The following is a 72,089-nucleotide window of genomic DNA, read 5'->3' as shown; positions in this document are numbered from 1 at the left end:
CAAAGCCTAAGGGTCCAGAAAACATTCCAGTAACTGTTTTGAAGACAAGTGCTCTAGTTTTTGAACCTTTATGCCACACTCAGTCAAACACTACCTTGATATCAACTCTCACCTCACCCCAGAGTTCAGCATGTCTTTTCATTTTTTGATCAAGGCTGTGATGAGGTCAGGCACTGAGTGATCCTTTTGGAAACAAAATTCATAAAAATTGAATGATTTGTGGTAAAATTCAATCCAAAAGATATCTGTAGTTTGGGGCATAATACATAGGGATTGATAGACAATTGTCAGCACCTTGTTATCTTTGTGGTCACAGGAGATCAGTCAAGTCTCTTTGGAGATCCTTTAAAATTCACACAACACCAAGTTACAATCCAACATGTTGATTTGGAAGCACTAGTTTTCAGAGTGCTGCTCCTTCATCAGGTAGCTGTGGAGCAGAATTTGCTATAAATTCTGTGACTTATGATCCTGCTCCACAGCTACCTGATGATGGAGCAGTGCTCTGAAAGCTAGTGCTTCCAAATAAACCTACTGGACTATAACTTGATGTTGTGTGATTTTTAACTTTGTACACCCCAGTCTAACATGAGCACCTCCACATCATGAAGTTTCTTTGACATTTAAATGTTACATTCCATCTGTCCTTCTCTCTCTCTCTCTCTCCAGACAACCATTTAAGTTAAACCCTAGCAATTAGCCCTCTTTTTAAAGTGTATATTTTGATGTTACAAATTGAAAATATCCACAGTACTTTGAGGGTCTGACCCCTGAATGTAAGAACAGCTTATAAACCTCATTTTGTAACAGTAAGTGCTATTTAAGTAGCCTGTCTCCCTGTTCTTTCAGCAATAACTTGTCCCTGTAACTAGCCAGTACTATCACCCTTGAGTTGGGAGATAATAGCAACAGAGCAAGGCCAAGAATTCAGGAGTGTTTTGTGGTGAGTTATATCTGGTAGCACTTATTTGACACATTATGAACTGTCTACTGCTTTCTCCAATTTTATCCCCTCTTCTTTTCAAAGCACTGACGAAATGCTGGTTCTGATAGGTTGAAACCAGTGTCTGGTACTTTGCCAAGTTCTCATTCTTCAGCATCTTATTTAATCTTAACTCAGTTGTGTTTAATTACTGACCCGTTTTCAGACAAGGAATGTGACATAGGCTCATACCACAGGCTCTTTGACAGTCGCCATGGTGCAACAGCTGCCATTCTTTGCATTGTTTGGAAGTGAATCATGAACAGTCAATTCCTCACACATCGAGGAATTCTCTTCCCTTCTCTTTAACTACACTCCCTTCCAACTTTCGTGCCTTCTTTACAAAAGCCACTGGGCTTGTTTGGTGTAGGTTAAATAGATTTGACTCACCATTCATGACATATCCTAAAATTGGAACCAGGCCATTGAAATCAGGAAATACTGCTCTTGGTTTCACACAAAGGGCCATGTTGATCCCCCAAAAGCTGTGGAGCCCAGAGGACAATGGGAGTTTTCAAATGGAGATATATAAAATATCTTTGTTATCTAAGGGCTTTAAGTCATTATGGGGCAAAGAGTCCCAAATAAAGCTGACAGAGAAATTATTCATGATCTAACTGGATGACACTTGAGGGACCACTAGGTCTATCCCTGTATCTATGTTTCTCTCTTATGTGTGTACTAAACATGCAAAACAACATTTTTGTCAGGAGTAATGGTAATGTCACTCACCATAGCGCAATACAGCACAGTTACAGACCCTTCAGCCCAACTATCTATGCCGACAGGGTTTCCTAAACTGAACTAGTTCTGTTTATCTGCATTTGGACCATCTCACTCTAAATCGTTCCTTTCCAAATACTTGTCCAAATGTGTTTTAATATCATAATTGTACCAGCCTCCACTGTTTCCTCTGGCAGCTCATTGCATATATGCATCATCCTCTGTGTGAAAAGGTTGCTTCTCAAGTCCCTTTTAAATCTTTCTCCTCTCACCTTAAACTTATGCCCTCTAGTATTGGACACTGCTACCCCGGGGTAAAGACCTTGGCTATTCACCTTATCTATGCCTCTTGTGATTTTATAAACCTCCATAGGGCCATCCCACAGCCTCCTCAGCTCTAGAAAAAGTCCAACCTATCCGGGCTCTCCTTATGACTCAGACCTTCCAGTCTCAGCAACATCCTTGTAAATGTCTTTTGCACCCTTTCCAGTTTAATAACACCCTCTTAAAGTATGGTGATCAGAATTGCAATACTCTGAATGTGTCCTTACACATGTACAATGTCATGTACATCTGTAACATGATGTCCCAACTCCTGTACTCAGTGCTCTGATCGATAAAGGCAAGCATGCTAAATGCCTTCTTCACTACCCTATCCACCTATGATGCCACTTTCAAGGAATTATGTACCTGTACCCCTAGGTCTCTGTGTTAGACAACACTCATCAGGGTCCTACCATTAATTGTGTAAGTCCTGCTTTGGTTTGTCTTACCAAAATGCAACACCTCACATTTGTCTGCATTAAACTCTTTCTGCCATTTCTCGGGCCATTGGCCCAGTTGATCAAAATTGTATTGTACACTTAGATGACCTTCTTCACTGACCACTTTACCACCAAATTTGGTGTCATCTGCAAACTTGTAAATCATGCCTCCTATATTCTCATCCAAATCATTTGTTTAAGTGATGATCAACACTGGACCTACACTGATCTTTGTGTCACACTGCTGGAAATGGGCATTCAGTCTGAACAACAATCCTTGACCACAATCCTCTCAAATCTAGCATCACAGATTAGATCCAGGCTAAATTCTCACCAACCTGAATATAAAATATTCAATATGTACCATGAGAAATGTATTGACTGAGAATATGTTGCACAAGTTATAATTTTACAATGAAATCATGTTAGAGTTCAGCTGAAACATGTCCACATTTCCTTCATCGTATTTTTAGAAAGACTTTTGACTTAATATTTCATATATGATGAAGAACAACACCAACCACATTTATATAGTCTCTTTCACACAGGAGAACACTTGAAGACTTTGCAGGTGTGTACCAAACAAAGATGGTCCCAAACAAGAGAGACGGGGGGGGGGCGGGGGGTGGAAAAGAGGTGGGGAGTGGTGCCACTGTAACTACAGAAGATGGACTGTTGATGTACATTCTGCGTTGGCAACACCTCGTGCTCCCGCGAAGAGGTTGAACAATTCATCAACTTCACCAACACATTTCACCCTGACCTTAAATTTACCTGGACCATCTCTGACACCTCCCTCCCCTTCATGGACCTCTCCATCTCCATTAATGACGACCAACTTGACACTGACATTTTTTACAAACACACCGACTCCCACAGCTCCCTGAATTACACCTCTTCCCACCCTACCTCCTGCAAAAATGCCATCCTGTGCCACCTCCACCATATCTGCTCCCAGAAGGACCAGTTCCACCGTAGAACACACCAGATGGCCTCCTTCTTTAGAGACCGTAATTTCCCTTCCCATGTGGTTAAAGATGCCCTCCAATGCATCTCATACACATCCAGCACCTCTGCCCTCAAACCCCACCCCTCCAACCGTAACAAGAACAGAATCCCCCTGGTGCTCACCTTGCCCAACCTTCGCATAAACCACATCATCCCACGACATTTCTGCCACCTTCAAACTGACCCCACCACTAGGGATATATTCCCCTCCCCGCTCCTTTCCGCAAAGACCATTCTCTCCATGACGACCTGGTCAGGTTCTCACCTGGCCTGCTGTGTTTTTCCAGCATCACATTTTTCAACTCTGGTCTCCAGCATCTGCAGTCTTCACTTTCCCCTAGTTGATCTGAACCTACTGCGAATCCTCTTGCAAGGATGCCTACCTTGAAGAAGCTCTCCTCCTCCCTCTACAAGGATCTCAGTGAGTCCCTCTCTCACTGCACCCCCCAGGTCATCTTCCGTCTAGGAACCCTCCAACCACACGGGATGAATGTAGATTTCTCCAGCTTCCTCATTTCCCCTCCCCCCACCTTATCTCAGTCCCAACCCCTGGATTCAGCACTGCCCTCTTGACCTACAATCTTCTTCCCGACCTCTCCACCACACCCCTTCTCCGGCCTATCACCCTCACCTCCTTCCACCTATCGTATTCCCAGCACCCCTCCCCCAAATTCCCTCCCCCCTACCTTTTACCTCAACCCGCCTGGCACACCAGCCCCATTTCTGAAGGGCTTATGCCCGAAACATCGATTCTCCTGCTCCTCGGATGCTGCCTGATCTGCTGTGTTTTTCCAGCATCACATTTTTCAACTCAGGTTCTCACTCCCCAACAACCCATCCACCCTCCCATCCTGGCACCTTCCCCTGCCACCACAGGAATTGCAAATCCTGCGCCCACACCTCCTCCCTCACCTCCATCCAAGGCCCCAAAGGAGCCTTCCACATCCATCAAAGTTTTACCTGCACATCCACCAATATCATTTATTGTATCCATTGCTCCCAATGCAGTCTCCCCTACAATGGGGAGACTGGGCGCCTCCTAGCAGGTGCTTTAGAGAACATCTCCGGGACACCCGCACCAATCAACCCCACCACCCTGTGGCCCAACATTTCAACTCCCCCTCCCACTCAGCTGAGGACATGGAGGTCCTGGGCCTCCTCCACCACCACTCCCTCACCACCTGATGCATGGAGGAAGAACGCCTCATCTTCCACCTCAGAGCACTTCAACCCCAGGGCATCAATGTGGACTTCACCAGTTTCCTCATTTCCCCATCCCCCACCTCACCCCAGTTCCAACCTTCCAGCTCAGCACTGTCCCTATGACCTGTCCAAACTGCCTATCTTCCTCTCCAGCTATCCACTCCACCCTCCTCTCTGACCTATCACCTTTATCCCACCCCCATCCACCCACTGTACTCTTTGCTACCTTGCCCCACCCTCCTCTCTGACTTATCACCTCCATCCCCACCCCCATTCACCTATTGTACTCTATGCTACTTTCTCCCCACCACCACTCCCCTCTCATTTATCTCTCCACCTTGCAGGCACCCTGCCTCGATTCCTGATGAAGGGCTTTTGCCCGAAACGTCGATTTTCCTGCTCCTCAGATGCTGCCTGACCTGCTGTCCTTTTCCAGCACCACTCTAATCTAGACTCTGGTTTCCAGCATCCGCAGTCCTTGCTTTTACCTATAAAGAATGGACACCAATAATAGAGTGGCAAAGGAGCAAGAAGCAAGACTTCGAGAAAAACAATATTCTCAGAGGCAGCATTCAAACTACATGGGGCTGACAAACAAATTCACCCTCTGGAAGGTGGGAAAGGTGGAGCTGAAAAGGCAGGAATTGCATCCTCTTCACTCCTTTTACACATGCTTGGGAGCAGTGAATGTCCCATGGTATTTATCTTGAGGGGTTTCTGGAATGTGAGGATTGTCTTATAAGGACGGGATTTTGTAGTCTTGGCCTGCATCCCACGTTTAGCAGTTGGAGAAGTGATTAAACTGAAACAAATAAAATTGAATGGCTGGACAGGCCAGATTTTAAGAAAATATTTCCCCAATCTACAACAGGGTGGACGGGACTCTAAACAGTTTCTCAGATAAAACAGAAATTTATTTTTATTTCTTTCATTTCAGCTTACTATATGAGCTGCTCACAATTCAGTCTCCTCCACATTAGTGAAACCAAATAAAATTTGGAGATTACATTACTGAATGCCTGTTATTCAGTCGTCAAGGTGGACGCTGATCTTCCAGTAACTTGGCATTTTAATTTTCAATCTCACTCCTGTTTTGATTTCTATAGGAAAGATATTGTTAAACTTGAAAGGGCACAGAAAAAAATTACAAGGATATTGCCAGAGTTTGAAATTTAAAGAGAGGTTGAATAAGTTGGGGCTATTTTCCCAGAGCACCAGAGACTGAGGAGTGATGTTATAGAGGTTTATGAAATCATGAGGGGCATGGATAGGGTAAATAGACAAGGTCTTTTTCCCAGGATAGGGGAGTCCAAAGCTAGAGGGCATAGGTTTAAGATGAGAAGGGAAAGATTTAAAAGGGACCTAAGGGGCCATGTTTTCACACAGAGGGTGGTGCGTGTATGGAATGAGCTGTCAGAGGAAGTGGTGGAAGCTAGTACAATTATAACATTTAAAAGAAGTACGTGAATAGGAAGGGTTTAGAGGGATATGGGCCAAATGTTGGCAAATGGGACTAGATTAATTTAGGATACCTGGTCAGCATGGACGAATTGGATAGAAGAGTCTATTTCTGTGCTGTATCACTCGATGACTATGTTTTCTCAGGATCCTAGACTATTTTCATGAGACTCAATAGTGGACACTTCAGCGTTTGTTTGGTGAATGATCTACCATTAATTATATTCAAGAGACCTTTGGGAGTTAAGAGAATAAATGCATACAGTATGTTTAGTCCATGGGCGTTGAGTCAGAGCAGTGTTAAACAGCTGATTAACTGAATGTGTTTTTTCATGCTTGTATTTATTTTTACTCATTCTAGCAAGGTAGCATTTATTGTTCCTTTCCTACTGTCCTTTGGATTGTTGGAGTGCACCTTATTTTAAGACTGCTCCAGGCAATGTGCTGAAGATGCTCCCAAAGTTCTGTTAGGTAGGAGTTCCAAAACTTTGACCCAGCCACAATGAAGGAAAGATGATTCATTTCAAATGAGCACACAGAGATTTGGAGGTACAGGTAATGGTATTCCCCTGCACCCACAGTCCTTGGCCTAATAGATGCTGGAGGTCATGCATTTGCAAAATAGAGTCAGAGAGGTGTAAGCATGTAAACAGACCCTTCAGTGCATCCATGTGGACCAGATATCCTAAACTAATCTAGTCCCATTTGCTATCACTTGGTCCATATGCTTCTAAACCTTTCTTATTCATATACCCATCCAGATGCCTTTTAAATGTTGTAATTGTACCAGCCTCCATCACTTCCTCTGGCAGCTCATTTCACACATGCACCACTCTCTGCATGAAAACGTTGCCCCTTAGGTCCCCTTTAAATGTTTCCCATCTCATCTTAAACCTATGCCCTCTAGCTTTGGAATTGGACTCCCCCACCCAAGGAAAAAGACCTTGTCTATTCACCATATCCATGCTCCTATGACTTTATAAACCCCCATAAGGTCAACCCTCAGCCTCTGATGTTCCAGGGAAAACAGCCCCAGCCTATTCAGCCTCTCCCTATAGTTCCAACCCTGGCAACATCATTGTGAATCTTTTCTGAAGTGTTATTTAGGAAGGCATTGTTTTGTATGCTAAGACTTCAATCCTTTCTCAGTTCTCCATTGTCATTACAGCAGAATGTTCAAATAGTCTAAATGCCTAGATGAATTAGATCTCCACCACATACATTAAGTACTGACCATGTAATTGAGGAGAAGGTAATTTACAGGTATAATAGAAGATTTTTCTACAATTAACCATCATAGTTATATAATTGCTGGTGGATGAGGCAGTGACTGCACCCACCTGTGTTCTGTTCTAACATGCCTTTTGTGCATTTTGTAAACATTGAGGTGAACTTCAAGATTGTAATAGCTTGTTTATTGTGAGTTAATCCAAAATAAGTACATTGTCACAGTCAAATCTCAGGAAATTGTGAATGATCTAGTCACCTCTGAGCAGTATATCCATCATTGCACCTGTGGTCTGCATTTCTACTGACAAGAATAGGTTGGACTGAAGCCATTTCTTTTAATCTGTTTTTCCTTATTTTCTCTGAATACCAACGCAGCACAACACAGTGGGCGGCACGGTGGCACAGTGGTTAGCACTGCTGCCTCACAGCGCCGGAGACCCGGGTTCAATTCCCACCTCAGGCGACTGACTGTGTGGAGTTTGCACGTTCTCCCTGTGTCTACGTGGGTTTCCTCCGGGTGCTCCGGTTTCCTCCCACAGTCCAAAAATGTGCAGGTCAGGTGAATTGGCCATGCTAAATTGCCCATAGTGTTAGTTAAGGGGTAGATGTAGATGTAGATGTAGGGGTATGGGTGGGTTACGCTTCGGCGGGGTGGTGTGGACTTGTTGGGCCGAAGGGCCTGTTTCCACACTGTAAGTAACCTAATCTAATCTAAAAAAAACACTATTGCCCAAATGAGCGAGTAAGCAAAACTACACTTTCACCCTGCATTCAAAGGACAGTAACAACAACAATGCATCACTTCTATTAATACAGCACTGGAGTGAGTCTCTTAAATGAGATACAAATGTTAGAAGTCAAACCAACTTCGTACCACAACATACTACTATTTGTCTTAAATTGCCTGATCTACACTGAAAGCTGTTGGATATATATTTCATTTATTCAGAGTCCCTATAATGTGGATGTAGGCCAGTAGGCCCATCAAGTCCACACTAACTCCTCTACAGAGCATCTCACCCAGACCCACGTCTCTACCCTATATTCCCCATAGCTAATCCACTTAGCCTACATATCCCTGGACATTATGGACAATTTAACATGACTAGTCCATCTAACATGCGCATCTTTAGATCGTGGAATGAAACCCACATAGACATGGGGAGAACGTACAAACTCCATGCAAACAGTCACCCAAGGGTGGAATTGAACCCAGATCCCTGGCACTGTGAGGCAGCAGTGCTAACCACTGAGCCATACTAAACTGAGAGAGTGAGGACTGCAGATCAGAGTCTAAAAGTGTGGCTCTGGAAATGCACAGCCAGGCAGCATTAAACTAAGTCCGCATCTACTGTCTCTCTATATATTTATATACGAGCCTTGTGTTCACAGTGCTAGACCAATACCCCTGAGGATGAGGGCTCAAATCCTGCTTTTTCAAGTTGCAAAACTGAATTCGATAAACCCAGTGTTGTTTGCTGTAAAAAAAACTCTACACTCTGATCTACTGACATCTTCTAGTTGATGTTAAACTGGAATTACTTTCAATTTATTCTTTCAAGGCATATGAGCATTGTTGTCCAAACCAATTGCTCTTAATAATGTGATGGTGAGCTGCCTCCTGAAACAATTGCAGGCCATGTGGCCAAGATTCATCCACAATGCTGTTGCATTCATACTGGCATGAATGTGAGCTGGAACATATAGCATATATAAAGCACCTTTGATGCAGCAAAATCTCCTTAAGTGCTTCGCAGTAGTGTTATCAACAAAATCTGACATGAAGCAAAATTAGGTCAGAGAAATATATTTTAAGGAGCATAATAAAGAATAGAGAGGTGGAGAGAATTGGGGAGGGAATTCCAGATCTTAGGCTAGAACAGCTGGAGACATCAACCGCCAGTGGTGGGCTAAGGAAGTTGGAATGCGTAAAGAACTGGAATTAAATAAACAGAGTTCCCAGAAGGTTGTCAGGCTAGAGGATGTGGTGGAGAGAAGTTGTGGGTGGAGCTACACCAGAAGGAAATTTAAACACACATATAAAAATGTTACATTTGAAATGTTGCCAGATCAACAGGAATGGGTGGTGAACATAGCCTAATGTGAGTTAAGATATAAGCAGTACAATTTTGGATGAACTAAGGACATGAAGGATGGAAGTCAGCCTCCATCAGTGCAGGAGCAGTGTGATAATCTAAACTAAAGATATCAGAAGTATATGTAAGGATTTCAACATCATATGGGCTGAAGAAAGGGTGAAACTGTAAAATTAAGGGGTTGAAAATGGGTTATTTTGATGATAGAGAGTATATTGAGCTAGTAGCAACTTGAGAATTTGAAACAATTTGGGGTCAAACAGATTGTACCTCATAAAATGAGCCTCAAATATTTAGACTGGATTCCATGAGCATATTTGTGGCCTCTATATTACAAAATCAATCTCCTTTTTCTCAGGACAAACTGTAGCTCCTGCTTCACAGCAAACAAACTTCAGAATCCAACTTAAGTCAGCACCACTATATTTATTGTGTGAGATTAGTTTCACATGTTACATAAAACAGTTCGCATCGAAACCAAAAACAATGTGATCACATGAAAATAGATTTTTCTGACAATGGAGAACATATAATAAATTTCCCCTTTTCAGACGAATATTGCTAGAAGACTTCTGATACTCTGACATAGTTGCAGTGGATTAGTTCCTGTGAATACGGTTCAGCTCATGTAGATGTTGTGCAGTGGTCGAAAGCATTGGCCAAACTCCTCTGTTTTCAATGAAATTAAAAGTAATACCAAGGTAGGATAAGAATAAGGGAGGTTTTTGTGGTGCGGTGGTAATATCTTTATGTCTGAGTTCAAGCTCCACTTGCCCCAGAAGAGTCTCATGATAGGTTGGTTTAAAAAATCTTTTATGTTTAGATGACAGTCACTGGTGTAAAATGTTGACATTTAACAGAATGGTTTTAAAGATCAAACAAACAAACCCAAGAAACTGCCCCTGCTGGAATTCTGAAACAAAAACAGAAATTGCTGAAGAAGGGTCACTCTACGTGAAACACTGTTTTCTCGCCATAGATGTTACCAGACCTGCTGAGTTTCTCCAACAATTTCTGCTTTTGTTTTGGCGTTTAACAGCAGCTGTGTGCATCAGTAGAATTAGTCATATGGTTATGGTGAGTCATCCAAACTTCAGAAATAATTCACTATAGATAAGATATTAGAAAAGTGTCCAAAAGTAAAGTTAATTAACTGTTCATAACTTTTCCATGATTTCCTTTATAAGACTGAAGTTTATCTCTTCATTCTTTTTAGAAGTGCTCCTTAGCCACACTACAATAAGGCCCAGAAGAGCTGGATATCTTCTCCTTTAGACAATGCAATGATATGACTGGTAACTGTCAGGCAATACAGTGAGTCACGTTCCTTCATTCGTTTTCACTCATATAGTAACCGAAAATGACCTGGAGAAAACTTGGCTCAATTAGCAGCGGTCACACTTTCAGCCCCAATGTGTCTATTACAATCAAAGCTACTTCCAGTGGTACTAGTCAACTACAAGCAGGGGAAGTGATGGTGGTTTTATCACTAGACTGTTAACCCAGAGACTCAGGTAATATTTTGAGTTTGACGTGAACTCAAACCCTACCAGTCAAATTTAAAATCAGTCCAAAATAATTAAGATTTGATGATGAAAGAATTGTCAGGAAAAAACCATCTGGTTTCTCTAATTCCCTTTAGGAAAGGAAACTGCTGTCCTTACCTTGGCTGGTCTACGTAGAACAGTATAGCACAGTACAGGCCTTTCGGCCCTTGATGTTGTGCTGACCTTTTATCATACTCTAAGATCAAACTCACCTACATACCCTTCATTTTATAATCATTCATGTGGCTATCCAACAGTCGCTTAAATGTCTCTAATATATTGAACTCTACTACCACTGCTGGCAATGCATTCCTCGCACCCACCACTTTCTATGGAAAGAATCAACCTCTGATATTTCCCTAAAACCTTCCTCCAAGTACCTTAAAATTATGCCCCCTTGTGATAGCCATTTCTGCCCTGGGAAAAAATATCTGACTATTCAATCTATCTATGCCTCTCATCATCTTGTATACCTCTATCAATTCGCCTCTCACCTTTCTACACTCCAGTAAGAAAACCCTTAGCTCCCTCAACCTTTCTTCATAAGACATGCCCTCCAGTCCAGGTAGCATCCTGGTAAATTTCTTTTGCAAACCCTCTAAAGCTTCCACATCCTTCCCATAATGAGGTGACCAGAACTGAACACAATATTTCAAGTGTGGTCAAACCAAATCTCCATAGAGCTGCAGCACAACCTTGCAGCTCTTAAAATCAATCGCCCTGCTAATGAAAGCTAACAGACCGTACGCCTTCTTAGCAACCCTATCAACTTGGGTGGCAGCTTTGAGGGATGTAGGAACATGGACCCCAAGATCCCTCTGTTCCTCCACACTGCCAAGAAACCTGTCTTTAACCCTGTAATCTGCATTCAAATTCAACCTTCCAAAATGAATCACTTCATATTTTTCTAGGTTAAACTCCACCTGCCCAGCTTTACACTGTCAATGTCCCGTTGCAACCATACTATCCATCACTCCACCAACCTTCGTGTCATCAGCAAACTTACTAACCCACGCCTCCACTTCCCCATCCAAGTCATTTATAAAAATTAAAAAGAACAGAGGTCCCAGACAGATCCCTGCGGAACATCACTGGTCACCAAGCTCTAGGCTGAATACTTTTTGTCTATTACCACAAATGGGCCAGCCAATTCTGTATCCAGATGACCAAATTTCCCTGGATCCCATGCCTCCTTACTTTCTGAATGAGCCTACCATAGAGAACCTTATCAAACACCTTGCTAAAATTCATACACACCACATCCCCTGCTCTACCTTCAATGTGTTTTGTCACATCCGCAAATAATTCATTAAGGCTTGAGGCATGACTATATTTGACTTCAGACTCACTGCAATCCCACTGAACAATAAATACTGGGCAAGACAGCAATGGCTACAATTCCATGAATGAATGAAAAGTCTGTCATGTGCTGAAGGGCAGGAATAATTAGATGCAAAACAAAATGGACATAAGTAAAAGTGAGTCCAATGGACTTGGTAACATGAAAAGGTATTATGGATAATTTGGCAAATCAAAGACAATAGCCATGGTGTTGGAATGTGGTTGAAAAGAAAACGTAGGTCGAACTTGGTAAAAGAATGATCTTGCATTTTTTTTTAAAGAGCAGTTCAGGACATCTCAGATCAAGTGCTTTTGGAATCAAATCCTGCACTCCTGATGTCATTGTACATCAAGGGACATCCTGCCTCAGGTGCTGAAGGTTTCAGTGTTGAAAATTGGCCTGTTCATTCACATGAAGACCTCTGGCCAGTCTTGAATCAAGGGGCAGCTAATGATGTCTTTAGAAGTATAGTATTTTGTTAGTATAATCTCATTTTTCTAACAAGACCCCATTTCTCACCTTACCAACCTAGATCCAGATTCTGAATGGTTGAACATGCCTTCAAGGTCCTAAGCCCTTTTTCCTCAAACTTTCCTGAAATACCCATCTCTTCTGGGGTAGAGGTGACCTGTACAAAAAGGAGGGATTGTACCTGAGTGGAAGAGGACTAATATACTGGCAGGGAGACTTGCTAGAACTGCTCGGGAGGATTAAAACTAGTAAGGTGCGGTTGGGGGGGTTGGGGGGGGGGGGGGCGGTGAATGGAGGTGGGACCCAGGGATTTGGTGAGGAAAGAGATCAATCTGAGACTGGCACAGTTGGGAAAAGAAGCGAGTCAAACAGTCAGGGCAGGCAGGAACAAAACAGAGAACAAATTAGGATTGATACATAAAATTACATTTACTTCAATGCAAGAGGCCTCACAGGGAAGACAGATGAACTCAGGGCATGGTTAGAAATATTTGACTGGGTTATCAATTAGAGAAATGTGGCTCCGGAATGGACAGGACTGGCAGCTCTGTGACTACCTGGTCAGGTCCACGCCCCCCTACAACCCACCCGCCCATCTTGGCACCTTCACCTGCCACCACAGGAATTGCAAAACCTGCGCCCACACCTCCATCCAAAGCCCCAAAGGAGCCTTCCACATCCAAAGTTTTACCTGCACACCCACCAATATCATTTATTGTATCCGTTGCTCCCGATGCGGTCTCCTCTACATTGGGGAGACTGGACGCCTCCTAGCAGAGCATTTTAGGGAACGTCTCTGGGACACCCGCACCAATCAACCACACCACCCTGTGGCCCAACATTTCAACTCCCCCTCCCACTCAGCCAAGGACATAGAGGTCCTGGGCCTCCTTCACCACCGCTCCCCCACCACCCGACGCCTGGAGGAAGAACGCCTAATCTTCCGCCTCAGAACACTTCAACCCCAGAGCATCAATGTGGACTTCACCAGTTTCCTCATTTCCCCTTCCCCCACCTCACCCCAGCTCCAAACTTCCAGCTCAGCACTGTCCCCATGACCTGACTTACCTGCCTATCTTCCTTTCCACCTATCCACTCCACCCTCCTCCCTGACCTATCACTTTCATCCCCTCCCCCACTCACCCATTGTACTCTATGCTACTTTCTCCCCACCCCCACCTCCTCTCATTTATCTCTCCACCCTTCAGGCTCACTGCCTTTATTCCTGATGAAAGGCTTTTGCCCAAAACGTCGATTTTACTGCTCCTCGGATGCTGCCTGAACTGCTGTGCTTTTCCAGCACCACTCTAATCTAAACTCTGGTTTCCAGCATCTGCAGTCATTGTTTTTATCTAGCTTAATGTTTGTATCCTGTTCTGGGATACAAATGCTATAGGAAGGGTAGAAAGGAGACAGAATGGCGTTTTTGATAAAGGATAGCATTACTACTGTACCGAGGGAGGATATTACTGGGAATACATCCAGGGAAGTTATTTGTGTGGAACTGAGAAATAAGGGGTGATCACCTTATTGGGATTATATTGTAGACCCCCTAATAGTCAGTGAGAAACAAATTTGAAAGGAGTTTTCAGTTATCTGTAAGAATAATAGGGTTGTTCTGGTAGGGGATTTTAACTTTCCAAACATAGACTGGGACTGCCATAGTGTTAAGGGTTTAGATGGAGAGGAATTTGTTAAGTGTGTACGAGAAAACTTTCTGATTCGGTATGTGGATGTACCTGCTAGAGAAGGTGAAAAACTTGACCTACTCTTGGGAAATAAGGCAGTGCAGGTGACTGAGGTGTCAGTGGGGAAGCACTTTGGGGCCAGCAACCATAATTTTGTTAGTTTTAAAATTGTGTTGGGCAAGGATAGACAGGATCTAAAAGTTGAAGTTCTAAATTGGAGGAAGGTGAATTTTGACAGTATTTGGCAAGAATTTTCAAAAGCTGATTGAAGGCAGACGTTTGCAGGTAAAGGGATGGCTGGAAAATGGGAAGCCTTCAAAAATAAGATAATGAGAGTCCAGTGTATTCCTGTTAGGGTGAAAGGCAAGACTGGTAAAGAATAAGGGCCCCTCAAAGATTAGCAAGGCAGCCAATGTGTGGAGCCACTGGAAATGGGGGAGATACTAAATGAGTGTTTACTGTGTAGAAGGACATGGAAGATATAGAATGTGGGGAAATAGATGGTGACATCTTGAAAAAGTCCATATTACAGAGGAGGTGGTGCTGGATGTCTTGAAACACATAAAAGTGGAACCTGGTCAGGTGTACCCGGGAACTCTGTGGGAAGATAGGGAAGTGATTGCTGGATCCCTTGCTGAGATACTTGTATCATCGATAGTCACATGTGAGGTGCTGAAATACAGGAGGTTAGCTAACGAGGTACCAATATTTCAGAAAGTTGGTAAGGAAAAGCCAGGGAACTATAGACCAGTAAGCCTGACATTGTTGGTGGGCACGTTTTGGAGAGAATTCCGAGGGACAGATTTACATGTACAGTAATGCCTCGACATACGAACAACCCAGTTCACGAACAAATCGGTTTATGAACAGGATTGTACATAAAATTTTGCTTCAATGTACATACGAAATTCAAGGTACGAACGCAAAATGCCCATGTGCGACCATGTGATTTCATTGTTCTGCTTTGCTACACGTGCTTTGAACGCAAAAGCTCTCGGGCCCCACGTGATCTCATTCAGTTCGCCTTTGGCACGCGCGCTGTGAACATCGTTTATTGCTCACGTCCAAACATTCTCACGCTATCCGAACAATGGGAAAAATTGATTCAGTTCGCGAACTGGGTCCCGGAATGGATTAAGTTCGTAAGTCGAGGCGCTACTGTATTTGGAAAAGCAAGGACTGATTAGGGATAGTCAGCATGGCTTTGTAAATTGGAAATCATATCACATGAACCTTGATTGGGTTTTTTGAAGAAGTAACAAAGAGGACTGATGAGGGCAGAGTGGTAGACATGATCTATATGGACTTCAGGAAGGCATTCAACACAGTTCCCCATGGGAGACTGGCTAGCTAAATCTCATGGAATACAGGAAGAACTAGCCATTTGGATACAAAACTGGTTCGAATGTAGAAGACAGAGGGCGGTGGTGGAGGGTTGCTTTTCAGTCTGGAGGCCTGTGACCAGTGATGTGCCATAAGGATCGGTGCCTAAACATGTGCTATAAATGCTGTGTCCTACAATTGTGTATTCCACAACCATCTGAGAAGGAGCAGAGCTCCGAAAGCTAGTGCTTCTAATTAAACTTGTTGGACTATAACCTGGTGTTTTAACTTTTCTTTATTCTTTCAAGGTGCAACCCAAATCCTACCATTTTGCCTATGTTTTGCATCTGCTTATGTGTTTTGGTGTCAGGTTTCGTTGAAAAACTCTCCCGTGAAGCACCTTGGGAGGCTTTGCTGTGCAATAGGTGCCAAATAGCTGCAGGTTGTAACAGGAAACAATTACACATTGTTTTGGCGTTCCATTTAATTTTAGGTTGCAGCTTGGTATGTGAGGTTTTTGGAAGCTGCAACATCTAGCTCAGCAAAACCAGGGTGAGCACAAAGCACAGCAACTGGAAAGGAGAACGATTGTCAGTTGATATCTTATCACATCATGTGATATTGCCACAACTTCCTTCTACAAGATAGTACTAGTTTACTTAATGCTAGAAAACTGTTAGGAGTGAGATTAACTATCACAAGAATTGAGACAAATTGTAAACCTGTTCAAACACTTAGAGCTGTGATTATATCTACAAATGATGTTTAAGTAGGTTTTATAACCTCAATGAGCAATATTGACATCTCTGATGCTATTTCTGGAGGACAGACTGAATTCTCACAGAATTTTACAGCATCCAAAAAGGCAATCTGGCCTAATGCTGCTGTTTATGTTCCACAGGTCCCCGAATTAATTTCTCATTAATTCACGATTAGATTTGTTTGTGATTATCTTATACTGCTGTCTGGTTTGAACTCCAAACAAGTTCAAACATCTGTCCATCTGTTTTGTATAGCTTGGTTAACCTTTGTCACTACATTTATTGATTTGTATCTCTGTATCCCATTGTTACTTTTAAGTTCGTATTTTTGAAGGAGTAAGTGGACTCCTTAATCTATTTAGCAAAATGTAAAAACTTGTACTTAGTCTAACATACCTATACTGAACCGGCTCCTCTCCACAAACTTAGCAACCTTCAGCAACATAGACAAGATCTTTTCCCTGGGGTCAGGGAGTCCAGAACTAGAGGGCATAGGTTTAGGGTGAGAGGGGAAAAATATAAAAGAGACCTCGGGGCAACTTTTTCAAGCAGAGGGTGGTACATGTATGGAATGAGCTGCCAGAGGATGTGAAGGAGGTTGGTACAATTGCAACATTTAAAAGGCATTTGGATAGATATATGAATAGGAAGGGTTTAGAGGGATATGGGCTGGGCGCTGGCAGGTGGGACTAGATTGAGTTGAGATATCTGGTCAGCATGGACGGGTTGGACTGAAGGGTCTGTTTCCATGCTGTACATCTCTATGACTCTATAACAACAAGTCACAGGATTCCAATAGCCTCTGGTCCACCCTTAAGGCCTCCATCATCAATGTCTGCAAAAACCTGGTCGGTCACTTAACCAGGAAACAGAGACTGGTTTGATGAGAATGATCAGGAGATTCAAGAACTGATAAGCTGGAAGTGCATGGCATTTGTGAGTGCAAATCAGCAACTGCACTTGGAAGAGAAAAGCCAGACCTACAATCAACTGAAGGCCTAAGTCCAACAATTAACCCAAGGACAAAGAACAGGTGGCAGTTGGAGAAAGCACCAGACACTCAACAAATGGCCGACAACCACGATGTGCAGGATTTCTTCAGTGCTAGTTCACAAAAACCAGTGTAAGGAGCACGCTTGCCAAACCCACACCTGACCCTTCTGTTCCCACGATCACCTACTGCCCAAAGCATGGCACAGTCTACAGAAGCTACATTGGGCTGTACAGCCACCTACGGACTCACCCAGAGAGTGGAAGAGCCATCCTCTTCTGCTAGGGACCACCAATGATGGTGACTCAATTGTGATTGCTATGCATTAGGGTTTTAAAAATTTATTCCTTGCACAATAATCATCTAAATAGGAATCCATTTCACTATATGATGTGCTTTAACCACTCTTTCCATGCCTACACTGAGATTTTAAATGGTTACTAAATAATTCTCCTTCTATAAAATCACTCCCTAATTATAGTACAACGTCCATTCATTATAAATGAGAAATTGTTCTTTTGAGCACTGTCGAAGTACAAGTTGATGCTGAGGAGAGAGGTTTAAATGATGCATAAATTCAACAAAATTAAACTGCAGAGGTTGGAAATCCAAAGATATCGGTGTTTCTTATGCTAACATCATTATAATTGAGGCATTATGTCTTTTAATCTTATATAAATGCACGTCACTCTCGAGAAGAGTTGGGGAAAGGGCTTTAAATTATGCCTAATACAACAAATAAACAAAAGCAAAATACTGCACATGTTGAAAATCAGAGCATGTTGGTGTTTGTTCTGTTAATATCAAACACCATCTAAATGCAAGCTGATTACATTATGCAGTAAAACAATATGCAAGCAATCATAAAAGCAAAATGCTGCAGATATTGGTGTTAATATCACTATAAATTAAAAATGATATGAAATGTTCTGAAGGGTAACTGGGCTTCAAACAATGAAATCATTTTTGCCACAAATGCTGCTCAATTTTTCCAGCTATATCTGATTTTGCTGGTTTCAGACCTCCAGCTCCCAGAGCTTTTTGTTTTAAGTTAAAAAGCATGCCCTTTAAAAGTGGAAATTGGAAAATAGGAACAGACCTACAATTCGAAACTGACCTTCTGCTCTCTTCAATATGTCTGTTGGGGTGGGGGGGGGGGGGTGTATAACAAGGAAGTTTAAAAAAAAGCTGATCATTTAAATAAACCGTTAACAGCAATGACGTCCATGCTTTCCCGGATCAGCCAATAGTCACCGAGGTTGTTTCATCATCTACCAATCGGAGCGCAGTTGCTGGGGTGGGCTGCGGTAAATGAGTGAAAAGGTCACGCCCTCTCGGTCCTTTAAGCCAATGGGAAATGAGGGGGCGGAGATGATTCCGCCCCTCCCCTCACCCATCTCCAGCTCAGGACTGTTGTTCGCGGGAAGACGGCCGCCATTTTTTAACGTCAGAGAACAAAGAAAGAGCTGTCGAGACAGAGGAAAGAGAGAAAATAAAAAGCTTAGTCCGGGTAAGTAAACCATCTTGATTAAAACACCACATTGAACCTGTTTATAAACACAAACCTTATCCCCAAATAACGCAATTGTACATTAAAAATTAATTCATTATTTCCTGCAGCATCTTTGAGGTGAGGTTGTTTAGTAAATTGGGAGAAAAGGTGAAGAACATCTCTATCTCCGCTTGAATGTTGTCTCCCTCCGTTCAATTTTTCAGTTAAAGTGATGATGCGGGTTCATGTTTGTTTAATTAACAATGAATTCGAGTCTCATTTCCTACTTGTGCGACCGTGCCATTGTCTTAAATGGTCAGAGATTTCCTCGTGGGCTGTTTTAATAAAAACACTGATCCTTTTATTTTTGTAGCTTTAAAAAAAATACGAGTACCTAATTGGATGATCCAATAAATTAGACTTGAATAGACTCTTTCACCAGTTTGTATTTACTGGAAATATTTGATCTCCAATGAGTGTATGGTGTTGCCTATTAGGAAGGCAAAGCTTTTGATGATTTCCTTTTGAAAGCTGTCTTTCGGGGTAATTGAGAAACTAATGTATTGTTAAATATGTTTTAGTATAGAACCAGGTTCCACAATTCACTCATCAGAATAAGAAAACAAGTTCTTGATACAAATCTTTAGTGTAATGAAATTTGCTTAAGTCTACAGCAATTAATGCTGTGTTGATTTAGGATCTATTTTACTAATTTTCCCATTATGTTAAGGTGTGATAGTCCTAGCTGACCCAGCCAGTTTGGACAGCATAACCTCTGTAACAATTTAAATTTTTGTGTTTTGTTGCTTTGGCTAATGAATAGTGCAACTCTCTTACAGAACTAATTGGTTTGTGACAGAAACTTTGTTACAGTAATAGGCCTCTATTATTTCCTTTGCTGAGCAAGTTTCTTTATTCATCGCCTACTGTGTATTTGCTTGAGAACCAGTATGGGTCCACGGTCAGCAATCCAACTATTTTATGCTGGTTCTTTTAAAGATTTCCTAAATGCCCATTTTCAGTGGTTATTGAAGCATACCAGACCTGAATTCTGCACTGTAGTTTTGATTTGGCCAATCTTGACCTTTTGACATCTTCCTGAGGAGTAAATGTTTGTGTAATCATTGTTGGAGTTTGTACACAATGGTCTTATGAAGAGCCCAAGTAATTAAACGACATGTAAAAATGGTGATCATGACCTAACATTGTAGATTGTAAGAACATAATCAGATATCATGTTGTAAGTTTTCTGCTGGGTGGGAGTCACTACCTTGGGTCGCACGGTGGCTCAGTATTTTGCACTGCTGCCTCATAGCACCAGGGTCCCAGGTTCAATTCCAGCCTTGGTGACTGTGCAAACTCCACACAGACATTCTCCCCGTGTATATGTGGGTTTCCTTCGGGTGCCCTCATAATTCATCAGATTTGAGAGAGTCTACTTAGAGTCATAGAGATGTACAGCACAGAACAGACCCTTTGGTCCAACTGGTCCATGCCCACCAGATATCCTAACTTAACCTAGTCCCATTTGCCTGTACTTGGTCCAAATCCCTCTAAACCCTTCTAATTCATATACCTATCCAGATACTTTTTAAATACTGTATTATACCAGCCTCCACCACTTCATCTGGTAGCTCGTTCCATAGATGCACCACCCTGTGTGAAAAAGCTACCACTGTGATCTCTTAAATGTTTCCCCTCTCACCCTAAATCTATGTCCTCTAGTTCTGGACTACCCCACTCCAGGGAAATATTTTCTGGTAACATGGGCCCAATTTATCTATGCCTCTAAACTGTTGAGTAATTGAGTTTATTAAAGATTTCACTTGAATCTGGAAAAAATATGGGTTATAAGACCTGTGGCACATGTCATGTTAGTGCAGTAAATAGAAGCCCTGTTTAAAGTTCTGCACTGTCTAGTACAGAGCATCATTCCTCTATCTGCCAACAGCAATAAAAAGGGATCTGGATTATTAGATGCCTTTTCATATTTAAATTAAATATCTTAGGACAGTTAGGGATAGTGAGCAGGTAACAATGCTTAAATTCTGTGAAATAATCAAATAGTTGCTGATTGCCAAAGCTTTGCTGAGAGTAATTCATTAGCTGTGCCCACACTTTTAAGACAAAATATGCAAATCTATAAAAGCAAATTCTTTATCGGTAAAGATCTGTCTCTATTAAAACGCTTGCCAATGTTAGGCAAACTTGAGGACTGCAGATGTTGGAAATCAGTCTAGATTAGAGTGGTGGTGGAAAAGGTAGCCTGCTTCTTGGATGCTGCCTAACCTGCTGTGCTTTTCCAGCACCACTCTAATCTTGCCAATATTATTGGCATCTTGAAAATGTCTTCCCAGCCTAGTGGCAGCGATGGTAAGATTTGAGTGCATTTATAAAACAAAATGTTTGCTGTGAAACTCTTAAGTACTGAACAGATGTTTTGTTCATCCTGCGATGCCTTGGTTACTTACATTTCCAGGACTGCTATAGTATGGGGGGCAAAGGTATTTTGTTTTTGAGACCTATAGGTCTGATCCTACCCATGCCATGGTGCTAGGGACGTGTTCTTTCAGTCCCTAATTTGTAAGCTAACTTGAGATAGTCTGATGTATGAAATCTGACATACTAACTGTGGCTGAATATGACAACTATGAAACAGAAAATCTATCTGACCTTTGTTGCAGTAGGTGTGATCTATCCAGTGTGGAATTACATTGGCAGTAATGGTGGAAGATTTAAAGCCACTTATCTTTTGCAGGGGGAGGGTGTTAAGGTAAGCTGAAAGTTGAAGAGGTAATATTGTAAACTCTAGCATGTGATGCCATATCATATTTTAGGGAACCTGAATTGTTCAATACTCAGTTGATTTAATTCATTTTTTTTAAAAACTTGTGCCAGTTATTTTTAAATGAACTTGCACACATTGGACGTGAAATGCTCTGTACAGAAAGACGATGACTCTGAATCTTTTATATCTGAGCTGGTTGTTGGATGACTGCTCAATTTAATACCTCATCAAAAATACAACATATCTGACAATACAGTATTTGTGTTCAGTGTCGTCCAGTTAATATGCCTGAAAGGCTAAAGCTGTTGTCTTGGTTGCCACTGCAAAATCCCAATCCTCATCACTGATTCTATCTGGTGTACGTCCCTTTTGTTTTAGAGTCGTTGGCTGGCCCAGCTCATCCCTGGTTGCCCGTTGAGAATCAACCATGTAGCTCTTTGACAGATGTTTTTGTTTTGCAGGGAAAGAAGTGAATCCATGAATTTGTGGGTTTTTGCAACAATTAATACTAACAACATGGGTCTCCTTAGGCCAGCTCTTTATCCCAGCTTTATCTAAACTCTGCTACTCCCACTTGCAGAGCACTTCAGAGAACATCTCCGGGACACCTGCACCAATCAACCCCGCCACTCCATGGCTGAACACCTTTTTAACTCCCCCCCCCCCCCCCCCCCCCCCCCCCCCCGACTCTGCCAAGGACATATGCAGGTCCTGGGCCGCCTCCGACGCCTAGAGAAAGAACGCCTTATCTTCTGCCTGGGGACCCTCCAACCCTATGGCATCAATGTAGATTTCACCAATTTCCCCTCCTCCCACCTTATCCCAGTTCCAGTCTTCCAGCTCAGCACCATCCTCATGTTCACCATCTGTTCATCTTCCTTCCCACCTATAGGCTCCACCCTCCCCATCAACCTATCACCTTTATCCTCACCTTCATCCACCTATTGCTGTCCCAGCTACGTCCCCTCTTCCATTCATCTCTCCAGCCCTGAGGCTCCCAGTCTCATTCCCGATGAAGGGCTTTTGCCCAAAATGTCGATTTTCCTGCTCCTCCGACGCTGCCTGATCTGCTGTGCTTTTCCAACACTCTGCAGTACTCACTTTCGCCTACCCTGTTTACTTATCATTGAGTCCTCTAAATTTTCTTCAGTTGCTTCTGACCAATAAGTTGTCTTAGGCCATAAGAAATGGGAACAGAAGTAAACCATTAGTCCCCTAAAGCCCCACATAACCCATGATTCCCATACTGATCAGAAATCTTTCTATCATACTTTTTTCAGGAGTAGTGTTCCTTAAGTATTCCAAATCAGGAAGACTGCATATAAAATGTATGAGACCCAGGATCAGTTCCTTAAAGTCCTTTACTTAGCCATGTTAGGATCCATGCAGCTCTGTGCAAAGGAGTTCCAAAATCTCTCTTCTGAGAGAAGAAATCTCTCCTCGTTTCAGTCTTAAATTTGATGCCCCTTTATTCTGAAATTATGCTTTTGGAGCCCGTGCACACTCAGGTAATGGAAACCTCCTCTCTCAGCTTTTTCCCTATCAAGCCCTTTAAGGATTTTATTGGAGGCAGTTCAGGGGTGGGTCACTAGGATTGTTCCAAGTATGGAGGGATTGTCTCATACGCAAAGGCTGATGGATTTGGACTCTATTAACAGGAATTTAGATGATTGAGACAGTCTCCTTGAAACATAGGATTCTTAAGGGGCTTGTTTCAACGCGACTGTCTCATTCATCTAAATTCCTATGAGTAGAGTCCTAATCTGTTAGCCTTTGCGTATGAGACCATCCCTTCCTCCTAGGGGTAGTCCTAATGAACCATCTCTGAACTGTCTCCAATACAATGGCATTTTTCCCTTTAATAAGGGGCCCAAAACTGCTTTAAGAGGTCGATGTAGTCTCACCAGCACCTTTTTATATTTGCAGTAAGACTTCCCAACCCTGATACTTAAACATCCTTGAAGTAAGGGCGAACATGCCCACCTGATTATCTGTTGCATCTGTGTGCTAGCTTTCTACATTTTGTGCACAAGTCTATGTTGCAGCTTTAAGTTTTTCTCCATTTAATTAATATTCTGCTCTTTTGCTTCCTGGTTCAAAGTGAGCAATTTTGCATTTTCCCACATAATGCTCTCATTTGCCACTTTTACCTAACTTATCAAAATCTCTTTGCAAACTATTTATTTTTCTTCTCACAATCTGCTTTTTCACCTATTTTTGGTCATCTGAAAATTTGGCTACAGTGCATTAGTTCCTTCCTCCCAAGTCACTAATATGTATTAAAAACTGTTGTGGACCCAGCACTGGGAATTAGTTGACAGTCTGAAAAAGAATCATGTTTCCTGTTAATAAGCCAATTGTCTGACCACACTACCCCCAACTATATTGAATTTTGAAGTTTTCATTCTGTGGTTTAAATATTTTTGAATGCCTTCTCTATCCTATCTCTTTAATTTTTCTCCTTGAGACCATCGTATACTCCTCCATAGCCCCCACAAAAAGCTTATCTTTTCTGTTACTTAGTTCATTGGCAGCCATATTTTCATCTGTCTAGTCTCTTATCCACTGTTATTCCATGAGCACCTCCACCTCCACGTCACCAGGTCTTCTCTAAAGTGATCTTTTATCAAGCTTTCAACAATCCTTAAAATTTCTGTTGGTTCAGAATTCATCTGTATTTGGTTATGCCTCCAGGGTCTTCAGCATTTTTGCCTAAACAATTCGTTAAATTTTCTAGTCATATATTTTAAACCCCAAACTTCCTTTGAGTCAATGGTAAAATGTTAGGATGGATTTATTCAAAATGCATGTGGGGGTATAATACTGTAACAGAAACAAGAGGCTTTTTGTGGTTAATATTGGGGTCACTATTTACAATATATTTTGCAGATGACGCAAAGGTTGGACAGGGAAGTGGTTAAGTTTATGCAAACAGTTTGCAGAGTTAAAGACATGTTAAATGAGTGAGTAAAAGCTTGGCAGATCGAATATAATGTCAGAAAATGAGATTATGCACTTTGGCAGGAAGAATAGAGAAGCTGAATATTATTAAAATGCATAAAAATTGTTTTCCCTTGAGTGTCCAGCATTAGAAGGCATAATCTCAATAAGAATAAGAGGATGCACATTCAGACATTGCAAGAATTTTTTTCTGAGGGTAGTAAATCTGGAATTCTTGATCACAGAGGGCTGTTGGGAGGCTGGCTTATTAAGTATATTCAAGGTTGAGAGAGTTTTAATCAGTATGGGCATTGTGGTTTATGGGAAAAAGGCAGGATAGTGGAGTTCAGGATTATCAGATCAGCCATGATCTCATTGAATGGTGGAGCAGACTGTATGCTGAAAAGCCCAATTCTGCTCTTATAATTTATGTTATGCTGATTTCATCAGTCTGTTATAGAGTCATTGAGATGTACAGCATGGAAGCAGACCCTTTGGTCCAACCCGTCCATGCCGAACACATATCCCAACTCAATCTAATCCCACCTGCCAGCACCTGGCCAATATCCCTCCAAACCCTTCCTATTCATGTACCCATCCAAATGCCTTTTAAATGTTGCAATTGTACCAGCCTCCACCACTTCCTCTGACAACTCATTCTATACACTTACCATCCTCTGCGTGAAAAAGTTGCCCCAAAAGTCCCTTTTATGTCTTTCCCCTCTCACCCTAAACCTATTCCCTCCCTCTAGTTCAGGGAAAAGACTTTGCCTATTTATCCTATCCATGCCACTCATAATTTTGTCGACGTCTGTAAAATCACCCCTCAGCCTCTAACGCTTTATGGAAATCAGACCCAGCCTGTTCAACCTCCCCCGATAGCTCAAATCCTCCAACCTTGGCAATATCCTTGTAAATTTTTTCTGAACCCTTTCAAGTTTCACAACATCTTTCTGATAGGAAGGAGACCAGAATTGCATGCAATATTCCAACAGTGGCCTAACCAATGTCCTGTACAACCGCAGTATGACCTCCCAACTCCTGTACTCAATACTCTGACCAATAAAGGAACGCATACCAAACACCGCTTTCACTATTGTACCTACCTGTGACTCTACTTTCAAGGAGCTATGAACCCACACTCCAAGGTCTCTTTGTTCAGCAACACTCAAGAATCTTACTATTAAGTGTATAAGTCCTGCTAAGATTTGCTTTCCAAAATGCAGCACCTCTCATTTATCTGAATTAAAGTCCACCTGCCATTTCTCGGCCCATTGGCCCATCTCATCAAGATCCTGTTGTAAACCGAGTTAACCTTCTTCGCTGTCCACTACACCTCCAATTTTGGTGTCATTTGCAAACTTATTAACTGTACCTCTTATGCTCGCATCCAAATCACTTATATAAATGACAAAAAGTAGAGGACCCAGCACCGATCCTTGTGGCACTCCATTGGTCACAAGCCTCCAGTCTGAAAAACAACCCTCCACCACCACCCTCTGTCTTCTACCTTTGAGCCAGTTCTGTATCCAAATGGTTAGTTCTCCAATTATTCCGTGAGATCTAACCTTGCTAATCAGTCTCCCATGGAGAACCTTGTCGAACGCCTTACTGAAGTCCATATGGATCACATCTACTGCTCTGCCCTCATCAATCCTCTTTGATACCTCCTCAAAAACTCAATATCAAGTTTGTGAGACATGATTTCCCACGCACAAAGGCATGTTGACTATTCCTAATCAGTCCTTGCCTTTACAAATACATGTACGTCCTGTCCCTCAGGGTTCCCTCCAACAACTTGCCCACCACCAACGTCAGGCTCACTGGTCTACGGTTCCCTGGCTTCTCCTTACTACCCTTCTTAAAGAGTGGCATCATGTTAGCCAACCTCCAGCACTTCCCCTGTGACTATTGTTGATGCAAATATCTCAGCAAGAGGCTCAGCAATCACTTCTCTAGCTTCCCACAGAGTTCTCGGGTACAACTGATCAGGTCCTGGGGATTTATCCACCTTTACCTGTTTCAAGACACCCAGCACTTAGTCCTCTGTAATATGGACATTTTGCAAGGTGTTACCATCTATTTTACTACTTTCTATATCTTCCATATCCTTTTTCACAGTATATACTGATGCAAAATACTCGTTTAGTATCTGTCCCATCTCCTGCGCCTTCTCACACAGGCTGCCTTGAGGGGCCCTATTCTCTCCCTAGTTACCCTTTGGTCATTAATGTGTTTGTAAAAACCCTTTGGATTCTCCTTAGTTCTATTTGCCAAAGCTATCTCATGTCCCCTTTTTGCCCTCCTAATTTCCCTCTTAAGTATATTCCTATTGCCTTTATACTCTTCTAAGCATTCACTCAATCTATCCTGTCTGTACCTTATGCTTCCTTCTTTTTCTTAACCAAGCCCTCAATTTCTTTAGTCATCCAGCATTCCCTATACCTACCAGCCTTTCCTTTCACCCTGACAGGAATATACTTTCTCTGGATTCTAGTTATTTCATTTCTGAAGGCTTCCCATTTTCCAGCCATCCCTTTACCTGTGAACATCTGCCCTCAATCAGCTTTTAAATGCTCTTGCCTGACACCGTCAAAATTGGCCTATCTCCAATTGAGAACTTCAACTTTTAGATCTGATCTATCCTTTTCCATCACTATTTTAAATCTAATAGAATTATGGTCACTGGCCCCAAAGTGCTCCACCACTGACACCTCAATCACTTGCCTTGCCTTATTTCCCAAGAGTAGGTCAAGTTTTGCACTTTCTCTAGTCGGTACATTCACATACTGAATCAGAAAATTGTCTTGTACACACTTAGCGAATTCCTCTCTATCTAAGCCCTTAACACTATGGCAGTCCCGATCTGTTTGGAAAGTTAAAATCCCCTACCATAACTACCCTATTATTCTTACATATAGCTGAGATCTCCTTACAAGTTTGTTTCTCAATTTCCCTCTGACTATTATGGGGTCTATAATACAATCCCAATAAGGTGACCATCCCTTTCTTATTTCTCAGTTCCACCCAAATAACGTCCCTGGATGTATTTCTGGGAATATCCTCCCTCAGCACAGCTATAATGCTATCCCTTATCATAAATGCCATTCGCCCTCCTCTCGCCTCCCTTTCTATCCTTCCTGTAGCATTTGTATCCTTGAACATTAAGCTGCCAGTCCTGCCCATCCCTGCGCCATGTTTCTGTAATTGCTATGATATCTCAGTCCCATGTTCCTAACCATGCCCTGAGTTCAGCTGCCTTCCCTGTTGGGCCTCTTGCATTGAAATAAATGCAGTTTAATTTATTAGTCCTACCTTGTCCCTGCCTGCTCTGATTGTTTGACCTGCTTCTGTTCTCAACTGTATCAGTCTCAGATTGATCTCTTTCCTCACTATCTCCCTGGGTCCCACCCCACCCCACACTACTAGTTTAAATCCTTCCGAGCAGCTTTAGCAAATTTCCCTGCCGGTATATTAGCCCCCTTCCAATTTAGGTGCAATCCGTCCTTCTCGTACAGGTCACTTCTACCCCGAAAGAGATTCCAAAGATCCAAAAATGTGAATCCTTCTCCCATACACCAGCTCCTCAGCTGTGCATTCATCTGCTCTATCCTCCTATTACTACTCTCGTGGACCTCCTTTTTAAATTCCTGCCTAACTCTCTGTAATCTTCCTTCAGAATCTCAACCTTTCCTCTTCCTATGTCATTAGTTCCAATGTGGACAAAGACCTCTTGCTGGCCCATCTCCCCCTTGAGAACATTCTGCACCCTCTCCTGAGACATCCTTGATCCTGGCACCGGGGAAGCAACTCACCATTCTGATTTTTTGCTGCTGGCCACAAACATCTGTCTGCACCTCTGGTTAGAGTCCCCTGACAATTGATCTCTTGGAACCCGACGTACCCCTCAATGCATTTGAGCCAGTCTCAATACCAGAAACCTGGCTGTTCGTGCTATGTTCCCCTGAGAATCCATCATCCCCTACATTTTCCAAAACACCATACTTGTTTGAAATGGATATAGCCACAGAAGGCTCCTGCACTAGCTGCCTACCTCTCTTACCTTTCCTGGAGGTTAAGCATCTATGTGACTGTATCTAAGACTTTCCCCCCCTTCCTATAACTGCCATCCATTACATACTGTTGCTGTTGCAAATTCCTCACTGGTTCTAACTGTCTCTCCAACCGATCCATTTTGATCTGTTAAGATTCACAACTGACTGCATTTTTTGCAGATATAATCCACATCAGTTATAGTTGTCATCTGTTTCACATGCTCAACTAGAGATTTTTGATTTTTCCTTAAGTGACTATTTGTAATTCTAGCAATATTTTAGCCAGTAATTTGCATGCTACAATATCTTAACCATATTTTCAAATTTGTACTCTATTCTTGCCCTTTTTGATGACTGGATTCCATCAAAATTGAGTTCAAGAACAAAAACATCTAAGTTTCTCTTTTCCTTTCCCCCAGCCTGCTTAAAATGAGTTGTTCAGCTGTATTATGCTGAGCAATGAAAATGTCAATAACTAGTTAACAGAGGTCAGGATTTATAGAGCAGTGAAGGGATCAAGAAATTAAGACGACTTGAAGAATGTCTTCTCTCTGCATTTTAAATTAACTCACTCTGCCTTTAAACCTGTGAGCCAGAGTTCCACTAACTTGCATGTTTTATTAGTTGCTTTTGATTTCTCCTTAAAATTTTTAAGTTTGAAACACTGAAAGCTTTTTGTCATTTGGGTACCCAAATCTTGTGTTGGAGATGATGTAGAAATAAAAGTTCTATGGAGTCAGTATGAGATCTTTGAAATTAATGGTCGTCTTTCCCTATCTGCTTGTATGGTTCAATTTGGTACAGTGAAATTGCATTTAGCTCAGATATGTGTATATCCACCGTTAACAGTAAATTTGAGACTGAAAACTACACAGCCTGAAATGCCAGATTTTAAACTTGGCAGCCAGACTGATGGTCTTGCCTTTTTGAAAGAGAACTTGAATGATCTAGTGGTGCCCTTAATGAATTTGTCTGAAGGTTACCCATTCAAATTGAGTTTGGAAATAACTTGATCTGACTATATGAATGTGGAGTAAATTAATTTGTGCACAATATTAACTTCCATTGAAATGCATAGTCACATTTTCCAAATTGCAGCTGCTCTAGGTCCCGTTATTTAGTCAGGTATATGTCAGTTGGCTAAAACATTTCTGTATATGACTCTGTTTTTCAGCTGTCATCTATAAAATGAGATTTGAAGTAGTTCCTGGTGCTTGTTTTGATGACTTAAGTTGTTTGTGAAGAAACTAGTTGCTTGTTGGGACCAATTCATGACTAAAACTTTGCATTACCTATGATAGTAATTTACAATTGCACCTTTTTGTTTTTGTAATCAACCTGTTCAGAGATGTTATTACACACCTGGAGCAGGGGCGTATTGAACCCGGGCCTCTTGGTCAATGGGTAGGGACGCAACTGCTGTGTCACAAGAGGGGCCCCTTCCAAATGTACGCTTAAAATTTTGTAAATTTGGAAACATCATTTTTTTAAAAAAAAACTTTCTTGTCCACTCCAAATCTAGCTTAGAAAACAAAGGTATTTGACAACAAGAAGATCTACATTTGTCTGAAACAAAAGTGTGACTTCCATATTTCATTTGCAATCAATTTTTTGTTTTGCCTGAGCTGTTTGCTGGGCAGTTGGTTATGCTTTTTATGCTATGCTGGCATTGATGCAGAATACAACACAATTTTTTTTCCAAGTTTTAACTTTGAGCTAATTTAATAAATTATGGGGTCAGACTTTGTTTTTGGACATGCTTTCGGTGACTTGGGTTAAAAGTCTCAAAGCCAGACTGAGTACCTTTTAAGTGTTTTCTTTTTAGGTATTTTGTTATATTTTACTGATATTCGAAATAACAGAATTTTTAATGGCAACATGAGGAGAAATTACAATTTACATATGGGAGGTGATATATATCTTAATATATCCATGAATCCAATTTTAATTTCTCTTCAGAAAATTAATGATTAGGGACCTTGCTTTTATATGTGGGTATTTCTGATCCGAGAGGAAACTCCAAAGGATTTAAACTTTTTGGCATGAATTCCCTGTGGTGATTACTTTGGTCACCTTAACTTTTTACGTTGAGGCCAACAAGACATGTTTGTTCATCTTGCTTAACCACCATCATTAAAGACTTAGTCAAATGTTATGGTATACTTTTTAAAAAAAAAGTCAGGTTCTTTTTGTTGAGAGTTGAAAAATACGGTGCTGGAAAAACACAGCAGGCCAGGCAGCATCCGAGGAGCAGGAGAATCGACATTTCAGGCATAAGCCTTCAGGAATGAGGCTGGTGTGTCAAGTGGGCTGAGATAAAAGGTAGTGGGGAGGGAATTTGGGGGAGGGGCGCTGGGAATACGATAGGTGGAAGGAGGTGAGGGTGATAGGCCGGAGAGGTCGGGAAGACGACTGCAGGTCAAGAGGGCGGTGTTGAATCCGGGGGTTGGGACTGAGATAAGGTTGGGGTGGTGGGGGGGGGGAAGGAAATGAGAAAGCTGGAGAAATCTACATTACCCCATGTGGTTGGAGGGTTCCTTGGCGGAAGATGAGGCGCTCTTTCTCCAGGCGTCATGTGGTCAGGGTTTGGTGATGGAGGAGGCCAAGGACCTGCATGTCATTGGCAGAGTGGGAGGGGGAGTTAGTGTTCAGCCAAGGGGCGGTTGGGTTGGTTGGTGCAGGTGTCCCAGAGGTGTTCCCTGAAACGTTCCGCGAGTAGGACACTTGATGGAACTGCAGTATGCCAACTTCTTTGAACAGCCAAAATTTATTAAGTATGTACAAGCTTTTTAGAAGAACCCTTAACACACTTCGCAGGCCTTGTGGAGCTGTGTCAAGAGATCTGTGAACAAGGGAACAGTCCTCTTTTACACATGATTTGAAGATGCTGGTGTACAAAGTTAAAAATCGCACAACACCAGATTATAGTCCAACAGGTTTAATTGGAAGCACCCTAGCTTTCGGAGTGCCGCTCGTTCATCAGGTGGTTGTGTACCACCTGATGAAGCTAGTGTACGTCCAATTAAACCTGTTGGACTATAATTTAGTGTTGTGTGATTTTTAACTCTTTTTTTTTCACAGGATTTTAAAGCACAATCACATGCCACTAAAGACGCAATGTAGTGATTTGTTTCTGGAAATAATCAATGTGGTTAGATTCTTAACTGCAGTGTTCTTATTCTTTCTTAACTGCAGGAGGTTGTTGTGTGAATTGCTTCTGAATTGCAGGAGATGGCTATCTAAGTTTTTACATTCTACCTGCAAGAGAGAGCGCGAGAGACCCCCCTGCCCCTTGGTCATCCAGTTTAATTTCTGTCAATTTTACAAGTCACCTGTTTGAGCCATAACAGGAAGCAATAGGCTTTGCCTGTTTTGCATTTTGTGTGTTTCATAACAATAACTGATGTCAACACTATTATTAATTCCTTTGGTTCCAAATATACTACCACCATCTCAAAAGGCAATTAGGGATGGTGAAAAAAGGCTGACTTTGCCAATGACATTTGTCATTTCGTGAAAGTATTTAACAAAAGTTAAGCAATAGTGAAAGCTTGAAGGACAGAGAATGTTCCAGAATTGCGCAACTGGTAATTGCTGGATCTTGTTTTATTACAGGGCCACATACTTTGAAAACTGAGATTAAAATATAATTTGAGTTAAACATTGCCCTGGACTGTAATATACAGTTGCCAATATTTATAGTATTGAGGGCAATTAAAATGATTAGGCAATTGTACTTATTCATCTGACCACGTAGTCACTTACAAATTATAACAGTTCCTAAACCAAATGATAGCACATGCTGGCAATTTACATTGAAGAGTCAGTTATAAATGCATTACTTTGATTTTAAGCGAGGATGTAAATTGCTTCTGTTGTTTAGTGATCTGGAAAGTGAAATTAGTCTTTAATCACATCTAATCTGTAAGCTACCTTTAACACTTGAAAAATACTATCTTGTTTCTTTAAAATTTTTAGATTAGTTTGTAAGATAATTATGTTTAGTTATGAAAATGTGGTGAGGACAGGGAAATTAAGCAATTATGGGTAGGAATGTTTGAGCATTTGTTTAGTCTTGTTGTAAAATCAGCTCTTAAATACTAAGAGTGCGATTATTTGAGATAATATTAAAAGATACTGTTGAATTTAGATGCAGCGTTAAGTGCTTAGACATTAGTCTACTACTGGTCTCGACATGAATGAAAGACTTGCATTTATATGATTTGATTTTTCTTGACCATGGATACTTCAGCGCAGTTTACTCCCAATTAATTACAGTACTTTTGAAGGGTACTAACTGCTATTTGAAATACCCAACAGCCAATCTGAGAGATAAGCATGGAAATTTCTGAAATTTTAAGTTTGACTTATCGTGCCAATTTTTATTTCTAAAGTCAATTTTCAGTTCCTTTTTTAGAATTTTGGGAAATTTATTTGCTTTAGTACTTGAGCGTCTGAGAATGTTACTTAAGGATTGCATTATATTTGTTCACTAAAGCATTGCAATCGAGCTGTGAGCCACCCAGTACTATTGCGTTTTGTCACTTCACCAATTAGATGCTCTATCTCTTCCATTCGCTGTTAGCTTGTCAAGTATGGCGGTTTTGTTTCTTCAAACTTCACAAACCAATACCTTGTGTGTACATGAGTGTGGAAGTTAAAACAATTCTTCATCTAACTGAGTGAACTGGCATTATTTCTGACAAATTTGTATGTTTGGAGCACATTGCTGAGTTTCAGCATTTGAGTTTGACAAAATGACTTTTTTGTTAGCAAGCTGGTCCGGTGTAAACATCAGTCAAATATTCGTGTTGATTTATCAAATTCTGTATGAAATATTCTTTTAAAGGAAGTTAATAGGCAAATTGTTTAATGTTTTTATAGTTCTTATTTTAAATGACTTGCAGTCCATATTTGTAAGCCATTTGAAAGAGTTGCGTTTTATTCTTTGCATTATTCAGCCAGCAGCAAAGCTAAATTCAGTACTTTTTTTTCCATTCGTCATGTGATTAACAAAGGGCCATAAGCATGCCACTTAGCTTTCAGATCATAATTGATCTATCTCTACACCATTTCGTCCCACTATTCCTGTATCTCTTGATTTCAATAGTATCCAGTGTTTGAGTTTCCACAGCCTTCCGTGGTAGATTGTTCCAAATATTCACCTTCTTCTGAACGTCTGTGTTGTATTCCCTAGCTTTGACTCACCAGCCAAGGAAATCATCCTTCACTTCTGATTGAGATCATCTATCATTCTTTGAAACTCAAGAATGCAGGGCTATACTCTTCAACCTCTGCTCATAAGACAATCCTGCCCATGCAGGCTTTTGTTTGGTGAGTCTGTTACACTCTTTCCATGGCATGTGTATCCTTCTTTGGGTAATGAGATCATGACAGCGAAATATTCGCAAGTGCGATCTCACAAAGGTTCTATACAATTGCAGCGGGACATCTTTACTCCAGCACTCAAATTCCGTTGTGATGAAGGCTGATGTACTTTTTCCCATCCAATTTGCTTTTTTTTTTATTGATTCATGAGCAGGAATACCAAGATTGCTTTGGGCATAATCTTCAAATCTCTGCTCTTCTAAACTTTACTATCTTTTTACCAAATTGAGTAACTTCATTTCTATTAAGCTTCTATGTACTTAACTGTTCACTTGGTCTTCAGGTCGGCTTGAAGATTCCTTTCATCCTCCTCACGATACTCATTTTGTTGATTCAGCAAATTTGGAAATGGTATGTTTAGTCCCTGTATTCAGGTCATTTATGTGGATTATGAATAGCTTGAGGCCTAGCACTGATCATTATGGTACTCAAACTCTTTCTTTCTGTAAACCAATTTTCAATCCATGGCAGTAGATTAGATACAATCAATGTGCTCCCGTTTTGTTCACTAACCTCTGTGTGGGATCTTTAATGAAAGTCTTTTGAAAATGCAAATGCACCACATCCCTCGAGTCTTGATTATACTTGCTACAAGTAACAAGGTAAATATGATTTCCCTCTTATAGATCATGTTAACTCAGCTCGATCATGTTTATTTTCAAAATGTATAATTATCATGCCGTTTCTACCATTTTCCTTATCACTGACATCAAAGTGTGTTTTCTTTCTTCCTCAAATCTTAGCAGGACTTGTACACTTATTGGTAAGGTCCTAGGGAGTGTTGCTGAACAAAGAGGCCTTGGAGTGCAGGTTCATAGCTCCTTGAAAGTGGAGTCGCAGGTAGATAGGATAGTGAAGAAGGTGTTTGGTATGCTTTCCTTTATTGGTCAGAGTACTGAGTACAGGAGTGGAAGGTCATATTGTGGCTGTACAGGACATAGGTTAGACTACTTTTGGGATATCTTGTGCAATTTTGGTCTCCTTCCTGTCTGAAGGATGTTGTGAAACTTGAAAGGGTTCAGAAAAGATTTACGAGGATGTTGTCAGGGTTGAAGTACATCAGCCTTCATCACAACGGAATTTGAGTGCTGGAGTAAAGATGTCCCGCTGCAATTGTATAGAACCTTTGTGAGATCGCACTTGCGAATATTTTGCTGTCGTGGTCTCATTACCCAAAGAAGGATACACATGCCATGGAGAGAGTGTAACAGACTCCCCAAACAAAAGCCTGCATGGGCAGGATTGTCTTATGAGCAGAGGTTGAAGAGTATAGCCCTGCATTCTTGAGTTTCAAAGAATGATAGATGATCTCAATCAGAAGAAGTGAAGGATGATTTTCTTGGCTGGTGAGTTAAATAGGCTGGGGCTGTTTTCGCTGGAGCGTTGGAGGCTGAGGAGTGATCTTAGAGGTTTATAAAATCATGAGGGACATTGATAGGGTAAATAGACAAAGTCTTCTCCCTTGGGTGGGGAAGTCCAGAATTTGAGGGCATAGGTTAGGGTGAGAGGGGAAAGATATAAAAGAGACCCAAGGGGCAACATTTTCATGTAGACGGTGGTACATGTATGGAGTAAGCTGCCAAAGGAAGTGGGGGCTGGTACAATTGCAACATTTAAAATTTATAAGTTATCTGGATCGGTATATGAATAGAAGAGTTTCAAGGGATATAGGCAGTGTGCTGGCAAGTGGGGCTAAATGAGGTTGGGATATTTGGTTGGCACGGACGAGTTGGACTGAAGGGTCTGTTTCTGTGCGGCACATGTCTATTACTCTTTTAAATAGTAGAGTTATATTTGCTACTTTCCATTCTGCATGAATTTTTCCAGAATATAGTATGTCTTGGAGATTTACTGAACCTTCCTCTGAAGATGGGCACAAAGTAATAGTTGTACTTTTCTACTACTCTCTCTCTTCTCCTGTCTGAACTAACCTAACCTTTAATGAACTCACTGTCCTTGCTAATCTCTTCCTATTTGTATACCTAAAGATACCTTGATAGCCTTTGTTACTAGCTTAGATTAATATTCTCTCATTTAAAAAAAATCAGTTTCTGGTCATCCTATCCTGGATTCTGAATCGCTCCAAATCTTGGGCTTATTACTTTTTCTGGTAGCCTTTTCTAGTAACTCAAAGGAGTTAGTTTCCTTGATCTCTGAACTTTTAACTTTTGTTAGTCATGGTTGATTCACCTTTTTTTTGTTGAGATTTAGGTGTCTTGGAGTAATCTATATTTGCTATAGACCATGCTTTAAATGAAACATTTCCTGTTTACCATCCAATACTTGAATGTATTTCCCCAATCCACCACAACCAACTTGCCCTTTTACCATTAGTAGTTTTCATTTTGAAATGGATGCTAGTTAAGAGTTGAGTTTTGTATCAATTTTGAAAGGTATACGATTGCATTTTGGTCATGATTCCTGAAAGGCTTCTCTACAGCAAGATCATTACTTAGCCCTTTCTCATTGTGTAATGCTAAATGTAGTTAATCTAAATTAATAACTAACTGGTTTATTAAAATGCTGAAGAAACCATCTTGTGTACACTCCAGGAAGTCATCCTCCCAATGCATTAATTACTAACTAGTCTGTATGTAAATTAAGTTACTGTAATTGTGCATGTTGCAACTCATTTAAGGAAGTTTAGGTGTGAGGGAACTGCTATTTAATGGGAAAAGAAAACTGGGGTTCTGATGCTAGGTGCACAAAGATCATCTAATTAAATACATTATTGTGGATTTTTGAAAATGAGCAACCCAATTCAATGCAACTTGAATTTTTAAAATCACTGGTCTAGTAATCCAGAAGCCCAGGCTAATGTTCTGAGGGCATTGGTTCAAAAGGTGGAACTTGAATTCCCAATAAAGTTAATCTCAGCAATGGCCATCATGGTAACCATCATCAGTTGTTAAAAATTTGTCTGGTTCATTGTCATGATCGGGAATAAAATTGGCTATCCTTGCCTGGTGTGGCCTACAGTTGATTCCAGACCCACCACAATGTGGTTTGACTTTCATCTCCCTTCTGAAATAGTCCTAGCTAGCCATTTATTCCTAGGAAAATTAGAAATGGGTAACAAATGCTGGTCTTGTCAGCAATCAAAACATGCTGTGAAAGAGTAAAGAAAATGGTGATCACTAAAAGTCTTTGAAAAAGCTGAGAGACATATTTTAAATGTATTGAGAAATGAATGAGAGTTAAACTTTAGTACCTGACTGTCCCTTGATTTGAACTCGCTAATGTCTTTTTGATCATCTAATTTGTAAGTAGCCTTCTGTAAATGTATACTCAGTCATCGAGTCATAAAGATGTACAGCACAGAAACAGACCCTTCCTTCCAACTCATCCATGCTGAATAGATATCCCAACCCAATCTAGTCCCACCTGACAGCACCCTATTCTGAGGCTATTTGTCAGTTCTTTGGGATGCTCCTTTAAAGCAATGCAGAGTAACATCAATACTTGCACCATTTGATGTTACCATGAAGGTCTTGTCTGTCAGTCAGTTAGGTTATGTTGAGGCCTGCTAAGACTATGCATGTGTGAATTGGGTGAGAACAGTCAGGTTGGGTTGTGGGAGGAGACAGTAGAGTCAGATTGGATTTATTGAGGGGGTTTGAGTAAGGTTTGTCAGGTGGTTGATGTAACCAAGGGGTGGTTTAGTTATGAGTTGGGATCATCTTAATTGTTACCCAGGAGTTTTAGTAATTAATACCTGTAACTTTTCCTGGGTAATCATTAAACAGGTCAGTTGGATATCTCAAATGTCTCTCACTCTAAGTCAATTTGTGGACTTTCTCAGGGTATCAAATGCCGAGTGATTAACTATTGAAGTTTCAACTTCCTGGGCAATTCAGATTGAAACTCTTAGATGATCTTGAAATGCAACTCCTTTTTATGTTGCTAATAACTGTTTTCCTTCAAGATCTATGAGTGCTTGGTTAGAAGTTTACAGCCAAATTATTGAACACTTAATACATTGACATTTTTAGGTTTTGTTGTACTCCTCCAAAGAGGTTACGATTAATCTAAAAATAAGTGTAAATCCTAATGAAACAATGCCATTAAAGATGTACTTTACGTTGAATTATGTTACTTAATTGCATAATGCACCCTAATTACTTGCTCTCTGATGGACTCTGTGTATTTTGTATGGATTACCAAGTACACTTTTCTGCAATGTGTATATATACAACTTGTAACTTTTTTTCTCCCTAACCATAATTGGTATCTTCCCTCGGATTATAATTTATATCCAGTTTGAAGAATTAAATTCTTGGAAGAATTGCCTATATATGGTTTGTATTTCTAGAAATCTTGCATCAGCAACTTTTACATTTTGTGATATATGCCATTGCACATTGAGAATAATAGTTCCATTCACTCAGTGCTGCTGTGAGTTGGCACCATTTGTTAGCCATGTTTTTTTCTCTTGCTTTCGCTCTCCTCCTCTTTCTCTCCCCCTTCTCCTCCCCCCCCCCCCCCCCCAAATTTTATCTGCTTAATCCCAGAGAATATATTTTTGTCAGGACTGTTTGTTTGTGGGAATAGTATAAAATCAATATTATAAATAAGCGTAAATTGGCATAACTTAGGTGTTCACAGCTTTTGCCAGCTGTATTTGTTAATGTCTCCCACTGGATGGAAGAAGTCATTTGTTCACTTTTAGAAGCTTGTGTCCATTCTTTTTGAAAGAGACTTGATAATTTAATAAAACAAAGCCTTTTATACCCATATCCTTTGGCAGGATTAATATACAAAAATTACAATTGTTTTCAACTGCTAAGTTATGGTCAGGTACGACAGCAATGCAACGAGAACCAAACAGATATCCTAAATTAATCTACCCCATTTGGCCATATCCCTTAAACCCTTCCTATTCAGATGCCTTTTAAATGTTGTAATTGTACCAACCTCCCCCATTTCATCTCAGTCCAGCTCATTCTATATCACACCACCCTCTGAATGAAAAGTTGCCGTTTCAAATCATTCCCCCTTCACCTTAAACCTATGCCCTCTAGTTTTGGACTATCCTACCGGGGGTAAAGACTTTGACTATTCACCGTTATCTCTGCTCCTCCATAATTTTATAAATCTCCTTAAGGTCACCTCTCAGCCTCTAACACTCCAGGGAAAACAGCCCCAACCTATTCAGCCCCTCCTTATAGCTCAAACCCTCCAACCTTGACAACATCCTTGTTAAACTTTTCTGAGCCCTGTGCATTTTGGTTTCTGTGTGTGGGAAATGGGTATATCCAAAACTGATGGAGCAGCTAAAGTGTTGTATCTTAACACTTTTTTTGAAAACCGAAATTCATAATTATCCCAGAATTCAACCTGTGGTTTTTGGCGATGTCTGAATTCTACAGTTGTTAATTAAACATGTACCTGAGAATCTGGTTGGGTGAATTGGCTGGGTGACTTAGAAACAAACTGAAGTTACATTTTTAAGAAATGGTTGCTGTAGTAAATGTTCTCTACCAACTAAAAGATGAGTCATTTTATTTCAGGGTATCTTGACTGTCTCAAGAAGATGGAAACTGATTGTATAAATTGTTTGTACAAATACCTGGGGGGGGGAGGAGGGGGGAGGAAATAAGCATATCTGGATCTAATTTAAGCTCAATACGTAGATTATTCCGATAAGTTATTTTTCCTGACTAGGCTTTGTATTTAATTTTTGGTTGCTTGCCAGTTATTTGACTTGCATTTTTATCAAAATGGTAGCTGTGAAGTGGTAAAACAACCCTGTTTGGAATTAAATATTGAGGGCAGACGTTATAATTTTCAGTTATAAACCAACCATGTGAAAAATTGTGAAAGTGTTACAGACTGTCTGATTGTACCTGACTCTCTTTTTACCATTTCCAAATAATGGAAGGTATGTTTCTGTTTCTAAACAAAAATATTCCTGTCTACATTGTGTAAGTATAAATGATAATTGGTAAATGTTTGATGGCTGGTAATGGAAGGCATGTGGTTAGCACTGTTGCCTTGCTGTTTCAGGGATCGGAGTTTGATTCCGGCCTTGGCAACTGTTTTTGTGGAGTTTGCATGTTCTCCCCATGTCTGTGTGGGTTTCCTCTGGGTGCTCTGGTTTCCTCCCACAATCCAAAGATGTGCAGGTTAGGTGAATTTACCATGCTGGCCATGCTAAATTGCCCATAGTGTTCAGGGAAATATAGGTGAGATGCATTAGTTGGGGGTAAATGTGGAGTAATAGGGTAGGGGAGTGGGTCTGGGTGGGTTACTCTTCAGAGCGTCAATGTGGACTTGTTGGGCCAAATGGCCTGTTTCTACACTGTAGGAATTCTGTGATCTATGATGTTATTAGGCTAATAGTCCAGATACCAGTGCACTGGGGACATTGATTCATAAGTATCTCAGTATGAATTTAACTTTAGTTAACAAATCTGGAATATAAAATTGATTATTTATTGTCATGATAACTATTATAGATCTATTATAAGTACCCCATCTGCTTCACTGATGTCCTTGAGGAAAGGAAATCTGCAATTCTTGCCTCATCTGGTGAAATGTCACTCTGGATCTACTGCAAGGTGATAACTTAAATACTGTCTGACTTTCTAGGTCATTTCAATCATCGCAATTAGGGGTGGTAACAAGTGCTGACTTTGCCAGCAACATTTCCAAAAAAGAACAGATGATTTGGGAGAAAGGATATTTGAGATAATGAAGAATCTTGTGGAATTACTGTGATATGTGTTTGCAACAATTCCATTAACTGAAGAGATATTTACTGGAAAATGTACATTAAAAATATTTGCAAAATTGAATCTACATTAATCATTTGTAATCTATTTCAGACAGCAGGATCGTGTATTTGGTTTTTCTTCAGTGATTTTTTTTTAGTAGACTGGATAAATATTATCCACAAGCTAGGGCTTGCTTTTTGCTACTTTGCTTTTTCTTTTCCTGTTTTGAGTTTTGCTGTTCAAGTTTTCTCATTGGCCAAATGAAATTGGTTTAACCTTTTTCCAGAATGATTGATTGCAAACCAGAATTGTCTGAAAGTTCTTCTAACAGTTGTGCCTCCACTGCATCGAGCAAGTCTAATGTTTTTTTAAACTTCTGTTAGCTGGTTTGTCTGCAGTTTTAGTTTAACTGTTAACAACCAACAGCACTCATCCATTTATTAAAACACATGCATATATAAAAATAGTATGCAATTCAGAGTACATATGAAAGGAACTTCCTGTCGTTGCATGAATAAATCTGACAGATGGTGAGCAGGTGATAAACATTGATCTGAGTTTCCTAAAGCTTGTTTACATTTCAAATTCCTTCTGGACAGTTTTGAAATGGTTCTGTCAGTTATTGGTCCACTTTTTCATTAGCATCCTGTTCTTGTCTTCCATTGCAGGTAAATACTAAATTCTAGATATAAAAGAAATGCCATATTCAATGCTTTTTAAAAAAAATTCAAGATTTGGAGTTTTGTCACAAGCTATCCCATCAATGTTTTAAGTGGAAAATTATTTTTAATATTGATTTGCTCAATATCTTCAATTACTTGAGCCCATTTATAGCTACCTGTATTTAAAAATACCCAAATGTTAAATCTCTCGCAGTTTTCCAAACAGTTAAATTCCCAACTAATACTTAGACCTCCTCTTCGCATTTAATTTGATGCATCATTCTTTTCTTTGACTGACTTTTCTGCTCCAGCACTTGCATATGTGCTGACTGTGCTGTATGTTCAGTGAAAAATTCAGAACTCAACTGCATGAAATTGTTAGGTAGAAATATTTAATCCAGAAGTAAGATATTCTATAAATATAAAATAAAACATAGTACATGCTCAAAATACTCAGTGGTTTGAATTGAGTAGGACTCTTACAGCTGAGTCAAATATGACTTTTCCTCAATGTTTGCTTTTGATCTGGTTTTCCTGCTGGCTAGGCAGTCACTGTTGCAGTGTGGCTAGTGGTTTTGTATGGGGCCTCATGGAATCGCTGTTGTAGTACATTGCCTGGGAAATTTGATTTTTTTTATGGACAATTCCTGAAAACCTGGAACCTTCTAAGTTTTTGACTTACATTAGAACGTCTGAAGGCTCCAATGAAATTCAGTAAAGTAGTTACTCAGGAAACGTTAAACTGTTAAATACATAGCTTAACTCTTGAGTAGCTATTCAACACATCCCATCCTTCTCTCTCCAGATCTTCATCAGACAGCCCTCATGCCTATCCTGACCGAATTCTCTCTCTTCACTTCCCACCCTAACCAAGTATAAACACTGCATCACTTACCTTGCACCTTCATTCCCTGGCCCCCTACTCATCTAGCATCCTATCGCTGGAACCTTGCTCCCTCCCCATCTGACTGCTTACTTAACTAGCTCCCTATCTCCTCCTCATCTAGCTTTCTACCACTGGCACCCTACCTAGTGTACTTCCTACCTAGCACACTATTCACCCACCACCCTGATGCTATGCTTTCCTTAAGTTTTGACATAAGCTGTTAAAATGGCTGTCAGGATCTGAGTTTCAGAATATGGCTTCTTACTGCTCTGCAAACTGGTATGTTTGCCTTCTGCTGACAGTTTTGCATTACAGAACAGCTGTCAGATTGGAAGTATAGCTCTGCATTTCTTAGGGAGCCAACATTGCCATTCATTGGAAAATCTGACCTTTTATTTCCCTCTTCACAGATGTTCCTCGACCTACTGAGTATTTCCAGCACTACTTTTTATTAGAAGCTACTAATAATTGTGATCAGTGCCAAATAGATTTGAGACTCATTTAAAAAGTTTTATCACAGAATTTCTTGCTTCAGAATAATTGTCTCTGGTGTAAATTAAAAACAAAAATTTCAAATGTGTCCATATTCCATTTTGAAATATCAAAATTTAATTCTATCTCAAACAAAGTTTAATTGTGTAGTGCATCATTAAAATGTTTGTGAACTTGAACCTCATGCCAATAGCACAAAACATAACTTTAGAATGCAATTTGTTGTTTGTCTGGAATTTTGAGGTTTTCAGATGTCATACTTCAGACATAACGGAAACAGAGTGGCACTTAGTGATTTTTGAGAAGATTTGTAGCTCAGGTTGCGGTTCTGGATGTTGGTTTGCTTGCTGAGCTAAAAGGTTCATTTCCAGCTGTTTCATCGCCCTACTAGGTAACATCTTCAGTGGGCCTCCGGGTGAAGTACTGCTGATGATTCCTGCTTTCTATTTAGAGTTCCGGTTGGACAACTGGACCATATATCAACAAACACATTGGGTTAGACCCCATCTACCACCCCCTGAGAAAAAGAACAGGAAATGACATCACCAACCCAAAGAAACCCAAACACATAAATGGAAAGCAGGAATCATCAGCAGTGCTTCAGCTGGAGGCCCACTGAAGATGTTACCTCATCGGGCGATGAAACAGCTATAAATGAACCTTCCAGTTCAGCGAGCCAAGCTACATCCAGCGTGGCTAGTGTGCGCTCACTTCGCACTTGTATGCTATTTCATTTGGATTTCCATCTGTATAATAGTGCATTTAATATATTTCAAATCTAAAGGAAATGTTCATTTCAAATCAAATTATTGTAGGATTGGAAGATTAAGGGTAAACTTATGGCATTTCAGTATTTCCGTTAGGAACGCTTGGCTGTTAAATGATGTTGACAGAAGATTTGCTAAGATGAAATAAGTGTTTTCTTTCATATTGTTTTTGTCAGTTTGCACATTTGAAACCCATTCTTTTTAGTGGGGCATCTCATTAATTCAGAGGTGCCTATTCTGCTTTGGCACTGGAGTCTTCTGTATTGGACCACAGGTTTCAACTAACTAAAAGAATGCTTTATGCATTCATTATTTGTAATATTGTTAACCTTATGGAATGTTCTATTCAATTTTGAAGCTATGAACTGCAAACATTTAGCATCTGTATAAAATTGTTCTAATATTAGCTTTGACAACTAAATGCTGTGTATACTGAGTTGGTGTATATTCATATTCATGCAGCATGGCGTAATTTCCTGTGCATATTTATGTAGTTCTTTTAAAGTCAATATATTGTGAATTTCCTCATATCCTGTTTAACTCCCTGGTGTTGCATAATTATCCTCACTTTTCTACCCACTCCATGGCTCTTCGTGCAATAATAACAGCAAGCTAATGTTATGAATTCAGTGAGCACCTCATGTTAATTGTGCTTTAAGGTAACTTGAGGTACGATTACAAGGGGAAGGAGCAGCAGCTAGGTAGGTTTTTAGATTTCATGCGTATGAAAGGAAATATACTAGAGGGCAACTAGTAATATTTATGCTGTTGCCAAATTGTAGTAATGTTTATAGGGCATCAGAAACTATCAGTGATAAACTAATATTGTACCCCCTCACATGAAATTTATGGACTTTTGACATGTAATACTTCGTAGGATGTTGGGTTTATTTGTGTACACCTGTACTTTATTAATAAAGAGTTATACCAATGCAAAAATCCTTAATATTCTTTGATTAATGGCTTTTTGAAATTTATCAAAGCAAGATTAGTAAAAATCTGAAGAGAAGATTTATGTAAATTTATTATTTGATGAAGGGGGGGGTGATTGCTAATGGACTTAAATGGCAGAAGTTTGATTTATTGTCTTGCTAATATACAAACTAATGCAGAAATAGAATCTACACCTGTTGGTATCAAAACCTATGGTATAACTAAGCACTTCTTTCTATCTATAAGGTCTTTTCACAAATCTTCCATGAAAAGATCTACTAAATCTTTGGTATGAGTTGGTTCGATTTTGTATCTGAAGAATACCTACAACTAAAACTTACCAAGCATGTGAAATTTTGAAATGTTTCTGACAATGTGCAAATATATTGAATAAAAATTTAGTAAAATGTTGCATCATTGCAATCCCCAGTAAATACTTTCGACAAGCTGCATATATTATTCAGCAGCAATGAAGCCATTTGGTCATACATTTTGTCAACGAGATTAATGGATACAAGTATGTGGTTACATTAGTTTCATCATTGAGGCATGGGTGTAACCTGGTTAAAAACAATGACTGCAGATGCTGGAAACCAGATTCTGGATTAGTGGTGCTGGAAGAGCACAGCAGTTCAGGCAGCATCCAAGTAGCTTCGAAATCGATGTTTCGGACAAAAGCCCTTCATCAGGAATAAAGGCAGTGAGCCTGAAGCGTGGAGAGATAAGCTAGAGGAGGGTGGGGGTGAGGAAAAAGTAGCAGAGAGTACAATGGGTGAGTGGGGGAGGGGATGAAGGTGATAGGTCAGGGAGGAGAGGGTGGAGTGAATAGGTGGAAAAGGAGATAGGCAAGTAGGACAAGTCCAGACAAGTCGTCGGGACAGTGCTGAGCTGGAAGTTTAGAACTAGGGTGAGGTGGGGGAAGGGGAAATGAGGAAACTGTTGAAGTCCACATTGATGCCCTGGGGTTGAAGTGTTCTGAGGCGGAAGATGAGGCGTTCTTCCTCCAGGCGTCTGGTGGTGAGGGAGTGGCGGTGAAGGAGGCCCAGGACCTCCATGTCCTCGGCAGAGTGGGAGGGGGAGTTGAAATGTTGGGCCACGGGGCGGTGTGGTTGATTGGTGCGGATGTCCCGGCGATGTTCCCTAAAGCGCTCTGCTAGGAGGCGTCCAGTCTCCCCATTGGAGAGGAGACCCCATCGGGAGCAATGGATACAATAAATGATATTAGTGGATATGCAAGTAAAACTTTGGATGTGGAAGGCTCCTTTCGGGCCTTGGATAGAGGTGAGGGAGGTGGTGTGGGCGCAGGTTTTACAGTTCCTGCGGTGGCAGGTGAAAGTGCCAGGATTGGAGGGTGGGTTGTAGGGGGGCGTGGACCTGACCAGGTAGTCACGGAGGGAACGGTCGTGGGTGTAACCTGACTTGTTTTCTTGCTGTGAGGGTGTGTTTTTACCCAGAGCTGTGGCCTTCGGCATTCATTATAATTAGCATTCAGCAATCGGGTTCATTAGCTTGTGACTCAGATGGCACCACTTGTTTGTGCCTAGAATGAAATTTATGAAATCCTTTGTCTTGCTGTGAGCTGAATCTGAATTCTAAAAGCGGTTATTGTATTTATTCCAAGTGGAATATTAGCTCTTTGCACTTTGCGCGTTCTCTGCCCTGCCAAAAAAAATTACATAATTTTAAGAGTAAATAAACTGTAAGGTAGGTGTGTAACTGAACACAATAGCTGAATTTTTGCTTGTTGAGTTATCCTGAGATTTTGTGCTTTTTTCTAAATTATAATCCTGGGGGAGGGTTATCTTTTTTGAACCTTATGTAAAGCCGAGAGATTACTGAGTTTTGCTGTGGTAATTTTGTGAAACAAAATGCGGCTACACAGTGCTAGTTTTGAAATTGTCGAATTTGTTCTGCAAAAGACAATGGCACAAATACATGTCTCCTGACTTGACACCTAGTTAATAAAGTAACTTGAAACAAATATTTGGTTACTCTAAATGTACAATTATTGGGGATTGATCAAAATGGCTAACAATCTGACAGTAATGGGCATTTTCTTTTAAAAATTTATTTCCCTCTTTTTATGTTGAAATGTTAAGAGTTAATGAGATTCTGCAGTTGTTATAAATTATGTAACCATCCAGCAGTTATGACAGTGAAACACCTAGACACTCAGCTTGACAAGCGGTGTTAATTTAATCTTTTTTCAGACCATAAAGAGTGCCATTGTATATTACTAAAGAGTTAAGTTTCAGTGTGCTTATTGGTCTGACCTTAACTTCTGAATTTAAGAAACCAAGTTTAATTTATACTTTTAATGATTGTTTAGCCTTTTACTAAACTTTGTTTCTTTTTTTTAAAAAAAAAGGACTTGCGGCAATTGCCTTTTTAAGGATAGCTTTGAATTGTGCAATTGGATTTATGTTGTACTTTGATCCTTTATGGTAATGGAGTACTATGCAATAGATAGAAACCAGCTGAGGGCAGCATTGTTCTGAATTTTCTTTTCTGACCCAGCTCCTTCCCTGTTTGACACATTGCCATTGCCTTCCCACTGAAAGTAAGTGGTTGTCAATTGGTCGCACTTTGTGACGTAGGTGGAATATAATTGGATCAACTATTTTTGTGTGTAACCTCACAGCTCAGTATTTCATTGCTCTTCCCAGCGTTTCGTTGAGTCATAACTCAAGAAATTGTTTACTGAAATGTTTGGCGTTCATCAAGAGCTGATTCCATATAGGTTATAGAGCTGAGAAAACCTAAACTTCGGGAATTTAATTGTTGTTGCAGGATCTTGGCAGTGTACTGACCACCCGAGGGAGAAGAATCTCCAGCTGGGTTATAGTCACAGTCTTCATACAGCCTGCTGTACTTGTTTGTCTAATGTGCTTTAAGGATGAGCCCAGCACTAGGAGCAATGGAAGTGGAGAACTATGCAAAAGGAGTCCTCCTAGAGCCATTTGTTCACCAGGTTGGAGGACATTCGTGTGTCCTCCGCTTTAATGACAAGACCATTTGTAAACCCCTCATTCAACGGGAACACCAGTTTTATGAAACACTGCCACCAGAGATGTGCCGGTTTACACCACAGTATAAAGGTAAGTACAAAACCCTTTTTTTTAGTCTGACGACATGTATGTGTTCTGTGTTTTCTTTCCTCTTTGTTCTTGTACAAAGTCTAACTGGTGTTGGGCTGTCTTGGGAGGGTGGGGAGAAGAATATTTGTCTCTTGTTTTTGTTTCAAGTTTATCAGATGAAAGCCGTGGTTGCCAACTAGATCGCAGTGTAGTTGCGTGACGCTTGAGTAGCCTCTATTCTGCTATGCTTTAGTGGGCCTGCTGATGGAGGTAAGTTCACCCAAGAAGGATAAAATGTAAAGTATTTGTAAAGTTTTTTTAGGTTTTAATCTTGAACATGAATTAGATTTAATAAGTAGTTTCTAAAGACTTGCCAATGTGCAAAATTGTATGTTTTTATTGAAGTGTAAATGAAACCGCTGGAGCTTTTCTCTCTCTAACGATTTCAGTAGGCTTTAGCAGGCTTTTAAAAGTTGAGGTAAGAGCTGGAAAAGCAGCAATCAGAGCCTGACGCCCTACACCTAGAGGGAACGGGATCGACTGGAACAACTAGCTCCACCAGGGTGTGAGAGTCAGCCAGTTCTGTTGTAGACTAGTTGGGAAAGTTCGTAGTACAGTAAGTGACGACATTTGGACATTGCAATCTCACATGCATTTTTTATTTAAGAGGGAAGAAAGTAATGTGCACAAATTGTAGAGGAAATATGTTAACAGATTTAGTTTCTATCAATATTTAAGCAATAAAGATTTGTAAAATTAATAGGCAAACTACTTCAGTATTGGGTTATGGGCGTAGTTTTTAATTCCTTAATTTATGCCAATCATATAACATTCATTGGAATGCTTTAATGTGAAAGATTAATTTGTATATATTCAGAAAAGTAAGCTTTTAATCTTGTATTGTAACTATTTTTAGATTTTATTTCATTTCACAAAATTCTTAGACGAGACTAATTTAGGTTAATATGTAAAGCATGTATTTGATGTAAATTTAGAATTCTTTTCAGGGATGTGTTGTCTTGTGCTTTTGGGGAAGGTTGGGACTCATGTCTCCTCTTCGTCCCCTCATGTTTTTTTTCCAGGATAAATCCCTAGCCCTTGTCCTAGCTTCCCATGGTTAACCCTGTCTGTCTGAAGGACAACCTGGGTTCTGCCACCCCCCTGGTTAGATCAATTCTTGATGTTTACTCCATGGCCAGCTGCTGAGTGCACCAATCTGAACTACAGGTTCCTTCATCCAGAATACTCTGTCTGGCAGTCGTGCAGGATTACAAAAGACCCATTCAGACTGCTGTTGGACTGTTGAGAAAAAAGACGAAGTTAGGATTGAAGCAGCAGTCAACCAACAGCTGAACTAAATTCTTTGTAAACTCATTAAGCCAAACCAAAGACTGGCCTCAGATATACTTACAGACCTCTTCAATGAATTTGCGAAGCAGCAAGCACAGGTCATTGACTGCGTGATGGGTGAGGGGGGAATGCACTACATTTGCAATGAATTGCAAAACAGTAAATGGAATTATGAATTGGTGTTTCTTTACATAGCAAAAAAATTGGAATGTAATACCTATTTTAACCTTGTAATTGTTTGTATGTAGAGCTTATGGGAGATTATGTGCTGGCTTGTGTGTCTCATAATTGGTTTATCTTGGTTTTAACAAAGCTTTACAGGATTCTGTATTTCACTGTGTCAGAATGTTGCAACAAGCTTTGTATTCACTATTCTGCATCAGCCTTTTTACCATTTGGCTTTATGAATTGCATTGCTATGCTGTTTCATAATTGGAGAATTATGGTGCATTGGCTTCCAAGATTTGGATGAAGTGGTGTTTTCCATGTTGCTCTATTGCATACATTTTCTCAATAAGTTGCACAAAAATAACTTCAGTTCCAATAAACAACTTCCTCAAGTCTATTTGTCTCACTTGTTTTATTGACTCCTATTTCATTATATGCTGATGTACGTGCAGTGTTTGGGCCGGGAGGGTTGTTTTGTATAAATTGGAAGTTTTTTTCCAGATTATAGAAGTGTCTTTGTCTAGTTTTTTTCTTGATTTGTTAGGTTGAAAGCCGACACAACTGCATAAAAACTGAAGGCTTGGGTAAGCAAACAGGCTGTTTTTTGTTGTCACTGTTACTTGTGCAATCAAGTGACTAATTTAGTTGCTAAGGTTTTTATGTCTGCTTTCAACCTACCTGACAATTATTTCCTTTTCTGTTCTTCTTGTAGGAGTCGTTTCTGTAAGTTTTGAGGAAGATGAAGAAGGAAATCTATGCTTAATTGCCTACCCATTATCAGGGGACCAAGCTGATTTGGAAAATGTAGATAATTCTGAATGTGAACCTAAAAATAAGCTAATAAAATGGAGTAATAAGAAACCTGTGTTACTAGAAAATGACAATTACGGAAAAGAACGGGTCAGGCAAAATAGGAAAGAAGAGAAAATAAAAAGGTTGGTCTCTGAAGTGATGGGCTAGTTGTATGATGTGCTCATCTCTTAGTACATATGCACCACAGTTGAATACTTTGTCTTTTCAATGTTTATTAGTTTAAAGTTAACACAGCCTTTTGGACCTTCAGTTTTTAATATTTGTTTTCTAAATAAATATCGTCCTCTAATCTGACCCAAATAATTTTCTGAACAGTATTTGTTTTGCGTTCAACAAGCCAGTTGTGATTTCCCCCTCACATACTGTTAATTTATTTATTATGCTTTCATTAAATGAGAGGTTTTGGCTTGTTCCAATCTGCTGCTTAAGTACCGTAATTGCAATTTAACTCCTTATTAATGAAAAATACATCTTTTTAATCTTAACTACAAAACTGTGCCCGTGTATTTACCATCAATAGGGAGATACAGACTTTGGAGTTCTTTTTTGTGATGTATAGATAAAATGATTTATTCCTTAAAGTTAAATCATCATGTATGCCATAAAATTTTCAGAACAGTCTGAAGTTAAAAATTAAACTGTTGACTCTGTTTTTACAGCCATAAACTAGATGAAGAATTTGAATCTAAGAAGTCAGAAGTATTGTATTATAGTATTGAGAAGAAGTCTGGAAAAGTAAAACATAACCCTTGGAGCATGAAGTGTCACCAGCAACAACTGAAACATATGAAGGATAATGCAAAGCACAGAAACCAATACAGTATCCTTTTCACTGTAGTATATAGATATATATAAAATCGTGCAGATATGTTTTGTGATTGAAGGTAGGTGGGAAGGCTGAGAGTTCTGCATGCAATCAGTTGTCTTTTGGTACCATTGCTCTTCATCATTGATGTGGTTTGACCTGAGTGAACCACCTGAATGAGCCCAGACTGACTTTGGTACTTGCACATTACCATTACATTATGACTGAGCATGACTGACTGATTGTCATATGACCCAGTTGTGCTGTGGTCTTTGGCAATATGAGACATTTGTTTTGCCTCTGAAGAGATTTGGAGATGCAAGATTTTGTCTTTTTGGCTTCAAGATTTGCTTTTCTATTCAGATCTTAACTAATTTTTTTTTGTCTCCCATTCCTGTGAATTCCTTAACGTTATTATCAGAATTTATTTTACTGGAGAATTTAACGTGCCGTTATGAAGTCCCTTGTGTTTTAGACTTGAAAATGGGAACACGCCAGCATGGAGATGATGCATCTGAGGAAAAGAAAGCTAATCAAATCCGTAAATGTCAGCAAAGTACATCAGCTGTTATTGGTGTTCGGGTCTGTGGGATGCAGGTGTGTATGATAATAGTTATGTCAAAGACTTTCCGCTTAGAAAAAAAAATTGTACCTTTTCTTAATAGTGTATAGGCCCTTTAATTTTTTATTTCGCTCCATGTGTGCGAACTTAAGACATGCACACACTTTGGTCTCTCATGTGAGAATATTCTGGTTGCTGAAGTTTTTAGCAAGGAAAATTATTAGGTGGGTGTGTTTGGTCTTTTCCAAAACAGTTGCATTGAATGTAGCAGATTAAATGTTGGAGTTTGAGAATTTGGTGCTGGAGTAGACTGTGCATATTTTAGCTTGCTCTGCTATTCAGTAATGTTGCAACTAAACCTTGATGTCACCTCTATGTTCTGTCCAATCCCGTATTAACTAGGATGTGCAACTTTACAGGTAGCCTTTCAGTAGCAAATTTAATTGCTTAAAACAAGTTGTAAGGGAGTAGTACAGTTATTGCCAAATTTAATGATTTGAGGATAGTGGGACCGACTGACGATTGTTTTTGCTGGAGTTCAGATGAGTGGGGGAGGGGAGATCTCCACAGAGACTTATAAAATTCTAACAAGGTAGATGCAGGGAGGATGTTCCCATGTTGAGTGTGTTCAGGGCCAGGGGTCACAGTCTGAGGATTCAGGGTATTCCTTTTAAGGATGGAGATGAGACATTTTTTTTTCACCTAATGAGTGGTGGGCCTGTAGAATTCATTGCTGCAGGAAGTAGTTGAATGTATTCAAGAGGCAGCTAGATATAGCACTTGGGATAAATGGGACCAAACGTTAAGGGGAGAAAGCAGCACTGGGCTCTTGGGTGATCAGCAATGATAGTGATGACCGGTGGGGTAGGTTCGAAGGGCTGAATGGCCGCCGCCTCCTCTCTTCAGTGTTTCTAATGATCCTGTTGTATTCAGTGTTGAATATTCTCGTTCAGCATTCTGGACTAGGGATCTTTGTGCAGTACTCACTTTGCCACTTTTAAGTAGCAACGTTTGGGTTGATTATGCACATATTTGAAGAGATAGACAGACAGTAATGTCCCAACGGTTCTGCTTTCTTTAAAAGTAGAGTTTTCAGCTGTTCAGTGGCAGTTGCTGATTTGACATACAGCATGATGACTGATAAACTTGATGCTATTTCTGTCAAATGTAGACCAGCTTGTACAATATTTTGATTTTAATGTTATATTTTCTCTCCTAGGTATATCAAGTAGACTCTGGCCAACTCATGTTCATGAATAAATATCATGGAAGGAAGCTTTCTGTACAAGGGTTTAAAGAAGCACTTTACCAGTTTTTAAATAATGGAAAGTATTTACGCAGGGACCTTTTTGAACCTGTTCTTAAGAAACTGTCTGAACTAAAATCTGTTTTGGAGAAACAGGAGTCATACCGTTTTTACTCCAGTTCCCTGCTCATAATTTATGATGGCAAAGAGTCCACTTCAGATTCAGATTCAGAATATTCTGAAGACCTTTCTGAAGAGTCAGCTGATGAATCTGCAGGAGCATATGCTTACTCCAACTCCAGCAGCAGCATGGTTGATGTCCGTGTGATTGACTTTGCTCACACAACGTGCAAGTATTTTGGTGAAGACAGCGTGGTCCATGAAGGACAGGACACTGGCTATATCTTTGGACTTCAAAATTTAATAACTATTATTAAAGAAATAAGAGATGACAACAATGAATAAACTAGAAAAGCATAACACTATTGTGAATGGGTTTTATTTGTAGTCAGATTATCGACTGACCAATCTCAAGGTCTTGACATTCATGGACCTGGTGGTTGACATTCATCGGCAGGAGACTTAAAAGAATGGGCATTTCCTACGTCGGTGCTGGAAAAATGCACTTACAGATACTATTTATTTTAAATATTTCACGAACATTCCATATTATTTGAGATGTTAAATACCTCTGTATTTCTGTGCGTAACTGTTCATAAATAAAATCTTGTTTTGTGGTAAAAAGTCTCTCATGCCTTTGTTTTCATTGGCAGTTTTTAGAACTGTAATTTATGGGTGGGTTCTGCTGCTAATGGGTGCATTAACAAGCCCTAGTATCTAGACTGATGTGTGAGAATCCCCCTCCCTGTGGTTTCCCAAACCATTTGCTAATTACAAAGAACTATCATTTGTAATCCTTTTTTGCATCAACGGGTGTCTCAGTTGCTGAGCATATTGACGTCCATCTCTTGGCAACCAGTTAGTGCAGATATGATTTATTCAGCCTGAGGTTTTTGTTTGCAGTTGTTTGTGTCCCATGGTTCTGATGTGGGACAACAGTGGTGACCACAGCTACCTCCCAGCACTGGGTGCAGTTCCAACCTTGAGTGACTGTGTGAAGTTGGTGCATTCTCTGTGTCTGCATTACCTCCAGGTGCTCTGGTTTCCTCCAAAAATGTAAAGGTTAGGTGGATTGGCTGTGGTAAATGCAGGATTGGCCAGGGAGCTGGGGGAGAGTGGAGGAGGACAGTGTGTCTAGATGCGATGCTGTTTGGAGGGCCCGTGCAGTCTTGATGAACTGAATGGCCTCTTTGCATTATAGAGATTGTATGATTCTATGTAAGGCTATCCTACAACTCATGACGAATCCAAAGTTGTCAGGAATGTCTGGGGTTTTTTTTCTTAGTCAAAGAAGAGTTAGTGGTGGGGGAAACTGGATGGTGGTTAGTGTTTCTACAGTGCAAAACCAGGAGCCAGCAATCTAGCTTCCTAATGAATATAAAAGTAGCTTATCAGAGATGAATAACCAAATTAATTACTTCCATTGGCTCCTTAGACTTTCCCAAATGGTTTGAAATGTAATTCTGTTTAAAGTCATTGCTTCACTTACGTCCGAACTCTCACCAAAGCCAGCAAATACTGTCCGTTGTGTTGGCAGCAGATTCATTGACATTAACAGTGCAGGATATTGACTTAGATTTTGTGTAGATGTCTCAGATGGGCCCAGAATCAACTTTGGGAACAAAATGCTATGAATGAGCCCAAGCTGCTGAGATTTTTCAGCATTTGTCATTTTTGCAGACCTTAACTTTTTTGGCTAAAAGAGGTTAGGAGCCAAGGTTTCTAATGATAGGTGGCTCATAAAGGTAAAGCAATAACTTTGTACCCTTCTATCCTTTTCTGAATCTTTGGTAACATGTTTGTTTCCCAGCATGTTTATATAGAATTGAGTCATTTTTATAGGGAAATTATTGGGTACGTGTTCCAAATGTGCAAGCTTGTTTGGCATTCTGGATTACATTTAATGTAGGTTGATATTTCAATGCATTACTGAGGAAGCACTATGCTTATTTTTAAATAAAGCTTAGTTTTTTTTAAAATAAAGATCATTTAATCTGCCTGTTTCAGGTGGACATAAAAGATACCCTCAAAATCGACATTTTGGGCAAAAGCCCTTCATCATGAATAAAGGCAGTGAGCCTGAAGCGTGGAGAGATAAGCTAGAGGAGGGTGGGGGTGGGGAGAAAGTAGCATAGAGTACAATGGGTGAGTGGGGGAGGGGATGAAGGTGATAGGTCAGGGAGGAGAGGGTGGAGTGGATAGGTGGAAAAGGAGATAGGCAGGTAGGACAAGTCCGGACAAGTCATGGGGACAGTGCTGAGCTGGAAGTTTAGAACTAGGGTGAGGTGGGGGAAAAGGAAATGAGGAAACTGTTGAAGTCCACATTGATGCCCTGGGGTTGAAGTGTTCCGAGGCGGAAGTTGAGGCGTTCTTCCTCCAGGCGTCTGGTGGTGAGGGAGCGGCGGTGAAGGAGGCCCAGGACCTCCATGTCCTCGGCAGAGTGGGAGGGGGAGTTGAAATGTTGGGCCACGGGGCGGTTTGGTTGATTGGTGTGGGTGTCCCGGAGATGTTTCCTAAAGCGCTCTGCTAAGAGGCGCCCAGTCTCCCCAATGTAGAGGAGACCACATCTGGAGCAACGGATACAATAAATGATATTAGTGGATGTGCAAGTAAAACTTTTGATGGATGTGGAAGGCTCCTTTAGGGCATAAACCAAATCATCCGCTGACATTTCCGCCACCTCCAAACAGACCCCACTACCAGGGATATATTTCTCTCCCCACCCCTTTTCTGCCTTCTGCAAAGACCGTTCCCTCCGCGACTACCTGGTCAGGTCCACGCCCCCAAACAACCCACCCTCCAATCCTGGCACTTTCCCCTACCACCGCAGGAACTGTAAAACCTGCGCCCACACCACCTCCCTCACCTCTCTCCAAGGCCCTAAAGGAGCCTTCCACATCCATCAAGGTTTCCTCATTTCCCCTTCCCCCACCTCACCCTAGTTCTAAACTTCCAGCTCAGTCATTGTCCCCATGACTTGTCCGGACCCTCTCCTCCCTGACCTATCACCTTCATCCCCTCCCCCACTCTCCCATTGTACTCTATGCTACTTTCTCCCCACCCCCACCCTCTTCTAGCTTATCTCTCCACGCTTGGATGCTGCCTGGACTGCTGTGTTCTTCCAGCACCACTAATCCAGCATCTGCAGTTATTGTTTTTACCCCATAAAAGATGTCCTGATGACCTTTTGAAGAAAGTTTGTCTCAATATACTGACACTGAAAATAATTAAGTAAATACTCATATTCTGAGGGGCCATAGGCATCTCTGTCTGTTGGAGAGAATGTGGACTTCAAGGAGGATGAGCAATCTGACCGCAACGTGGTATAAGATAACTATTCAAATGGGGGGTTGTAAATTAGTGGTTCGGGGACAGTATACATGGGGAGGGGAGCTGGAGAGGACCTTGGAAGTGGGATCCAGTTGTCATCATCCATGTCTGTACTAATGACATTGAAACCACTAGAAAAGTTCTGTTGAAAGAATTTGAACATTTAGGAGCTAAATTGAAGAATATTCAACCTCTGGATTATTACCTGAGCAAAAAGCATAGGGTAAATAAAATCAAGGAATTAAATGTGTAGCTCAAATATTGGTGTGGGTTGAGTGAGTTTCAGTTGATAGGGCACTAGCACCAGTACAGTGGAAAAAGGGAGCTGTTCCAGTGGGACAGACTTTACTTAAAGCATGCTGTGACCAGTGTCCTGTTGAAGTGATTACATTGGCTGGAGAGAGGGTTTAGATAGGAGAAATGTAAGCTTACAAAGTAAAAGGATATCTCAGCGTTGCAGGGCAGGTTTTTGGATAATAATGCCCAGAGTATCCAAATATGCAGAGTCAAATGGGAGAGAAAAGAGTAAATGTCAAAATGAATGCTTCTTTACTTGGATGTACGTAGTATTTGGAATAAAATTAATGGATTAATGGCACAAATAGAGATGAATGGGTATGAGTTAATGTCATTGCACAGGCAGATTTACAAGGATATCAAAGCTGGGCATTAAATAAACAAGGGCGTGTGACTTTTGAAAAGACGAGAAGGAACACTGATAGGGTAGCTTTATTCCTACAGGGTGGAATAAGTGCAATAGCAAAAAATGATCTTGAATCGGCTGATGTAGAATCCGTATGGATGGAGAAAGAAATACATGAGGAAAAAGACACTGGTGGGAGTAGTCTATAGGCTTGCTGAAGGCTTTACTATAAGACAATAAGCTAGGAGGTAGAGGACCTTGGGGGGAATAAAAGGCGAAGGCAGTACATTAATAACAGATGACTTGTAACTTGATGTAAATTGTGAAAATCAAATCTGAAGAGACAGCCGTGAGAAAGAGTTCATAGTTTTCCAGAGCAGCATTTTATGGATCCAGCCAGGAATTGAGCGGTTTTGGATATGTTAATGTAAATTGGAAGGTTAATAAATGATCTTAGAATAATGATTCACTGGGAAGCAGAGAGTTTGGAAACAACTGTGCTGAACTTGAGAGCAATTACAAAGAGATGAGGGTAGAGATACCTGCAGTGGATGGGGAAAGCAATGCTGAGCCACAATTACTTGCTCTATATTTATTTACAACATTTATTGGTTTATTTAATAAGGACATATTACTGAAGGATGTGACTACTGTAACCAAGTTTACAGATGACCCAAACAGGTGGAAGGTAAGTGCTGAAGATGGCACAGTCTGGAGAGGGATGTGGCAAGTTCTGAGTAGGCAAAAATTTGGTAAATATAATGTGGGAAAATGTGAGGTAATGCATTTTGCTATGAAGAATAAAGTAGCTTAATTTGCACAGAGGCTCTTTTCTTAAAAAAGGAAACCTACAGCGTGGATGAGTTTGGGGGGGTCATTCTGCATTGGTTGCAAAAAACAACCATACATGTTCAACAGGTTGTAATAAATGCAACTCAAATGTTGACCTTTATTTCGAAAGGAGTGGAGTATAAAAATAGGGAGACCTTGCGAAAACTATATAAGGTGATAATTTTCTCAGCATGATTTAAGTATGTGCTGTTTTGGTTTTCTCTGAAAATTATCAAGTTAGAGCATTCAGTTACTTGATGACTTTGAATAGCATAAATTGACTTAGCTGATATTTATCACACACATGGGCAGGATAGCTCACGGAATGTCCAGACAGGTAAATTATATCTATTTTAATGCAAGGAGTTAAACTGATAAGATGCTGTTTGTTATGTATATTAATGACTTGGATATGAATGTAGCAGATTTAATTAATAAGTTTGCATGATGATGACATGAAAACTGGGTTAAAAATCACACAACACCAGGTTATAGTCCAACAGGTTTAATTGGAAGCACACTAGCTTTCGGAGCGACGCTCCTTTATCAGGTGATTGTGGAGGGCTCGATCGTAACACAGAATTTATAGCAAAAATTTACAGTGTGATGTCACTGAAATTCTACATTGAAAAATTGATTGTCTGTTAAGGACGGACACCTCAGCACCACACTCTACCGCAAACCCACAGACAAGCTCACAATACTACACTTCTCCAGCTTCCACCCAAAACATATTAAAACAGCCATTCTCTATGTACAAGCCCAACGCATACACCGGATCTGCTCAGATGAGGAGGAATGTGATGGACACCTGGAAGTACTCAAGGATGCCCTCACAAGAACGGGGTACGATGCTCAACTCATCAGCTGCCTGTTCCGACGTGCCACAGCAAGGAACTGTAATGACCTCCTCAGGAGACAGACACGTGCTGCAACTGACAGGGTATCCTTCGTTGTTCAGTACTTCCCAGGGGCTGAAAAATTATGCCATGTTCTTCGTGACCTGCAACACATTATCAATGAGGATGAGCACCTCACCAAGACCTTCCCCACACCTCCACTACTTGCCTTTGAACAACCGCCAAACCTCAAACAGATCATTGTTCGTAGCAAACTGCCCGGCTCTCAGGACAACTCCATACAACCCTGCCACGGTGGACGCTGCAAGACGTGTCAGATTGTGGACATAGATACCACTATTACGCGTGGGAACACCTCCCACCTTGTACATGGCAGGTATCATGTGACTCAGCCAACGTTGTCTATCTTATACGTTGCAGGCAAGGATGCCCAAAGGCATGGTACATTGGGGAAACCGAGCAAAGGCTACGACAACGGATGAATGGGCACCGCACAACAATCAACAGACAGGAGGGTTCCCTCCCAGTTGGGGAACACTTCAGTGGTCCAGAACATTCAGCCTCATACCTTCGGGTGACCATCCTCCAAGGTAGACTTCGGGACAGGCAACAGAGGAAAGTGGCCGAGCAGAGGCTGATAGCTAAGTTCGGTACCCATAGGGAGGACCTCAACTGGGACCTTGGGTTCATGTCACATTACAGGTGACCACCATTGCACTGTACACACACACAGACACACACACACATTCCTACACACACAGACACAGGTACACACAGACACCCACACACACCCTTATAGACACATACACTCCCACACTCACACATGCACCCCCTCACAGACTTAAGACACTCTGCACTCACTACACACACACACACACACTTTCTCACACTCACAACCCCCACCCCAGACAGACACACACACAGACAGACAGACAAAGACCCACATGCACACATATTTTGTGGGGTGAATTTGTACTTGCAGAGTTACATTGCACTTTGCTCAAAAACTGCATACATTCATGTAGAACTCTGAGCTCAAAAACTGCATGAATTTATGTAAAACTCTGTTACCTCACTTTTTAGATTAGAATCAATCTAAACATCAGGTCATAGACAGAGAACACAGGGGGCTAACATCTTCAACATATTGTCTAGCTATCACCATTGTTAACAGCTAACCCGAGAATGCAACTTTAAAAAAAAGGGTTTTGTGATTTACACATGAAAGAAGTGAAACTATCACTGTATTCTAACAGATGAAAGGCTTAACAGTCAATTTTTCAATGTATAATTTCAGTTACATCACACTGCAAATTTTTGCTATAAATTCTGTGTTACGATCGAGCCCTCCACTATCACCTGATGAAGGAGCGTCGCTCCGAAACCTGTTGGACTATAACCTGGTGTTGTGTGATTTTTAACTTTGTCCACCCCAGTCCAACACCAGCATCTCCAAATCATGAAAACTGGGAGTATTGTTGATAGTGGGGAGAATGTTATCTGATTTGATCAGCTGGAAATTTGGGTAGAGCAACAGTAGATGGAATTTAATCCCAAAAAGTGTGGGGTGATGTATTTTGGTAGGTCTAACAAGGGAAGGATATATATAATAAATGGAAGGTTCCTAGGGTGTAGTGGAGAACAAAAGGACCCTGTTGTTCAGGGACAAGTCCATAGATCCCTGAAAGTGTCAGTATAAGTGGATAGGGAGGTGAAGAAGACATACACATATTTCCCTTCATGAGTCAGGGCATAGAATATAAGAGCAAGGAAATGTTGTTACAACTTTGGTTAGGCCACAGATGGATTACAGTGTGATGACCAGAAAGACATGACTGCACTGGAGAGGCTGCAAAAGAAAGTTACTAGGATTTGCCTGGGGTGGAAAATCATTCTCAGTTATGAAGAGAGATTGGATAGGCTGGGTTTGTTTTCCTTGGAGCAGAGATTGTCAATGGTTGGATCTGATTGAGATTTGCAAAATAACGAAAGGCAAAGACAGAGTAGATCATAAAAATCTTTTTTCCTCACTGCGATTTAGGGCAGCACAGTGGTTAGCACTGCTGCCTCACAGCACCAGGGTCCCAGGTGCGATTCCCATCTTGGGTGACTGTCTATGTGGAGTTTGCACATTCTCCTCGTGTCTGCGTGGGTTTCCTCTGGGTGCTCCCGTTTCCTCCCACTGTTCAAAGATGTGCAGATCAGATGAATTGACCATGTTAAATTGCCCATAGGTGCATTAGTCAGAGGGAAATGAAAGTTACTCTTCGGAGGGTCGGTGTGGACTGGTTGGGCCGAAGGGCCTGTTTCCACTCTGTAGAGAATCTAATCTAAAAAATGTCTCAGACCAGAGTGTATAAGTTTAAGGTGAAGAACAAGTGGTTTAGAGGAGAGCTGAAAAAATATTTGCCCAGAGGGTGGTAGAAATATGCAGCACGCTGATTGAGAGGGTGGTAGAGGCAGATACTCTTGCAACATTTAAGAAACATTTGGATGAACACTTAAAACGGTGGGGTAAAATAGGCTATGGATGAGTGTAGATAAATAGGATTAGTGTAGTTTGGTGTTCTATGATGAATGGCTCTCTACTCTGGACTTAACCAACATCACTATCTCAAATTATCTGATCATGTCATATCTGTTCGTATGAATGAATAAAAGATTGCATGCAGCATCCTTATAATTAACAGTAATATGAAATCTTATTCGTAAGAATGAGAGTTCGTAAATCAGGGACCACCAGGATATGGCGATATCTTCGTCCCCATGCTTGTGACTTTATCATATGCACTTGATAGACAAGGTATTTCTGTCAGTGAGTCATTCAGTATTAGGACCATGAGACGTGCAACTGCCAGGAAACTTTTTTTTTATCTTTCTGACCAACTGCATTTCAGTGGGTTGTCACAACATCCAGGAAATTGCTGCATGTTAATACCTGACCAGAGTGTGACTCATTCTGTTTATGATGTTGTAATTGTGTCTGGTAAGACATCTGCCTCTGGACAGAGTGTCTTTCTCTCCACTTGCTGAGTCTGCAGAATTGCAGAACTGCCGTAACAATTTGAAAAAAATGTATATGGAATTCGCATAATTCTAAGAATTAATGACAATAGTCAGCTGGGAAAATAATTTAACAATTTTTTTTTCTGTTTCTTTGCCTCTTTTTTTGCTGCCCCGAACGATTCTCTGATCTGGAGTTTATGAGATACGATAGCAAAAGACACAGTCATCTTGCTCAACTTTATCGTTAAAATGCAAAATTTGGAGCAATGCGCAAATGTATTCTTGTAATCTGCTTTTTCTTGGTTTAACAAGTCTTAAATTCCAATTATGGGCTCTTAAATATTATTCAGCAGTAAGGTGAGAACAGTGATATGCTTTCTGATTTAAGTAAGATTATTGGGCTATCAACAATGACAATAACTTATTGTATACTGCTCTTAACATTGTAAAATGCATTTCACACCAGTGTTATGAAACAAATTGTGACGCTAATCCACACAGATTAAGGCACATGACCAACAATTTGGTTAAAGATGTAAATTTTACATCTTAAAGGAAGAAAGGGAAGGAGAGGGTAGAGGAGGATCTTCCATAGCATAGGGCCTAAACCACAAATAGTAGAACCATTAAAATTAGGGAGGCACACAAAGAATGGAATTAGGAGAGTGCAGAAGTTTGGAGGAATGTAGTGCTGGAGAGATTAGAGTGAAACGGAGGGCCATGGAATAATTAAAAGCATGGATGAAAATTTTAAAATTGAGACATATCAAAGTTCAGGAGGTTTTCGTTGACTATTTTGACATTTACTTTCCCAACGTTAATGACTTTGTGTTGAAATGCCTTGGGTGAGAAAGGTTTTCCAGATGTGAAGGATATTTGTTGCCGAGTTTGAAAGCACCTCTTTTCCAAATCTTTGCTCTTGAGATCCTGGTATTTTGTTGATTGCAGTGAGGTAGCAACTGATTGATGCAATTCTGTTGGACCAACCAGAATGAAATTGTTAGTAGAAATGGAACCTATTCTTTGAATGAATGTAAACAATTTTTAACATTGATGGGGATGTTTGCTTATAATGAGGGTACAGACGAGATTTACTAGAACAATTTCCAAGCATGTGGGATTATAGTTACATGGAAGACAGACAAGTTGGAGGTTGGTCTCCTTACAGCAGCTGTGATTCAATTGAAATCACTCTTGCCTTTCAAGATTGAAAGCGTGTCATGGTCCAGAGAAAGAACACAAAATCATGTCTTGGCACTTTGGTGCTAGCATGATGGGAGATCTCTGCTTTCGAAGGTGTAATTAATTAATTCCCAATCTAATATTTTTGTCTATTTTCATACAAAGCTAATGAGATCACTGTTTCCCATGTGCCCTCTTATCACTCACTTAGCCTACTTCATTCTCTAAATTTAGATCTAGTGTTGAGTTCTTTATTTGACAAGCAGTCGCAGAAAGCAATCCAGAACGCATTCCAGTTTAACTGTTTTCAGTAGGAGTGTGCACACTGCAATGAAAATGCCAGGTGAAAGTCGGAGCAAAGGAAAGTTGTGGAACTGGATATCTGTGTCCGGTTATATTCTAACGCCAAATGTTTCTCTGGGGTGCTGGGTATTGCATAGGAACATAGGAACTGGAAGAGGTCATCGAGCCTGCTCCACCGTTCATCGTGTGGGTTGCTACAAGCTCAAAGTGGTCTTGTGTGAATGAGGATAGCCATGTTTCTGGTCTGAGAAGAGTTGAATTGATGAGTATACAATGTGAGTTATATTGCATTGCAGAAACTATTTGTGGAATACTTGAATATGACCCACATTATTTCAGAGACTGCTGGGGCACAATAGCCTTAGGTCTTCCTTTGAAAGGTTCCTCCCTTACTCTACCAAAAGGCATATTCCCTGTGGATGGTGATTATTTGTTCAATCAAGTATTAATCATTTCACATCTGTTTACCACACTGAACCCATCCAAATTCATTGGCATGATCCTTAATCTTAGAGCTGAAAATGTGTTGCTGGAAAAGCGCAGCAGGTCAGGCAGCATTCAAGGAACAGGAGAATCGACGTTTCGGGCATCAGCCCTTCTTCAGGAATCTTGAAGAAGGGCTGATGCCCGAAACGTCGATTCTCCTGTTCCTTGGATGCTGCCTGACCTGCTGCGCTTTTCCAGCAACACATTTTCAGCTCTGATCTTCAGCATCTGCAGTCCTCACTTTCTCCTCCTTAATCTTAGAGTCAAGAAGTGTTGCAGCATGGAAAAAGACCCTTTGGCCCATCGTGTCTGTGTTCATCATCAAGCACCTACTTACTCTAATTCCCTTTCCCTGCACTTGGCCCACAGCTCTCTATTCTATGGCATTTCAAGCGTTCATCAAAATACTACTTAAGTGTTGTAATGGTTCCTGTTCTCCACTGCATTTTCAGGCAGTGAGTTCTAGACAACCACCAGCTCTGCGTAATAAAAGATTTCCTTAAATGCCCTCTAAACATCCTGCCCCTTACTTATCTGGTAATTGACTGCTCTAATTAGAGCAAACACTTAGTCCTTTCAGTCAAAACTGTGGTGCTGGAAAAGTACAGCAGGTCAGGCAGTATCTGAGGAGCAGGAGAAACAATGTTTCGGGCAAAAGCCCTTCATCATTTAGTCCTTTCATCCTGCCTATGCCTCTCTAATTTTGCACACCTCAGTCATATTCCCCCTTCAACCTTCTCTGCTCCAAGGAAAACAATCCTAGCCTCTGTAGTCTCTGTTCATAGCTGAACATAATCCAGTCCAGGCAACATCCTGGTTGTATCTCTTCTGCCCTCTCTTCAGTGCAAACATATTCTTGGTGAATAGAGCTATACATAATCCTCCAGCTGTGGCCTAACTAACATTATTTACAGCTCCATCATGACCTCCCAGCTCCTAAACTCAATGCCTTAATCAATAAAGGCAAAAAATCCCAGATACATTTTTCACCAGCTTATCCTGTGCTTTCAAGGACATTTGTACATTTGTACTAAGGTCTTGCTGATCCTCGGAACTACACAGGGACCTACCATTCTTCATGTCTTCCCTTGACTTGGTAGACTTCCCAAAATGCATTACTTCACATTTTTCTGGATTAAACTCCATATGTCACTGTTATGTCCATTTGAACAGTCTGTCTGCATTGTTGTGTAGCCTAAAGCTTTTCTCTTTGCTGTTTAACACACCACTTTTTGCGTCATCTGTAATCTTACTGATAACACCCTATATTTGTGTCTAACTGATTAATCTACACTACAAACAGCAAGGAACCTAGCACTGAACATTATGGCATACCACTGGACACAGGTTTCTAGTCACAGAAACACCTTTTGATCATCACCGTTTCCTTCCTGCCACTAAGCCAATTTTGGATCTAACTTGCCAAATGGTCCTTGATCCTGTGGGGTCTTAGCTTCTTAATCAGTCTGCCATGTGAGACCTTGCCAAAAGACTCCCTGAATTCCATGCAGACTATATCAATTACAGAAAAAAAAAATCCAATTTGTTCAACGTCTCCCCCTGATGAATCCATGCTGACTATTCATGATTAATTCTTGCCTCTTCAAGTTCTGTTCCTCACTTTGTTTCCAATGGTTTCCCTGCCACAAATGTTAGACTCAGTGGCCTGTAAATTCCTGGCTTATCCCTGCCACCCTTCTTGAAAATGGTACTAGATTAGTGTCCTCCAGTACCAGGTAGCCTTCCTGTGGTCAGAGGAGAAAGTGAGGACTGCAGATGCTGGAGATCAGAGCTGAAAATGTGTTGCTGGAAAAGCGCAGCAGGTCAGGCAGCATCCAAGGAACAGTAGAATCGACGTTTCGGGCATAAGCCCTTCTTCAGGAATGAGGAAAGTGTGTCCAGCAGGCTAAGATAAAAGGTAGGGAGGAGGGACTTGGGGGAGGGGCGTTGGAAATGCGATAGGTGGAAGGAGGTCAAGGTGAGGGTGATAGGCCGGAGTGGGGTGGGGGCGGAGAGGTCAGGAAGAAGATTGCAGGTTAGGAAGGCGGTGCTGAGTTCAGAGACAATTGGAAAATTAATATCAGACCCTTGTTCCCCAATGCAGTCTAGGAGACATCTCATCTGAGCCTGAGGATAATCCAATTTTAAACCTGCTTTTAAAAACTCATTAAACCTCCTCCTTCTTGATGCTAATTTTATTCAAGTTTTTTCACAATCCTCCCTGATTTCTATATCTACATATTTCTTCATGTTCGTGTATACAGGTATGAAGGAAACATTTAAAATCTCACCTGCGTTTTCCAGCTCCATACATAGTTTGCCACTTTAAAGTCTGAGAACCATAGAGCCCTTCAGACCTGATTATTCAAATCCTATTTTCCAGCATTTTGGCCAATGTCTCATATGCCTTTGGTCCCTAATGTACCCCACTCTTTCCCTGGCTATCTATTTTCCCCTAATATAGCTATAAAATGCCTTTGGATTATTGTTTACCCGCCAGTGTTTCTCTATACCCCTCAAGTGCCCCTAATGTGGCTACAGATGCCTTCATAATGCACTAAAAGCCAATGAAAATCTCCCTTTCTATGGTGGCAATTTTCTCTTTAATTACTGAGGGCCATTCTTCTCATTATCTTTATTTTGCAGAAATGTTTGCAGCCAGGAAGATTTCATCTTGCTTGTCAAGGTTATAATGGACTATGGAAAAGGAAGCGAGTTAAGATAGCAATCATTTATGTTCTCACTGAGTTGGCAGAACAGGCTTAAAGACAAAGTTAGCAGGATTTATAGAGAGAGAAATTAATAAGCCATGCTGCTTTATTATTAGGGAAATAGAGTACAAGAGCAAGGGGATCTTTTACAAGACGCTAGTTAGATTATAGCTAGAGGTTTGTGTTCAATGCTGGGTGCCACACATTGGGAAAGTACAAACGAGGTTTATGAGAGTGGTTCTAGGAATGAGAAACTTCAGTTATGAGGTTAGATTGGAAAAATTGGGGCTGTTTTCTTTGAAGAGGAGAAGGTTAAGAGGACATTTGATAAAGATTTTCAAACACATGAATGGTCTAGACCGAGAAGATGGAGAGAAACTGTTCCCATTTGTAAAAGGATTGAGAATGAGCTAGCACAGGTCTAAAATAATTTGAAAACTAAGCATGGGATGTGAGAGAAAAAAAATCTCATGTTTCTGGGATCTGAAACACATTGCTCACAAGTTTCTTTTTATTCGTTCATGAAGGTGATGTCACTGGATAGGCCAGCATTTATTGCCCATCCCTAATTACCCAGAGGGGCTGTTAAGAGTCAACAACATTGCTGAGAGTCTTGTGTCAAATTTGACCAGATGAGGTAAAGATGGCAACTTCCTTCCCCGTGGGGCACTAGTGATTGGTTCGTTACAACAAACAATATTTGGCTACAAGAATAGTTTTCTTGTGTTTTTTTTAATAGATTAGATTCCTCACAGTGTGGAAACAGGCCCTTCGGCCCAACCAGTCCACACTGACCCTCCGAAGAGTAACCCACCCAGACCCATTTCTCTCTGAATGATGCACCGAACACTGCGGGCAATTTAGCGTGGCCAATCCACCTGGCCTGCACATCTTTGGACTACGGGAGGAAACCGGAGCACCCAGAGAAAATCCACACAGACACTGGTTGGAATTGAACCTGGGACCCTGGTGCTGTGAGGCAGCAGTGCTAACCACTGAGACACCCCCTCTCCAGAGTTTTATTGAAGTCAAATCTTCCATGCTGGAATTCAAACCCATGTCCCCAAAACATTAGCCTGGGGTTATAGATTATTAGTCCAATGACAGTAAAGTGTGGTGAAGGCAGGTTCAATCGGGGCATTCAAGAGGGCACCCAGATGATTATTTGAAGAGAATCAATGAGCAGGGCTATGAGGAAAGTGACACTACATCATAACGCTTGATCAAAAATCCAGTGGAGACATGATCATGTAATTCTGCGAACTTAAGTTCAGCACGCAGCCAACTGAAACCAATATTGTGTCAAATAGATAGGTCAAGGATCGCCAAATAAGTTCATTTGGTTGCTAGTGAATCAGAAGCATTTACAACCATGTGGTATTTTCGAGTATTAGCCATTAATGCATTTTCCCTGATAGTCTAGGGAGTATGATATTGATTTATAGCAGAGTTGAATGTCTGAAGTCCGATTCCAAAGTTTACTAAGCTTGGCTGATCTCATTCGTTGCTGGGATCAGAGCACTATAGTACCACTGGGCTAAGGAGGGGACAGAAAACAGCCATTTAGGGTTCTTGCTCTTGATCACTATCTGATCATTCAGACAGGATTTCTGACTTTATAAGGAGAAATTTAGAGCACAAAAACAAGGAAGTTAGGCTAAACAATAATAAACCACTGGTTAGGTCCCAGCCTGGATTGTGTTTATCTAGAATCTATGTCGAAGCCTTAGATAGGATGTACAGAAGGTTCATGTGAATGATAGCAGAGTTAAAAGACTTAGATTATGTGAGGAAACTGCAGGAGTTGGAATTATTCTAGTTTAAGGAGGAAACTGATTGACATGCTCAACAGCATGAAAATTTTGAATAATGTGGCTCAGTGGTTAGCACTATTGTCTCACAGTATCAGGGACCCGGGTTCAATTCCTGCCTTAGGCGACTAACTGTTTGGAGTTTGTACATTCTTCCCGTATGTGCGTGAGTTTTCTCCAGGTGTTCCGGTTTCCTCCCACAATCCATAGATGTGCAGGTTAGGTGAATTGGCTGTGCTAAATTGCCCATAGTGTTAGGTGCATTAGTCAGGGATAAATGCAGGGGAATGGGTTGGTGTGGACTTGTTGGGCCTATTTCCATATTGTCGGGAATCTAATCATTTGTTAAAGCGCATTTGCTCTGTAGTTTCAGGTCAATGATTAACTGAGAATAATTAAAATTATATTGTGCTATGTTCAGAAGATGCATTACTCAATCATTATATGGTTAAGTCAGCCTTTTGAACTTTGCTTTCTAAAATGTGCCTTCTTGGTAGGCTGACTTTTAAGACTGTTCAACAATTTTACGTGCCCGGAGTTTCAAACATATTGAGAATTCTTTACACCATTTCAATTTTTCAACAATTTTTTACAAATAACTTCCTGTTGGTTTTTTTTTTAAATATCTGGTTGAAACAAATAACCTGTTCCTGTATTTTAGATTCCAAGTAATTCTGTGTTATGAAGCCACTTTTGTGAATCAATAGTAAAGGTGGATATAGGAATATAATTTGTTGTTGCAGTATTAGTTACCTTTCTCTACCACCTAAAATCCAAGTTGTTGTTTGATCATCACTCCTCTTTATCTAATTTTCTCTTCTTTTCTGAATGTTAGTATTTTCCTGAAGGTCTCTGAGCCCGTCCTTCACCAATGTGAACCATGACAGCGCAATAAATTTTTTGAAAAAAAATCTGATTTTAACTCTGATGACTGAATATAAACAATCCTCTGGTTTGGCTATTTTAAGTTTGTAGTTCGAATATGACACTGCAAATACCCTAGGATATTTTTACCAATTCTTGGCGCTTTGTAAGATCACCTGCCTCTGTCCTGCCTCAGGTCATCTGCTGCTGAAATCTTCCTTGATCTTTTTTCATAGTGAGTTTTACTATCCCAAAGTTCTTCTTGTCAACATTTCAGTTTTCATCTTCCCTGAAGTTAAACTTATTCAAGTTTATTAGGTAAGTGTATTGACTTGCATCAAGTCAATGCTGTGCTCACTCCCATTCACTGGATCCTGGTCTGTCATTGCCCTGATTTTAAAATTCTCATCTTTATATTCAGATCCCTCCGTGGCCTCTCCCAATCTATGTTTGCTATTTCCTCCAGTCCTACAATCTTCCAAGATCTCAGCATTGCTCAAAGTTTGGCATTTGCACAGCCTGATTTCCTTTCCTCCTCCACGTCCTTGGCCCAGAGTTCGAGAATTCCTACTCCCAACTTTTCTGCCACTTGGTCACACTCTCTTCCTTTCAAACGTCCTTTTGGGGCGGCACGGTGGCTCAGTGGCTAGCACTGCTGCCTCACAGCTCCAGAGACCCGGGTTCAATTCCCGCCTCGGGCGACCATCTGTGTGGAGTTTGCACGTTCTCCCCGTGTCTGCGTGGGTTTCCTCCGGGTGCTCCGGTTTCCTCCCACCATCCAAAGATGTGTAGGGCAGGTGAATTGGCTGAGAAAATTGCCTGTAGTGTTAGGTGGATTAGTCAGGGGTAAATAGGGTAGGGGGGGGTTCTCTTCGGAGGGTCGATGTGGACTTGTTGGGCCGAAGGGCCTGTTTCCACACTGTAGGGAATCTATCTATCTAAAAGCTTTCACTTTAACTAAGCATTTAGCCACCTCTCCTAAAATCTGATGTAGTCAATTTCCATTGGATGATGCTCCTGTGAAGGCACCTTGAGTTACATTATCACATTCGAGACGCTAAATTAATGCACATTACTGTTGTCACATTTGGTGTTCTTAGAGCAGAAATTAAATCTACTTGTCTCTCCTGGGGAGGATATAACACCAGCATGAAATTGTTGGGCCAAATGGCTTATTGGCTGTCTTGTAAATACAATAACTTGCAGAAATGCATTCAGCTATCCAGACTCCTTTTCTCTCTGCTTGCCTGGCTATATACAGTATTTTAGATCTTGTAGAGAAGATGCAGGAATTGGAAAAAGAGGCACATTTGGGGAGATACAGATACAGCTAGAAACATAGAACCAGAGTACCAGCATACATTTCTGAATCTTCTCAAAGTTCATGTTTCAGGTACAATGTTACTCCAGATGAGGCTCAAAGGGCACCAACACACATCTGGGTTCAAGTGAACTAGGCTGGTGCAACATTACAAAAGGAAACTTGGATTGAAAAGCATTGATTTGAAATGTCAACTCTGATTTTCTCTCTAGAGAGTCTGCCCGACTTCTGAGAAATTTCCTGCATTTCCAGTTTATTGATCAGATTTCTAGCATCCACAGTGTATTCATTTTATGTCACTGTTTGATTCACTGTCATCTCTCCTCTAGGAAGATCTACCCTTTAAGGAGTTCTGCTTGTTTTTCCAACAGGGTTTCCATTTGTCTTTTTTATCTTCATTGCTTTCTGTAAATTTTGTTCTGTTTGATTACATATCAATTAAAACTCACTTTCACAATCACACTTCCTTCCTCCCCAACTGTCTCCAGCTCCAGCATGGGTTTGAACATAACTTTCATGATATCTGATGAAAGTTCGCTGACCCGACACATCAATGTTTTTCTCTCTCTGCAGACGCTGCCTGAGTTTTTACACCATTTTCTACTTCCTTAAGGAGGAAAAGACAAGATTTTTTGACTCTGTGTCAACCACAGAGGTCACTAAACTTTTGTCCAAATGATCAAGATACTGTTAGAGTGGGAGAGAGTGGAACATCCGATAGAAATAGTGAGGTTTCAATTAAACTGAGGGATAATGAGGAAAAGTTAGCTCAAATCGAAATGGCTTGTCCAAGAATGATTGAAAGAACCTTCAGGGGCTCAGAACTGGGAAGTAAATAAAGGACAGATGGGAAGTTAAGCTCTCATTACAAAGCCTGTCGCTACATATCCAAGAGAATGGATAGATATACTATATTTATGTAGCACCTTTCACAACCTCAGGATGTTGCAAAGCACATGACAGCCAATGCTGAAATTTTCCAAACTGTAGTTACTGCAATAGGGTACCAGCTAGTTTGAGGCCCTCAGTGGTGTCTGTACTTTAGGTTTAATTATTAGCATTGTAAAAAGCATAAACATTGTTCCCGGTTCACTGAGAGAACTCCTCGCTTGAAGTGTGGAGTACACCCTCATTAATGGGCAGCACAGTGGCCCAGTGGATAGCACTACTACCTCACAGCTCCAGGGACCAGGTTTGATTCCAGTCTTGAGCGACTATCTGTGTGGAGTTTGCACATTCTCCCAGCATCTGCATGGGTTTCCTCCCACAGTCCAAAGATGTGCAGGTCAGGTGAATTGGCCATGCTAAATTGCCCACAGTGTTAGGTGCATAATTCATAGGGAAATGGGTCTGGGTAGGTTACTTTTCGGAGGGTCGGTGTGGACTTGTTGGGCCGAAGGGTCTGTTTCACTGCAGGGAATCTAACCTAATGTTCACCTGTGAGAGCAGTGTTTAAGGTTTCATTGGAAAGATGATATCTCAGGCTGGGCAGTCCCCCTTCAGCTTGGCACTGTCTAGATTGTGAGTCTCTGCATGGTCTAGTCTACCAACGATTTTAAACACAAGGCTGGCCCCTTTAGAATAGATATGAACTGGCTTTCATGCTTCTATTGTATCTCCTATTTTTAACTGACCTATTATTCAGATTGGGTTTAAAAATAACGAGCACAAGAGTGTGTGCAGGACATGAGGCTGGTTTGTGCCCATCAAAAAGGCACACAGAACAAAAGCACTTCATTTGGGAAGAGGAATTTGCGGGGGAAGTGAGATGAAGCTGGAAATGTGCAATAAACAGGAATTGAAATTTCTGAGAATAGCTGGAGCTGGAATAGCTGAGGTAAAACAGCTCTGTGTAAACAAGAGAAATTGCTGTGTTTATGCCAAGATCAAATTG

At 40.8% G+C, this 72,089-nt stretch overlaps 1 protein-coding gene across 2 annotated transcripts; it reads left to right on the top strand.

Annotated features, from left to right (window-relative positions):
• Nucleotides 1-18,979: 18,979 nt before the first annotated feature.
• On the top strand, nucleotides 18,980-53,471 carry ip6k2b (inositol hexakisphosphate kinase 2b). 2 transcript variants are annotated; one of them, XM_072581834.1, is made up of 6 exons: nucleotides 18,980-19,097; nucleotides 47,497-47,804; nucleotides 50,014-50,236; nucleotides 50,774-50,934; nucleotides 51,341-51,516; nucleotides 52,701-53,471. In XM_072581834.1, exons 2-6 carry the CDS (start codon nucleotides 47,603-47,605, stop codon nucleotides 53,190-53,192), a joined length of 1,254 nt encoding a protein of 417 aa, XP_072437935.1. In that variant the 5' UTR covers nucleotides 18,980-19,097; nucleotides 47,497-47,602; the 3' UTR covers nucleotides 53,193-53,471. The 2 variants fall into 2 exon arrangements, with proteins under 2 accessions (XP_072437935.1, XP_072437936.1); XM_072581835.1 differs by lacking the exon at nucleotides 18,980-19,097 and adding an exon at nucleotides 21,829-21,852.
• The last annotated feature ends 18,618 nt before the right edge of the window (nucleotides 53,472-72,089 follow it).

The sequence above is a fragment of the Chiloscyllium punctatum genome, chromosome 12 (assembly GCF_047496795.1).
Source record: "Chiloscyllium punctatum isolate Juve2018m chromosome 12, sChiPun1.3, whole genome shotgun sequence".
Taxonomy (NCBI): domain Eukaryota; kingdom Metazoa; phylum Chordata; class Chondrichthyes; order Orectolobiformes; family Hemiscylliidae; genus Chiloscyllium; species Chiloscyllium punctatum.
The sequence above is the reverse complement of the archived record's forward strand: the minus strand, read 5'-3'. Positions and strand labels throughout refer to the sequence as shown.

Coding starts and splice junctions, on each gene's coding strand:
- ip6k2b (XM_072581834.1), top strand. CDS start 47,603: ATGAGCCCAGCACTAGGAGCAATGGAAGTGGAGAACTATGCAAAAGGA. Junction 50,237..50,773: donor AAAGAAGAGAAAATAAAAAG/GTTGGTCTCTGA, acceptor CTGTTTTTACAG/CCATAAACTAGATGAAGAAT. Junction 51,517..52,700: donor TTCGGGTCTGTGGGATGCAG/GTGTGTATGATA, acceptor TTTCTCTCCTAG/GTATATCAAGTAGACTCTGG.